General features: G+C 35.2%; 2 protein-coding genes and 1 long non-coding RNA gene across 3 annotated transcripts; 2 read left to right on the plus strand and 1 right to left on the minus strand.

The window, feature by feature from the left end:
- Positions 1-7,722: 7,722 nt before the first annotated feature.
- On the minus strand, positions 7,723-9,040 carry LOC149571922 (heavy metal-associated isoprenylated plant protein 39-like). The gene is made up of 3 exons (XM_089813334.1): positions 8,693-9,040; positions 8,532-8,610; positions 7,723-8,439 (listed from the first exon to the last, which is right to left on the minus strand). Exons 1-3 carry the CDS (start codon positions 8,696-8,698, stop codon positions 8,144-8,146), a joined length of 381 nt encoding a protein of 126 aa, XP_089669460.1. The 5' UTR covers positions 8,699-9,040; the 3' UTR covers positions 7,723-8,143.
- Positions 9,041-27,540: 18,500 nt separating this feature from the next.
- Positions 27,541-28,631, plus strand: LOC149571923 (heavy metal-associated isoprenylated plant protein 12-like). Its single transcript, XM_089813335.1, has 3 exons — positions 27,541-27,841; positions 27,924-27,999; positions 28,093-28,631. Exons 1-3 carry the CDS (start codon positions 27,698-27,700, stop codon positions 28,401-28,403), a joined length of 531 nt encoding a protein of 176 aa, XP_089669461.1. The 5' UTR covers positions 27,541-27,697; the 3' UTR covers positions 28,404-28,631.
- A 2,347-nt stretch (positions 28,632-30,978) lies between these two features.
- LOC149571924 (uncharacterized) lies at positions 30,979-32,860 on the plus strand. Its single transcript, XR_016358805.1, has 4 exons — positions 30,979-31,966; positions 32,058-32,138; positions 32,238-32,515; positions 32,656-32,860. It is a non-coding gene; the product is annotated as an uncharacterized LOC149571924 (long non-coding RNA).
- The last annotated feature ends 39,229 nt before the right edge of the window (positions 32,861-72,089 follow it).

Genomic DNA, 72,089 nt, shown 5'->3' on the forward strand with positions numbered 1-72,089 from the left:
GTTACATTTGGAGTTTGCATGGATTGATTGGTTACTAGTGCTCATGGATACTTAGAGACGATTGTGATGCTGATTTCTCTTAGATTAGAGAAATATTTGTTGGGATAGTTGCTTGGTTTCAGCAGGAAGTCTGAGGGGCATTCACCTGATATGGACTTGAGAGGAGATTTTTCTTAGATGAGTCTTGGTTGGAGACTTAGATATCTTGATGAGCATTCTCATTTCCCACTCTTGGTCTACTCAGTTATTTTCTACTTGAGAGGTATAGCCCATTGTTTCTCTCAAGTGCATTATGTTTGTGCTTGTCTTTCATAGATATGGATCTTGAGCTACAGTACATGAGTTAGTTCTGGAGGGTTCATTTGAGAGATGGTTTAGCATTGGTTATCTCCATTTGCATATGTTGTTATGCAGGTTGAGTTTGAGAGACAATTTTATGTTGGGCATATTCCTTGTTTTAGGAATGGTTTATGAGTTTGATCTTCTTGTGAGAGGCTTACATCCATGATTAGTTATATGGTATGGTTTGGGTGTTGTTGAGGCTTCTTGGTTGGGTTTTTATGGAAGAGATCATACTTGCATAGTTTACATCTAGAGGCGTGTGTAGAAGGACATGATACATATTATGATTTGCATGGTTCCTCTTTGGTCATAGTTATTTTCCTAGATGTTTAGTTTTTCTTACATTGGATTTAAAATTGGTTAGAGATTGTGATCACTGGTTTGTGCTCATGTATGTCATGTGAGAGATGACATGGTTATTTCTTTATCTCTTTCCTCTGTTGGTTGCAGAGAGCTTAGGAGACTATTGGAGATTTTTATATGAGAGTTATTTTTGCAAGTTATTGGTTTATGTATTGTGGATGTCCTTAAGACTACATGGATTCACTTCTTGGAGATGTAGTGAGTGGATTGTTTATATATGTGACATTATCTTTTGCAGTGAGAGCTTCTTGGTATATATGTGGCAGGTATTGTTGTTGAGGCTTGTGATTGCAAGTTACATATTGTATATGTTGATGATGTGAGATTCACTTGGTATACTTTGGAGGTATGGATAGTTGGATGGGTTTGATAGTTGTTGTGGGTGTTATTTCAGCTATTGATATTTTGACAACTACGGATACATGTGATTACCTTTGGATCAGGTTTTTGTGTTTAGAATTTTAGTTGGTATGGGATTTTATGATCTTCTAATGTGACAGGTTGGGTGGATTTCTCTTTGAATGGCTTCTATGCATGTCTAGTGGCAGTGGCATTAGGAGGTGAGATCATTCATGTTTGAGATGTTGGATACTTTGATTTTGTTGTGGGTACTAGGATGAAGCACTTCATGTACTTTGATCCATGATGGTGGATGTGCTAGGAGGGATTGTTCCTTTGTTCATTTATGTGGCTACAGATTGACCCTATGTAATGTATACAACAAGTTGGAGATTGTTGAGATAATGGTTGTTGCACACATTGCATAATATAGTTATATTGTATTATTTTATTTTATTATGTAATGTTGCACCTAGATGGACATGCAATATGTAAAGATTCCCATGGGATGTACTTGATGATTTGTATTGTAACATTGTGATAATATTTCATGTAATTATTTAATATTGGGAAAAAGAATTAGATTTCCAATATTAAATGTGGGGTTAATAGGTTAGGTAGCACATGGTTTCAGAACATGGTTTATGTAATACCACTTGGTGGTTTTGTGGGACTTGCTACTATATAAGCAACCACAAGAGTAGTTGTTGGTGTGAAAAGAGAAGGCAAAAAGGAAAAGAGTCAAGTAGGACAAGGCTTGACAGGTTAGCTAAGGGAGCATTTGTGAAGGTTGGAAGCATGACATGGGATGTGTGGACTCATGCTTGTTTACGTGGATTTATTAGTAGTGGCTATGGATTTGAAGGCTTCCATGGTTGTATTGCAATGGTGTTTTGCTGAATAATACATGGTGATGGATGCTTTTGGAGGCTAGGTTTTTCCCTCAATGAGGGTTTTCAAGGGTATATCTTGTGTCACAATTTTTTGTAGATATGTTATCTATTCTCTTGCATGTGGATTTTAATTATCTATTTATTTTAGACCTATTATGGGTTATGTGGAAATGGTTATATTCTTTGTTGCAATTTTTCTTACAATAACTTCTCATAAGTTGTATGAAGTTCAAAGTCTCCAATTTATCGCACTTTGCACATATAACACATGATCATACATCCTGAATCATTATTACCCTTGTTGGAATTGATGAAAAGAAGCCAAATTCATCACTAGTCAATGCGATGTTCTGATAATCCTTGAAATTTGGAGGACACTGATCGTTCCTCACAATCTATGCATTACTTTCCTTCAACATTTCTTTAGTAGTCGTAGATATAGAGGATGCCATTTTTGAACTAGAATTTTAAACAAATTTTCTTCGACAACTTAAGAAAAAACTTAGCAAGAAACTAAAATTTTTACTTACTGTCTTCTTCCAAATTGCCAACAACACATTGCAATTTTCTTGTTTTGTCACTGAATTCACCTTAATCACCTCTAAATCGATTGTGTACTAAAATCACTTGGTGCAATGAAAATGACTACCAAAAATTTGATATACACCTTCAATTTTGTTAATTAGATATACAATAAATGTGTTTGTACTCTAGTAGGTGCATAACAGATGTCTCTACCTTCACAAATTGTGTTCGCACTTGTTTCTATCCAAATACTCGATGACTATTACTTTTCTTGATCAATACCATTTCATTCGGTCAATATATCATCTCAATCGATGAGAGCACTCAGCCTATATGTAGTGCCCATTCAATATAGACAACTTTAATAATGCTAATTCTCTTTCACTTTTACTTCCACAAATATGTTCTAATGCATCTTTTACTATGCAAATATAAACTTTTGAACATTCAATGTCTACGAACCAATGTAAGATAAATCACTAAATACACAATCCCTTACATACCTTCTTTACTTAGTTATATGTGGTGTGATCAACTGATTCATTAGATTGGATGATCTCAACTTTTCTTGATCCACTACTTCTAGCTTCTACTATCTCTTTCCATGTTTACTTTATCTCAAATTTTCCTCTTCCTTTGTCACTTTCATTGTTTCGTGTTGGTGCTTAGGTCTTGCAATTCTTACTAAAATGTCCAACCTTGAGACAACTGAAACAAACTAGGTTTCCATTCAACTATTTCTTGTAATTTGCTTTGAAATGTGTCTTAATATAATTCTCTAGAATGTGTCCATATTCTCCACAATAATAACAATTATACCATGTGTTATAATCCCAATTGTAAGACTGACCTTGCCTGGGTGCATGTATTTGTCCTTTTGATGGCCCCTTTTATGATATCATGACCCTCACTTAAGTTATATATTATAACTTAACAATATAGGCTCAAAACTAATAATGTTTATTTTAACTAAATAAACTTTAATATCTCTATTATTACTCAACATTTTTGAATGTCGTTTGGACTGGGAGCTAACATGATAGAACTGCATATGACCATACCCCTTTTCTAAAAATAGCAGGGGTCTATCTTTATAACTCCAAAACTGCTAAAAATAGCCTGACCAAGCCAAACTCAAAGGAAAACTCATCATAAAAAAACTCTGGCAACCCAGAAGAGTACTCTGCTCTGGTCCTTGGAGGATCTCCACACCAAGGTAACCCTCTATCCAATCTTATTAGCCTACGAGGGTCTCTGATAGGCTAATCACCAGCTAAAGTGATGTCTCTAGCTAGAAGGGGACATCACACATTCTCATTTAATAATTAATTAGTAATTATTAAATAGCATTTACCTTTTAGGTTACCCTTTTTAGGTTTTGATCTCCTTCTATAAGGATAGATCATTTGTAATTATCTTATATCTTTTTCATTTTTGAGACTACAATTTGCATTTTTTTAGAGAAAAACTCTTGCCTCCTCTTGTATTTTTCTTCTCTATGACAAGTTTTTACAATTAACAAATGATTCATCATATCCGACTGATTGTTTGTGAGCTTTTCCACATCAAATGACCTTTCTTCAAGTCCGGTAGCCATTTTTCTTTTGTCTTCTCCAACCATGATTTTTCCTTCTTCAACTTTCTTCTTTTGTTTAGTCACCTCACATAGTCTTACTGAGTGAATTTCTTGTTCTCTTTTGAGTCCTCTTATTTCTTTACTTAGAATGTTATTCTTCTCCAATAGATCTTGTATTGTTGCATCATTGTCACTAATATTTCCATTGTTAAGTAATCCTTGTGTATCAACTTCATTGTAAAGTGTGTCATTTTGTTGAATGACCATTTCTTTCCTTTTTCTTAAGGATTTCTTCAACTCCTTTTTTTCTCCTTCAAGTTGTTGCAGTATGATTTGGGTTTCAATCATCTAGTTCTCAATGATCTTTCCCATTTCGTATTCCTCCATTTTCAAGATCTAATCCTCTCATGCTATTAGACTTCTTTTCAAGAAAACTAGGCTCTGATACCAATTGTTGGAAGTCTTAATGGGAAACAAGACACTGGAGGGGAAATTTATATAAAAATTTCACTGATTTAACAATTTACTATATTCACACCCAATCCATCTCATATCTTAGATCTGATACCATAAACTCGTAAACTATAATGCTTAAATGAAATATAAACAAGTCCTTTGTTACTCGACCTTCTTTGGATGACTTAATCGCAATGATGATTGACCAATGTTGCCTTGAAAATGACTAACTGTTAGACACTAATAGGCAACTTAGGCTTAGAGATCAACACTTGTGAACGTAAGTAGCCAAAATACTATTTAGCATATGTGCAGGAATGCTCCAAAGACTATTATTGAGTAGGAAAATTATGGATTGCCATATTCAAAAATAAAGATGGAAGGATCTACTAGTGTGCATTTGGTGGTCAAAGCTTATATTTTGGAAAATGTTTCTTTGGAGTTTTGTTCAACATGTTTAATTGTAGATAACCTATAGGGTTTTTTTAATTTCCTTAATTCTTATTTATGGAAGCTTTGCATGCATTTCTATTTCATATTAATTGTATGAATAGAATCTTGATATAGATGGATAAGCATATCATTGGGCATGTCCTGCAAACTAAATTCCCCTTTCTTTAATACACACACTTTATGGGTAGTTGATTAAACATAACACTAAGTTCTTTGTGGAATACTTTGGATCGACTCTTATCACGGATGATGATGGTAAGAATTGCATTATTGTTACAATTGAAGGTTTTACTTTTCAACATTGATATCTATGATTTGTATTTCTTTATGCCTTATATTTTCTTTATCAAACTTTACATGTTAATCATTTGCATCCATTTCTTCATTTGTTGATCTTTCTCTTTGACAAGATAGCTTCAAAAGTTGGACCGTGACATTTATTGAAAGAGTTATGATATATATGGCAGATATGCATCTTCATTTATTATTGAAACTAAAGATGATATATGGTCAAGAACAACATTTGTGATACCTTAGTGTATACAAGTTTTCCTCTTGGTTCTTTGGTGCTTTTGCACCATATTTTTAATGTGACCACATAACCATGTAGAAGATTATTGTTATCTCTTTATTTTGTCAGTTGCCCTTCTTTCCTAGGTAACTGAGATTTTTGCATTTTATTTTTCCAATTTTAGGTTTCATGTCGAAGTGGAGATGGACTTGGCTTCTTCACTAGTCAAAATGCAAGCAATAGAATGTATTAATTATGTTAATAAAACATATTTCCATGATTTTTCCTCTCTAAATTTTTTTTGGGCATCATCTAGATCTTTATATCTCAATCACATCACCTACTAGATATAGCATTTTGTTTTACTTGATGAATTCTTGTGAAAGCTATAAATTGAGTGGTATAATTCATTATAGCCTTAAAAATTGATTCCTTCTATATCATATGGTTTTGAATATTAAAATTAAAAAACCTCTATGTCAAAACACAATATTCTAAATATAGATAATGGTGAGTATCACTTTATAGTATGTACACCTCTATTACAATATTGACTTGAGAGGAATTGATAGTCATTTCAATGTACATGAGTAATATCCCTTTCTTTAAGTTGTGAGTTCAAATATAGGTTGCAAATTTAAGCAACAACTAAGAATTTCCTTTCATGTAGTTAATAGAGTCTCATTAGTATTACTATACAAATTTGGGTTTCATTTAATAAAGGAAAAGGAAATATCTCATTATTATGACATGAATCAATCTATTTTAAAAATTGAATCATTATTTTTTATTTGTGTTTAGATGATGTTGTGTTTTATTTCATACCTAACCTATAATTTGTATGTTTGAAAATATTCAATTAATAGTTGAATAGAAATTAGTCATTATGAATTTATATATATGAAGGCCATTGCCTCTTTATTTCTTGCTGCTAGAGAAAGGAGTTTACAAGATGAATATTTACTAACCACTATCAATAGAAAAGGGTAAGATATCAAAATCTTGGAGAAGACAGGTTAATATTAATAAGTTGTACAAAGTGCATGTGGAGTCAAGTATTTTCTAAATAAGTTTGTTGACATTTTAAAAAGGGTTTCACTAATGCTAGGATATTTTCACAATCCATCAAATAGAGATAACAAAGTTTATAGGTTTGACTAAATACTTTTTATATCAACATCTTCAATTTTTTTTATAGGTAATGGGCCTAGAGTATTCATTATTTTTTATTTTTTATATTAATTATCATTATGCGCTAAGCTTGAGGCAAGAGCTTACAACACAACGGTAAATTGTGAGCCTTTTATCGAAGAGGTCTTGGGATTCGAATCTACTTGTGCTTAATAAAATAATAATTAATAATAATACATAATAAATAATCTTGGCTTCGACCTATTACCGATAAAAAAAAACTTTATGCACTAAGCTTGAGCAAACTTGAACCCAAGACCTCCTAGATGAGAGGCTCACAATTTACTATTGTGTTGTAGGGTCTTGCCCATTTTTATGTTAATATCTTGCATTTATTTTATGCAAATATATTTTCCTTAGGTTATGGATTTTCTTTTTATTATACTCATTTATCTATTTTTTATTGATTCTTATTGGTTTTTTAGTATTAAGAAGAAAATAATTGCACATCTAGAGGCCTATCTTTGCTTCACCTAATACGTGATGGTATTTCATAAATATCAAAATGGATTTTACGTTCTTTCATTTTGATTAATAAGAAGCCAAAACCAAGATTAATTATTGTTATTTGTTGTGATTAATTGTTTGAATTATTAGTTAAACTTGCCGTTATGTTGTAGGCTCTTAAGATTTAATTTAAAATTTCTCCAACTTTTCTTTTCCTTCTTCAATGTATTATCCGCACATATTTTCCAATGAAGAGGACCATTCCACCTTGTTGGAGGTACAATTCCTAATTATTAACGTGTCCAATATAGCAATGGATCAGCCTTCCCGGTTTTCCGAGGAATGACGCCTGGTTGTAGCCCTCGAGTGTGATCTTCCCTGTATTCGACTAAGGTTCGACTCTCTGCAAGGCTCACTGCCAATTCAAGGTTCAAGTTTTGCTAGTCATCATATGGTGGATTGCTCTGCCCTTTTCAACTTCGTCAGATGTGAATGAGAAACTTAAACAGCAGGCCAACGAGTCGCAATACCATTTCGTTTGGAATGGAGAAAGTGTTTGAATACGACATGAAAGCAACAGATGATTCTTGTCACGGCACTCAACAAACTTCTTCATTTACAACATAGATACGAATGATCAATTTATTCCATTCTATTTCGCTTAATTTAATATAAGCCGTGCAGAAAAGAATATAAAATAGTCTCATCAGTACTACTATACAAATCTGGGTTTCCCCTAAATCTGAAACCCTAATCCATGGCCTGCCCTGCTCTCCAGAAGGGACCAGCTCTCAAAACAAAAACTCTTCCCTAAAACTGAAACTCTAATTATAAGGAACGGATCAATTTATTCCCTTCCCTTTCGATAAATTCAATATTAGTATTACTAGCACTACTGTACAAATCTGGATTTCCTCCAAACCTGAAACCCTAATCCATGCCCTGCTCGAATAATGAAATCCGAATTCATGCCCTGTTCAAATAATGAAACCCTAATCCATGCCCTGCTGAAATGAAATCGCCTTAGCTTACACAAATGATGGCCGTTCAACATATAACGCAAGCGTTGGGGTTTTCATCACTGACTACATTATATTCATACGGTCTGTAGTTGTAGCTGGGAGGAACATACACAACTTCATATTTTGGAGTGTCTGCTTTGTTCTCCTTCTTTGCATCTCCCTGAGGTTTCTTCTCTTCCTTTTTCTCCTCTTTCGCAGGTCCCACGCTCAGCAACTCTGTGAAGCCAAATTTTCTGAGTTTAGAAGTCAAATAGACGGGATCCACATCCCCAATCACAGTCATCTTCTTCTCCTTCATGTCCACCGCCACAGAATCCACGCCTGCAACACAATATTCAAAAATTTATCAGATTTTACAGCAGAATAAACTTGAAATATTACGATTACAAAGCGAGAAGGAAAAAATTTCATACCTTGGACACCTGCAGCGACCTTTAGGGCTTTTCTCTTTCTGCTCTCATCGTCCAGGAGAGACAATTTTAGCACTATTTTCTGCAAATTATATCCGTCAGCAAGCTGCAAAAGATATTTCAACCAGAATAATGCAAAGATCAAGGAAGAGCAAAATGATTACCTTCATTCTTACAGGGCAATGGAGAATTACAAGATATTTAAGCGATCTAAGAATGTGTAGCAGAAAGTGAAGAATTCAGTTTGGAAAGAGATGGACGTAAGAGTGTGCATATATAGAGGTGAAGTGGGAGCATGCACAGTAAAGGGAAGGGTCGTGGAAGGGCAGTGTGGAAGTACAGATTTGTTGTACAGTGGGCTCCGCCATTGGAAGACCAGGAAGCTTCAAACTCAATTATTTGCATCAACAGTGATAGAAACGCGTGGTCAGAGTTGAAAAAAGGCGCCGCCGGGGTTTTCACGCTGGGAAAATTTTGACTCGAGAACTCGTTTCTATTTTGACTCGAGAACTAGTTTCTATGGGCTATTGGGCGGCAAAAGGGGTCCCGGCCTCCTACTATTATAAGGGGATTATTGTAAGTGGGGGTGGGCCAGCAGGCTAGTGGGTGGGGTTCCGATAGAATAATCTGAAAGGGGCGGTTCCGATTATTTATTATTGCAGCCTAAAAAATTCCATGGCCCTACAATTTTATAACTTTCACAATAGCAAATTTTAATTTTGACTCGGAGAAAAAATCGGCTCTCACGTTCGGAATTTTATTTTTATTTAAGGTAGCATATAAATTATAAATATAAATAATTACAGCAATGGTGTACAAATTTTTGATTCAAGAACAAAGCACGCATTCATTATCATTTGCGTTACAAATTTTGAAAAAAAAATGATACTATTTATTTTAATTGAACATTAGTAATCATTAATAATAAAAATGGCAAGCAGAGTAGATTGCGAAGAATGAGAAATATGATCATTACGAAAAAAGACACACAACAAAGAAATCGAAGATGGCAACCAAAAAATTTAGGGTTTTCGACAAAATGCACAAAACCACCAGTTCGGGCATCCAGAAACCCTAGCGATAGATAGGATAAGGCAAGGAAAGCCTCTGATCTCCACCCATCTGCCAATAAAAACCCTGCAAAACTCAATTTCGTTGTTAAAACATTGAATCCATTTGTCATCTTAGACGAAACATATGGTCTAAAACTACAAGATAAGTAGCGAAACAATCACAAACAGGGGTCTATCTCAATAGCGAACCCGACAAATAATAATGAAAGAACAAGGCGTCAGATTTTGGAAATACCAAATGGTAATTTTAGCAGTCAAACCAAATGGCGTCCATATTCAAGTTCTTCGACTCCTCTTCCACATGCCAAAATTAATCCAAGTAAACATGTGGCTATATCTCAAATTGTGGATAGGGATCCCCACCAGCTTATCCTCTCTACATTAAGCCTTGACAAACAAATCCACTTTTTCAACCTTAACAAATATGCAGACAATAATAAAAATATCCTCTACGCTCAACAGTCAAGTTTTTTAGCGAATTCCTATGAGGAACTTGTTTCCCTCCACAAGAGTCATCCGTGGAAGATTGAGAACTCAAGTATCAATCCTTCCCCTTGTTAGTGTAGTTTTTTATTTTTTTCTATTTTGCTAGGTTTTTCCTACACTTTTAATAATCTCGCTTAGGTTAATAAAGCATGTCTTATTAGGTGAATGGTTGTGAGGTGTCACCTTCCTACATGTGAGCATCCATTAGCTATCTTGGGAAGATACTTTGCTATCTTTAGTCCGATAGATGGTTGCTCCTCATTGGTTGGTGTTGCCACCTCCTCTCTCTTCCTAGCCTATATAAGCATGCTACCTGGCTTGTATTTGTATATCTTATTTTTGCATCCTCTTAATGCTATTTTGCTTCCAACATTTGCATTACTCTCTTGGAGACTAACTCTATGATGCTATTTTGATTTTGTATCATTTGCATTCATAGTTTAGATATTTACTCTTTGCACTAGTTTTCTGGGTTATTAATCTTTTCAGATTCTAACATGGTATCAGAGCTTTTCTATGTGCAAGAGTAGATTTTAGTTTCCTTATTTGAGAGATTCGGGGGGGGCAAATAAACTTTATTGTAGTTTTTTGAAAAACAAAGTATGCTCTTCTCTTGCATCTTTGGATGATCCTGAGAATCAGAAAAGTTTTGACAAAAACAGTTTTTCTCTGGGGTTTCAATCTCAAATTTGACAAGCAACTTGCATATTTGGAGTTTTTAATCAGTTTTGCAAGTTCCAGCATGACATTGATGGACTTAAGAAGCTGATCCAGCATTTGCATGTCAAATTTTGGTTGCTGGGGTCGTTTTCTGATTTTTGGAGCCGTTTTTTACTGTTAAAGGCGTCTGATTTACACTACAGCAACATCTTCTGTTCATCAGCAAGAAAAACGCTTTCTGGGTTTTGTTCACAGCCCCGAAAAACCATCTCGGTATCTTTTAGATTTTGCATGCAAGCTATATATTTTTCAGGATCGAGCATGCAAAGCTACAGCCATACCCCTCTCCGTTGGCAGCCGCAGATCTGAATGCAGTTTTCAAATGTCTCGTTCTTGCTCATACGGACTCCGATTTTGATGATTCTTGTTATGAACTTGGCTATTTTTTTATGCTCTATCCATTAATGGAGTTAGTTTGTGATTTTCATGCATGAATTCTTCAGAAATTGCAGATTCTCAGCCGTGACTGTGCACAGTTCTCATTTTGGAAACTTCGGAGGATCATAACTTTCTCATACGACCTCGTATCGAGGCGATTCTTTTTTTGAAAGTGCATAATTTTTCGAATAGATCGCAGTGGTGCTATTTGTTTCCTTGATTATTGTGCCCAAGTTTCACTTTTAACATATGCTCTTCATGAGGGTTTGTAATGCATTGAAATCAAGACCTACTTGTGGTTTTTTGGCATTAACTTTTGCATATGGAGGTATTTTTCCAATCCGAAAGAAGCGTCGAAAAGCTGGTTCTGAGACAGAGATATTGGTATAGGTTTTTTTGAGTTTTGATACAGTTTGGTTGCCTATTATGGCAATCAAAGTCAGATGTTCTATTTTGCACTCCGGGAGGCGTATCTTGAGCTTCCGATCTCCGTTTTTGGACTTCTTTATATCGCTGGAAAGCTCTTTCTGTGCTCTTTCTAGTGATGTTGGTTGTTGTTCCAGATTCTATTCCAGACACATCCTATTCAGTCTTTTGCATTTTAGCATTCTGGTGGATATTCTGTTTGTTTCAGGTTCGGAGATTGATTTTGTTGCTTCAGTTACTTCATTTTGGGCTTTACCTTCTGTTGTTTCAACCTTATGTTTTTTCTGATCATTGTTGATATTCACTGTAAGCATCTTTATGCAACGCACTGAGATAAAGTGCCACTCTTGCGATTCGGGATCCTTTTCATCATTGTGATTCATTGTACTCGCACTATTATATAAAGTGCCATGGGGGGGATAGTTGTTTGCCGCTTATAGGCTCTCTTTCTCTAATTCCTCATGCAGTGTCGACGACACATGCCTTTATTTGTGTTTGTACCTCACTCTCGATGAGTTTGGCTCCTGTGTTGTAGGAGATTTTTTGGCCCATCTTTTCAACTGCCTGTCACCTCACCTACCTTAAGGGGAGGTTATATTGTTGTTCTATGCTTCTTTGGTTGATGGTTCGTGCCTTCTATTTCCATGGAGGTTCCTTTGGTTTATGGTTCGTGCCTTCTATTTCCATCGAGGTTCCTTTGGTTGATGGTTCGTGCCTTCTATTTCCATGGAGGTTCCTTTGGTTGATGGTTCGTGCCTTCTATTTCTATGGGGGTTCTACAAATCAGCATTTTGACAGAGTTTTGCGGTTCTTCATGCTTCAGTGATGCTGCTTCTTCATGATCACTCCTTGTTCCTATTTTAGGGGACAATTTCCCTAGCGGGAGACTTCTTCAGTTCTTCACTAGGTTCTTACCTCTTTTTGGGGGAGGGTTTTTCCCTTGTGGTTTTCTCTCTTTCCCCGCTTTCAAAGGTTGCATCTTCTTGCATTGTACGTGGGTACCTAACATGGCCTCGTTGCCGGGACCCATTTCTACATCCACCTAAGCTTCGCTTATGGGGGGGTGTTAGTGTAGTTTTTTATTTTTTTCTATTTTGCTAGGTTTTTCCTACACTTTTAATAATCTCGCTTAGGTTAATAAAGCATGTCTTATTAGGTGAATGGTTGTGAGGTGTCACCTTCCTACATGTGAGCATCCATTAGCTATCTTGGGAAGATACTTTGCTATCTTTAGTCCGATAGATGGTTGCTCCTCATTGGTTGGTGTTGCCACCTCCTCTCTCTTCCTAGCCTATATAAGCATGCTACCTGGCTTGTATTTGTATATCTTATTTTTGCATCCTCTTAATGCTATTTTGCTTCCAACATTTGCATTACTCTCTTGGAGACTAACTCTATGATGCTATTTTGATTTTGTATCATTTGCATTCATAGTTTAGATATTTACTCTTTGCACTAGTTTTCTGGGTTATTAATCTTTTCAGATTCTAACACCCCTTCCACTCCCAAAACTTATATCCCACCACACCGAAGGAATTCAGACTCCAATCCCCATTCTCATCTTGTTAGTCCACCCCTTTCGCCTATCACCCCTAATCCATTCAATTATGAAGAAAAGATCCTCATCATTAGTAATCAGGACTGCAAAAATTGTTGGCAGGAGTGTCTAAATGTTGGTGTATTTGCATTCTGGAATGGACCTAGATCAGAAATGTTCAATCTTATTACTTGGCTAGAAGATTTCTACAAAAATCAGGTAAGTATTTTTCACCATTCTGATAAACTATTTATACATTCATTGTAGTGATGAGTATGTTAAAAAAGACTTCCTCTATGTTTCTGATTGTTTCTTTAAAGGATATGTGGTTAAATTTTTTGAGTGGTTCCCGGATTGTAAGGAAGATAGTTTAAATTTCTTGATACCCACCTGGATCTGCCTTCATTCCATCCCATCAGAACTAATGCAAATAGAAATAATCAAGAGAATATGTCTTTCAATTGGAGACTTGATTGGTTTGGATGCCTCTTATAATTTTGCAATAACATTAAACTTTTGATTAAATGAAAGGCTAACAACATGGAATTCAATCCCATCAAAGTAATAACCAACATATCTCTCTATAAACTAAACTTCCAGAGATATGAAGGTAAAATCTCAGAAATTATTAGACTAGATGATGAAAGGAAAGTAACCTTCAAAAAGTTGCAATCTACTACAGATCTCCCTACTACCTTCCCCATGATGAACATTAGAAGTCAAAGATTATATCAAAAGAAATCCATATTTGAACAAAGCAATATGAAGGTTCCTTAGGACACAACAGAGAAAGTAGGCTCAGAAATAGAGATTGGAGCAGTAGAAAAAGGAAAGACAGCTAAGTCAAATCCTCCTACAAAGGATAGCAGTAGTCCTCCACAAACCTCTAAGAAAGATCAGAAGAAAGCACTTGAGCTATCAAAAGAGGACAAAAAGGGAAAATCTCAAAACACAAAATTGGAAAATCCCCCAATATCAGTTAAGAATAAAGGAACCTCTTATGTGGTAGATTTGAAGGATTCAAAATGTATTAGTCCTAATGTGGAAATCCAACCTAAGCAAGATGACATAAATTGCAAAGATCTCAACAGAGGAATAAATGAAACTAATCAAGATATGGCCAACACAAGAAGACAGAATACAATAATCAATAGTAAAATGTTCAAAATAAGATCAAAGAAGGTCAAGAAGGGTAAGAATCCAAAAGGTTCCAATGGAGAAAGGAAAATTATCAGAGACTGAGCCAAGGATCTGGGATAAAAAGTCCCTCGGCAACATGATCAATAGCATAGAAGAGATTGAAATTAACCTATTATTTTCTGTTGAAACTTAGAATTATGAAAAGACCAAATGTATGGAAGGAAATTTGGAGACCCCACAGAAACAGCCAGAAGACCCCACAGAAATAGCCAGAAGAAACTATGAAGGAAACTAGAATCTCCGACATCAAGGCAATAAACATGTTCGCCAAATTTTGGCTGACTCCTTTTATAAGGAAAGAATCTCTGGATCATAACCTAAGTGAGCATAAGGCAAAGGAAAATGAACAAAGCAAGGTAAAAGGAACATTAATTCAAGATCTTCAGGACTTTTTAAACAAGGATATGGAAAGGATTGAAGACTAGGAAATGGTAATGCTAAATGAGACTGAGAAGGAAAACTTGGAACTTTTATCTGAAGAATTGATCCAAGTATTTGATTATGAGAATTTAGATAAGAGCAGTGAATCACAGAAAGAGGATCTTATGTAGTGAGTATTAAAACTAGGTGGAGACAACTATACTTTTGAAAATCTTAAAAAGGATTTGCTATTAATTGAGGATGAAGAAAAGAATAGTATAACCTTCCAAGGACAAGAACATAAATCACTTACAGCACAGGGTGATGGTCCTGATGAGGTTAGTTATATAAAGGATTATTTGATAGATGACAGGTTTTTAAATGATTAGACAATCACGAAAAAACAAATAATGCAAGGGTTGGTTACTAAAGATAAAGATGAAAGAGAAGGTAAACAATGTGAAACTGCTTTAAATGCGCATGAAAATATAGATCAGTTGGGTATCCTGATGAACTAAGAAGGGATCAACTCACCCAATTATGGTAAAGTTAAAGCTAAAAGAGAAAGGAAAACTCATAAGGAGCTTAGAGAAGTTGATGGGTAGGAAAAAGAGTAGCAAAAGATCAGTCAGTTACTTTATCTAGGGAAGGGAAAGATCCTTCCCAAGGCAACATGAAGATCATTACCTGGAATGCTAGGGGCCTAAATGCCCCTAGCAAGAAACACCTATTAAAACAGGTTCTAAAACAATTTGAATATGAAATTATCATATTACAAGAACCAAAATTGAATAAAGAAGAAGGAATTAAGCTAGAAAAGAAACTGGGTAGTTGGAACTATTACCTACATGCATTTAGAGGAGCCTCTGGCAGTTTAGGTATGATCTGGAACCCTAGGAAGGTCTCTTTAAATATTTTAAAATCAAATAAATCATAGGTGAGCAATAGATTCAAAAGCATTAAAACTAACCTACAATTCATCTTAGTTAACATTTAAGGTCCAACCTCTAATATAGATAAAAAAATTGCTATGGGATGAAATCAGTATATTTATGAATAATCGCAGCAATGAACTCATTCTTATTAGAGCTGACTTTAATACTATTTTAAATATATAGATGAGAAATTTGGAGGCACCCAACAAATTTCCCAATCCATTAAGGAATTCTAGAATTGCTCAAATCTTAACAACTTGATAGATATTGTGCTCATCAATGGAAAGTATACATGGAACAATAAAAGTAAAGATTTTGCTTATATAGCTGAAAAGTTATATAGATTTTTTCTCAAGGGAGAATTGAGCAAATTAAATTTTGATATCCAATCTTCAATTCTTCCAATGGCAAGATCAAATCACTATCTTGTTCGTATCGAATTCTCTGAACCTTATAAACCAGTTAGAAATCTTTTCAAGTGTGAAAAGATGTGGTTTTTAGACAAACTTTATGGAACTTATTAGATAATGGTGGTCCCAAGGTGATTTTAAAGGCTCTAAAATGTATATTTTTGTTTCAAAAACGAAAATGATTAAAGAAAAAATACTTAAGTGGAACAATGAACATTTTAATAATATATTTAAAGAAAAAATAGATATTGAAGAAAGATCAAAAGAATTAAACTTAGAAGTAATTAAAAAAGGAATGAATAATGATAGCTATAACCTAGAGAAAGAATTACTTGCCAAGCAGGAATCCATTTTGGCCAAGGAAGAAGTCTTTTGGAGACAAAAATCAAGGGAAAAATGGCTAGAAGATGGAGATCGAAACACAAAAAAAATTCATAATAGCACCCTTCACAACAGAGCCAATAGAAAAATAATTAAAATCAAAGATCCAACGGGCATCACCATAGATAATCCTAATAAAATAGCTGAGATTTTTGTGAGTCACTTTATAAAATATTAAATAATCATGACTGCTTGAATATGTCAGCACAAACAAAATTGCTTGAAGCTATACCTAGAGTAATCTTGCCAAAAGATAATAAAGTATTAAATAGCCCTATTTGCCTGGAAGAAGTTAGACTTGTAGTATTTAATATGAACCTGGAAAAATCTCTAGGTTCAAATGGATTCCAAGCTTTCTTCTACCAAAAATGTTGGGACATTATTGGGTTTGACTTATGGAAAGCCATAGAAGCATCTAGGAATGGTGGTTCAATCTCATATGAAATTAATAACACCTTTCTCACCCTAATCCCCAAAAAAGAAGCTCCTGAAACCCCAGGAGACTTCAAACCTATAGCCCTTTGTAACACCATTTATAAAATTATGTCTAAAATTCTAGCAAACTGTCTTAAACCGTTTCTCCCCAAAATTATATTAGAAGAACAAACTGACTTTGTTCCAGGCAGATCAATCCTAGATGGTATACTCATAATACAAAAAACTCTACACTCAGCCAGCAAGAATAAATTGGCAAGCATGTTCATGAAATTGGACATTGAAAAAGCCTATGACATGGTTGACTGGAGATTTTTATGCAAAGTCTTAGAAGCCTTTGGATTCTTGTTCCAGTGGATTAACTTCCTCTACAATGTATCTCCACAACCAAGATCTCAGTCCTTATTAATGGAAACCCCCAAAGGTTTCTTTGATACTTCAAGAGGAATAAGACAAGGAGATCCACTATCTCTGTTCCTATATATTATTATGGCAGAAGCTTTCGGAAGAGCATTAACCAAAGCCCATTTAGAAGGGAAAATAAATGGAATTATAGTAACTGAAAAGGTTCCCAATATTACCCATCAACAGTATGCAAATGACACCATCATGCCTAGTTTTAGCTCAACAAACGAGGCCCTAAATATTAAAGCTATCATCCAGTAGTATATGGTAGCTTTTGGTCGAAAAGTGAATGCTACAAAATCTAAATTTTTTTTCATCAACAGCAAGCTTGAAAAGAAAACACATATTTGTAATATCATGGGCTACAAAAAAGGCACATTTCCATGCAAATACTTAGGTATAGAATTAGAAAAAGGCAGTAAATCTAATAAGGCATGGTACAATACTCTTGATAAATTGGATATGCGGATAGGAGGGTGGAAAGACAAATGGCTTACTAAAGCAACAATGTTGTCTGCCATTCCAATCTATCCTCTTTCTTTCCTTCCTTTAACTAAACATACTAATAAGAAATTCAAGGATAAATTTAGAAATTTTCTTTCGAACGATTCAAATGATTCTAAAAAAGTGGCCCTAATAAAATGGGACAATATTTGTAGACCTAAGGAACTAGGAGGTTTAGGCATTAAAAACTTAAGCTAGCAGAATGAGGTACTTGGAGCTAAACTTACTTGGCATCTTTTTGTAGAAAGAGAACATAAATGGGCCAAAATCATGTATAACAAATACCTGAATGAAGCTGACCCCTATTCCATTTTTAGAATGAGGTCTCTCCCTAAAGGATCCAAAATCTGGAACTTTATAGTTAAAAATTGAGCCCTCATTACTAAATACCTAACATGGGATGTTGGATCAGGAGACAAAGCTTTATTTTGGGAAGATTCATGGGATGGGTTCCCCCCAATAGATAGTATGGGGATCCCAAAGAATGTTAAAGAGCAATTAGTCAAACTTTGGGGGTGCAAGGTTGATGATTATAGAAACAAAATATGTATTGATGGTACCACAAGATGGGAATGCAAATCGGTGGAGAATATAGATATAGACCCAATAGATAAAAAGGTATTCAAAAATCTAATCCAAAATAGGAAAATCAAGCAACTCGATGGAAAAGACAAACTCGTCTGGGATGCATCACAAGATAGTAGGTATAGTGTAAAAAATGGATATAGAGCTATCACTCATTCCCAAGAATGAGAAGAAGTAGACATTCCTCTTAACCTATGTTGGGACTCGGCTTGTCTGCCAAAGGTAGGATTCCTTTTATGGCTAGCATCTTAGAATAGGAACCTAACAATAGACAAACTATGTAAGCTAGGTGTTGAGGGCCCATCAAGATATATACTCTATAAGCAAGACAAATGCTGGGTTGGACTGCTCCCTTGCCAATATCCCTTAGTGAATTCCTGAAGGGATGGCCCATAAAGAGGAGTAAAGGGATATATAGTAAACTATGGAATATATGTCCAGCTATCCTTATGTGGGAGATTTGGAAAGAAAAGAATAGAAGAATCTTCTGTAATCAGGATATGCAGTCAGATGAGATTCTTTAAAAAAACAAAGCATGTATAGTTGAGACATTAAACTCTCATCTAAGGAAAACCTAGAAATAAGAAGGATCATTTTCGAGTTGGGATGGATTAATGATTTTTTTTGGAAAAACCTAATCAATTTGCTTCTTATATATAAAAAGAAGAATTTAAGGAACCAAGGAAGAAATGTAGATGGTCCCCCCCCCCCACCATTGGGGTGGACCAAGATAAATTTTTATGGGGCCTCCAGAGGCAATCCCGACATTGTTGGAATCAGTTGTATCATTAATAATGCATTAGGCAAACGGATAGCTAGAAGGGCTAAACCCTTAGAGCCTACAACTAACAACCTCACAGAACTAGAAGCCCTTCAAGAAGGTCTCCAAATTTTCTCAGATTTAGGTTTATCAAAGATTATTATTGAAGGTAATTCTTAGATTGTCCTTAATGCCATTAGGAAAAGATCCACGCCAAACTAGGTCCTAAATTCCTTAATATTCTGGATCATTTCCCAAATACTCAGATTTGCCATATTTTTCGGGAAGGTAACCAAAAGGTTGATCAGTTGGTTAATAAGGGTGCTGAGGGCATTTTTTTTTTAATCTTTAATGATTAATAGTTCACAGGAACCTTGGGTATATTAAGCTAGTTCTTAATACTTAATCTTAAACAATATCATCGAAGACTAATAAAATTCCATATGTAGCTAGACACCTCTACTAGCCTGGTAGTACAAACCTGGTTATTAGGACTCATATATATTCCATCCCTATTGATAGTTTTGTCCCCTTTTCCCAATCTTATCAAAGCTTTTATTCATTTCATTTTATCCTTCTCTCTGTTCGAATATGCAATCTTTGTCGATATAGTAACCATAAGGGGAAACAATGTATTAGCAATTAGGTTCATAAAACAGATAGATTTATAAACATAGCCTAATATTAGAACATAGTAGGTATTCTTAATATAATGCAATATGTCTTCACCCTCATCTAGGTGGTAGGATTTGCATTTTATTATTAGAAATCTTAGATGATGTCTAGCCAAGTATTAAGCAAGCACCAATCATTTCTAGGTATGACGATATCCTGTCACCCTTTCAGCTCACCCTTAATCTTTCATCCCTTTTTTTTCAATCATATCAGGTCACCAGATCTATGAGACATCATTAAGACACGACATCATGTGGTGGCTTCTACTAGTGATGTTAGATATCTAGGTTTTTCTAAACCCTTCACTTGTAGTCTTTTATTTTCTTTTTATTAATTATTTCCCCATCTCCGTCAATCTAAGCCAATGTGATCCCTAGGATGAATACTAACATCAACCTATTCCATGCTTCAGAGGTGTGGACCATGGCATTCTGAGGAAATGTGAAACCTAAAAGGTGGAATCGTCTGCTGAAACTAGTGGATATTATGACAAGGATTGCAGTGAGTCGTGCCATTGGAGAAGGTACTTTCAACAATGATTTTTTTTGGCGGACTAACAGTGATATAATAGGGATATTCATAGGTTGTTTCGCCAAACCTAAGATAGATAAGTGGGCAATGAAAAGACTCTACATCAATATTTTTGACCCAATTTGGCATGTGGGTCTAGAAGAAGTTATTAAAAGCGTTGATGAGAAACTTAGGATTCCTCTTCCAAAAATGTATATGGCACACCCACCTAGTAGTTTCAATTTGGTCATTGTTATCAAAAGTCCCACCTTGGTCATTCGAGAGAATGTGGTATTTCTTAGGAATGGCCTAAAATGGAGGCCAGCATTCAGTTCCTCCTTCGGTGGAGAGGGATTATTGAAGATAATAACAAGGATTGGCTTAAAAGTTATCTCAACATCTTCAAATCATACATCCACCCTTGTGTAGAACTTGACAATCTGGAGGAACTGGAATTCTACACCCCCAAACATGGAGAAATCAAGTTAGAATAGAGTGCATTTGAATTCTCACCAAACTTCCAGATAGAGAACTACAAGGATGTCTCTGAGATTATCATGGTATTTTGGAAATAGGTAATGGATATGGAGGTCTTTCACACTCTAGTGTCACTTGGTCTCTTTTTGGTTGTATTTAGTAGTTTGGTTGGGGGTTCCCCTATTCTCAGCCCTTCTTGCCAGTTTGACCCTTCTTAGCTATGTAGGCTTTGATTTTTGTTCTTCAAATCATTTTTTACTTTAGCTTGCCTCCTATTTGTATCTAAGTGTCTTAGTTCTGATCTAGATAACATATAGTTTATCCTACTGTTAAGCTTTCAAATTTTTGCAGGTTTAGGTTAGTATATCATATATAGGTTTGCATAATATCCTGGTCATTATTCAAAAGGTGGTTTGTAAACTTGGCTGTATATATTAGTAAATCGTATTTGATCCAAAGATATCGTTCTGTAAATCTTATTATCATAAATATATATGAATTAAATACGTATCATTTTGACGTGATTATCTGCTTCATTTTAGCTTCTTTGCATGGTGTTGTTTGTCAGGATGGTATTATTACACTAATAAAATCTGCCTTCCTTAAGCTATTACAAGGGAAGTGTTTTATTCATAAACTCAAGATGGAAACAATCTAATTAGATGTCTCCTAACTCATTTTGGCCTGGTGAAAGAGAACTATGCATAAAGTAACTTGCAGAGTCTTCATCAATAAGTAAAAATTAGAATATGATATTTGAGAGGATAACAAAGTAACTATTAAGGTCAAGAGTTTAATTTATGTTTTAAATTACTAATTGACAAAATTTAATCTCATATAAATCAGCTATGGGCTTAACTAAGTAGGACTTCGACTCCAAGCATGAACTACATTCAGATTAAAATATGTTAGGATCAAGCATGTATTGATAATGATCAATATTATAAATAGCATGCTCTATTTATTATCTATGTAATGTACTAAGGACAATATTAGATCTTACTTAGGTCATAGCTGGACATAAATAATTTTGGCATCGTATCCAGAAGAAGATTAGTAAGCTTGGTTAGTTCGGTTAGGAGTTTGGGTAACTCCTATCCTAATTTCTATAAACTCATAACGATATCAATATATTTGAATTTTATATCAATGATGATTTTTATTCTATTTAATATAATTAAGTCTAGCTACTTAATTGGTTTACTCCAGTATTTTGTCCCACTTGGATAGCCAAAGTATTTCTATTACATCCTTCTAGGATCTCATGTTATCATATGGTTTAACTAATAGTACTAACATCTGCTTTAAGTTGTATAACTGAGTAGCAAGATAGTAAGGGGAAATCATCTTAGGCAAAATAGATAAGTAGAGGCATATACAAAGAGTTTAAAGCAATGGATGAACCAATAATCTCAAATAATGGTTTAAACTAAAACAGTAAAAGAAGCAACAAATTTTACAAAATTCAGAAGAGGGTTCTTGTCTCTCTCTTTGTAATGAATATAGAAGTCTTGGAAAATGACAATTATGGTATGCCCCTTTTAATTATGTAATAAAATTGGACTAAGGTCCTAGGCAAGATTGGAGGTTTTCTTCTCCATTCCTTAATCCTACAAGTGCCCGTTTGAACGAAGATACTCTGCTGTATTTTATTTTTATTAAATTAATATTATCAAAGAATTTAGTTTTTTATGGATTAAAAAATAAAATCATTAATATTAGTAAATCATATGTAAAATATTAAATGTGAGTTTATCTAAAGTCATATTTAGTAATATTTTTATTTAATTATAATAAGGTAGTTAAATTTTTTAGTATATTAGGCAAGAGTCTACAACACGATGGTAAATTGTGAGCCTCTTATCAGATAGGTCTTGGCTTCAACTCTATATGAGCTTAATAAAATAATAATAACTAACACTTCACCAAAAATGAAATTAATTAATAAGTGGACCCAAATTAACCAAAATTTCTAGAAAGGACCCAAACTAAACCAATCCAACACAGATTATTGCAATAATATGATTCTTGATGAAATGTTTCTGAAAACTACTAAGCCTTGTTGAATGTCGAACTCATAGCCAACAAGCTATTAGATATCCCTAATTTTAATCTAAAGAATTATAGAACATCTATTCAAAATAAATTAGATAGAATTTTTTTCTCTAGTTCAACTTTAAGATCCAACTCCTATATAAGAACTTTTATGATTTGTATAATATCCTTTAGAAAAAATTGCGTTAATAAATGTTTCCCGTTATTTTTTAAATTATTTTTCTTCCTCTTGATCTTAATTCTCTACTAATTAATTGAAAAACACACAAATAAAACTATAGTTTTATGTTTCCTCAAGTTTAAATTCCAATGTCGATCTATGTTCATAACATTATTTTCCACATGAAGCAACAAACATATGCAATCAGTAGGGCAATTGAAATTTCTCGTTTACTTGGAGAGACATGTCTAATTTCCTAGCCATTCCCAACAGTAGAGGAGTTTTTCTCACGGCAGGCGGCCCAAGAAGAAGCATCATCCTTCAAACACAATCACACCAAAATACGAATGTGTGTGTGTGTGTGTGTGTGTAGAATGTAACTATTATATTCTTCGGTCCCCTCAACTACTCTAACAACGAGTATATCCTCCCTTCATTTACTTTTCGGGTTTGATTATAATGCTGACATTCTTGAGAATCCTCAACATTTTCTTCTTGCTTCCAACTAACCCCAAAACATCCTATACATATAGATAACTCAAACTTTTAGAGTAGGTGTCAGTAAAGACATATAGGGGAGAGGACCCAGTAGTCGAGCACCCTAACTTTGCACTTTTCAAAATCTTATGTGGAAATTTTGAATCACTCCCATTTTTGGACAGTAGCTTACTTAGCAAATCTCCTACTTATAACTAAGGTTTCAGAACCACATCATCAAATATGATGCCACATTAGCATGCTTTTTGCCAAGGTGTCCAAAATAGCCCAAAAAAAAAGTTAGACCCATCATAGTGCATTGGAGACCCACATACTTGTGCAGCTAATGTGGCATCACACTTGGTTATTTTTTGGTAAAAGGGACACTTTTCATTTAATTATGGGTAGTCATCATTAACAAGAACAACTTTAAAGTCACAAATATTGGTACAATCTTGTCAAAAATGTTGGATATTAAATCAACAAGTGTGGGTGTTAAGTTAACAACTCTCATCACAACCATTGAAATGTGCTCAAGTACTAGGTCCTCTCTCCTATGTAGGAAATGCAATTTAGGATGGATGGATGTTAGATGCCTGAAGCATATTAACACCCCAGTTATAGAGTGTTGGCAATACGTAGCTGCCGCCATTGACACTTGCAAACATGTTCAGATTCTCCAAGCAAATTTTAATTTTCCATAATAGGATTCCAACTTTGCTCACAATTTATCAGTATTAGAATCAAAAAATGAGATGAGAAGAGAATGAAAGTGAACAAGGTTCTTCTACTAACCCATTGAGCCTATGGCAAAGTTTTTAAAGGAAGATGTGGTTGTCTGGGTCCACAACTTTGACAAGCCTATCAATGAGTTGTGTATGACTGTGTTGATCAAGATTGGTAACATCAATCTGGTGGGAGTCTTGTGGTTTATCTTGATCCTGTGCTTGTAGTATGGATGTTCTCAGGCGAATGTAGGTGGGGAGCTTCTCAATGGTGGCCCATATCAGAGCCTCACCCTCATCATTCTCACTATCTCTTCAAAACGATGATGAAACAGAGAAGCCACTTCGAAATGAAATGGACCTCAAACTACTAGCCATATCTCCTCTCGTTAACCATTTAGTATGACACGCCCACTCACTGAGCTCTTTATTAGAAAACAAAACCCACCAATTTTGTCAAACTCCCATCTTGTAGAATTTTTTTCTTTACCTCATCTAATCCTTCCTCTTCCTTACCGAAACATATGCCTAATTATCCTCCCTAATCTTTCTCTTTTTGACTTTTTACTCCCTTCTAATCCTTTTTTAGTAAGATGTTGACAAGATATCAAATCTAGGATTTCGTTTATGTTACCTAGTGTCACAATTTCCCAGCTTTCCACCTTGACCCTTGTCTTTCATTAATGACCAACTCTTTATCAAAGGAGTTGTAAAATATATATCAGCTAATAAATAGGTAGACAATAAAAAATGGTCAAGTGAAATCTTATTGGAGATCGAACACAATCTCCGAATTCAAGTTTAAATATAAATGATGAAAGATTTAGTTTTTTTATTCAAATCATTCTAGGGGATTAGAACTTGAATTGAACACATTAACAATCATGATGACAGATTGTGGTAAAAAAAATCTACTTTTAATCATTCAACACAATTAAGATTGCATAGCTTGAAACCATATAGCGTGATTCATAAAGCATTTACCGGTAGTCTTTTTTGGCGTAAGTCAAATTCCAGTTGCAAGCAACCTCATAGGAAAAGCTTATCGGGTAATTAATCACATCACATAATAATAATGAATCCAATCAAGAAAAAAATTGGAGTATTAATTGAATTTAGCTTAAGTGAATCGTTCATGTATCTTTGTTTACAAATGTATACCAAACTTATCAATTTTGTGAAGCTTTAGACAAATATTGATACAATACAATTTGATGATATCTTCATAATAGATTGCCAATATAATTGAATATTGACACATAATTAAAAGTCCTAAGGAAAAAAAAGACTCTAAAACCACACCTATATTCATTCTTATAAGAAAAGTAGTTACTAGTTAACAATAAAAGAAATTTTAAATTTTAAAAAAAAATTAAAAACAAACTAAAGTAGGGTGCAAAGAGTTTCCCATAATACAAGAAGTGCACCAATTTGAAAAAAGTAAATTGATGTTGACTAGTAAGAAGGTAATTTTTTCATAAACAAATATATAACATGCATGCCTATTTTGCAAGGATGTCTAATTATCAATACATAACTATTTAGAAATTTTTATTTTAATAGATAGCTATTTAGTAATTTTTATTTTATTATTTTAATAGATAATTATATATATAGGTTTCATTATGTAACAATTTATTTATTTTTAGTATATATATTTTTATAATTAAATTAAAAAAATGATTTTTTAATTTTTTAAAAACACTTTATAGTTGCTATTATAAATTAAAAAATTGAATCTAGTAGCATTTTTTTTGGTACTATAGGACTTTGATAGCTCATTTTGATCTAAGAATACTTCCATTACACGCTTATATTTTTAACTTACAAGTAAACTCTAAGACTTGATTTAAAAAAAATAAAAATTGAAGTATATTATGAATTACTTTTCAATTATGTATAATCTAAACTACTTATGAATATAAATTTGACTATAGTAATAATTTTTATAAATAAAATAATTGTAAAAAAATAAAATTATACTTAAATTTTTTATGATTTATATATTTTTAATATATTTAAGATTTGTATATATCATTGGTTTAAATGTATGTATAGATGAATAGAACATTTTCTGGAAAAAAAAAATCATAAGCTAAATATTTTTAAAGATTAATATACTTTTCAAAATACAAAATAAGAAAAAGGGTCATTAAAGAAATAGTACTTTTTTGTATAAATGGACTTATGTTCATTTCAAGTAGCTATTCACTAAAGAAAATAGTACTTTTTTAATAAATGGACCAATCAGAAATCAAGAAAGCTAAAAAGTATAAGACTGGGGTACCATGGGCCCCTGCTTCCTTCAAAGTAGAGCAGGCGCCGTTGAGATTTTTTAGGCATATTTAAATAAGGAAGTGGTCCTAAATTCAAATAAGATGATTGTGTCATGAATTTTGAAAATAAAAAATTATATTTCTCCATAAATTTGTTTAGTGGGATTATTTCATTTTAGTGGGAAAATGTTGGTGATAGGAAATCTTCCCTAAGCTGGTGGGGCTAAATCCAACCCCACCCCATTCCCACCCACTCAAATTGAGAGGGCTGAAAATATGGGGCTCTTATTTTGTAGGAAAAGATTCCAAGTAAAGCTTTAGCCCCCTCTAAAAAATTACCATGGAGCCCCCTGCTCCACAAAAATAGAACCCAAGCCCCTCCCATGGGACCCTTGCCTAAAAGACCTTTATAGGCTATAAATAAATGACTTTTTAATGGCTGCCCACTAAGGCAGGGGTTCCATGGAAGGAGCTTGAGCTCTATTTTTAAGGAGCGGGTAGCCCCATGATAAATTTTAAGGGGGCTATAGGTTTATTTAGAATCTACTCCTACAAAATAGGATCTCCAATGTTTTAGCGAGCGGGTGAAAATGGGGTGGGGGTGGAAATAGCTCCACTAGCTTAGGAAGAAATCTGCCACTTGTGAAAACCTATTAATCATTTTTCCACCAAAATGATATTGAAGAAATAAATTTAAAAAATAAATTATAACAAATTGATTATTTAAACCTGATTCATATATAAAATTCATGAATTGATTATTTAAACCTGATTCATATATAAAATTCATGAATTGATTATTTAAACCTGATTCATATATAAAATTCATGGGACCACCTTCTCTTAGATATTTCTATAAATTCTTAGTCACAAGACTCTACAGGAAGCGGCTGCCCATAGACCCCAGCCTAAGTTCCCTTGGCAAATTGTCCAAATGCTGCCAAAATGCACGTGTATGCAATGTTTTTGGTCTAAGTGTATTGCACTTACCTATCTGACGGTGATTTCTAGTCAGAGAAATATTCCTAGTGAGAACGGAGTCAAAGAAAAGTCCAAAATCTTCCTTGCGTGACAACCACTTTGAATTGTGACCTTTGAGCAGAAAACCCACGAGTTCCTTCGCTGGAAGCTCACACAGACCCTGGCGGCGCATTTTCTCTCTCCTCTCACCCCGCAGGATTTCACAAATAATTGAGTTGTCATTCCACGCTCTCTTTCCATGCAACTTCCCTCCAACACATCTTTATCTACCTCTGCTCATTCTCACCTCCCTCATCCACCAAATTCCTTCCATTCCGGAACACATTTGCACACCTGTAGTTCCTTACATCTTGTAATTCTTCATTGCCCTGCAACAATGAAGGTAATCATTACTCTCTTCCTTGATCTTTACATTATTTTAAGCAGATTGTCTTTTGCAGCTTGCTGACGGTTCTATTGTGCAGAAAATTGTGCTGAAATTGTCTCTGGATGATGAGAGCAGCAAGAGAAAGGCCCTAAAGCTCGCTGCAGGTGTCAAAGGTATAAAAATTCTGTCTTTCCGCTTTGAAATCGTAATTTTAAAAGTTTATTCTGCTGTAAAATCTGATGAATGAATGAATATTTGTGTTGCAGGGGTGGATTCTGTGGCGGTGGACATGAAGGAGAAAAAGATGACTGTAATTGGGGATGTGGATCCCGTCTATTTAACTTCTAAACTAAGAAAATTTGGCTTCTCAGAATTGCTGAGCGTTGGACCTGCGAAAGAGGAGAAAAAAGAGGGCGAGAAAAAGGAGGAGAAGAAGCCTCAAGGGGATGCAAAGAAGCAGAACAAAGCAGAGGCTCCAAACTATGAAGTTGTGTATGTTCTCCCTAGCTACAACTACAGACCGTTTGAATATAATGTAGTCAGTGATGAAAACCCCAACGCTTGTGTTATATGTTGAACGTCCATCGTTTGTAAGCTATGGCGATTTTATTTGAGCAGGGCAAAGATTAGGGTTTCAGTTTAAGGGAAAAGGCCTGATTTGTACAATAATACTAATATGACTGTTCTCATTTCATTTCATTTCTACACGGCCAATGTTATTATTAAATTTATCGAAAGGGAAGGGGATCAACTGATTGTTTGGATTTATGTTATAAATGCAGAAGTTCCGGTATTTTGACAATAACTTGTTGCAGGAGTGAATTAAAAACGTTTCTTTAAATCTTGCTTTCGAATAGGCGTTATTTGCGAGTTCCAATCTTATTTGAATGCCAGTTTCATCTCCAGAAGAGGGCAGGGAATGGATTAGGGTTTAAGGTTTAGAGGAAACCCGGATTTGTATGGTAATGCTTGCACTATTTCCGTTTCGTACGAGCTTATATTAAATATATCGAATGAGGCGGGGGATAAATTGGTGATTCGGATCTCTGTGACAAATGATGAGGACTGTGAGAAGTAATTTATGGCAGGAGTGAAACAATTTCAGTATCTTAACCACACACTTTTTCCATTTCAAGCTACAAAGGATGGTAGTGCTGAGGATTGGTTTTTACTGAGTATTCATTAATGTCATTTGATTTCCACAATCTATAAGAAATACATAATAAATTTTTTCTGGAATTTGATTCTCTCTGAATTTTTACCATCAACATTTTGAACAGTGATCTATTATCAGAATAAAAGAGAGTGGAGGAGAATAGAAAAATAATTATTTATTAAATATACAAAAAAGTAAACTGATAATTAGTCCACTGATTCACTCAACTGTCATGCTACCAAAGAAGGCTATGATATGCAGGATTGGGGATTATTGGCTGCTAAAAATAATAAAGTCTATTTATTGTAATATTTTTTATATTGAAAAGGAGCAAATAGCTTCTTAAGCTAATTCAATTCGAAGGTATATAGAGTAAAAAATATATTTACAATGAAACAAAATAGTAGTACAGCTAGTTTTTAAGGAAGAACAAAGAGTACTAGCAATGCATAATGTTAGTTTTATTTTAATAAAATATTTTTAATATGAAGATAATTATGTATTAAGCATTACTGATTACACATGAAATCTATGTTTTTTTATAAGATTCTTAACACATTAGTTTTAGAAAATCAAAATAAGATAAGCTCTTTCAACCACATTGATAAGATATAAATCTTTGAAAGATTGTAGGTATTAAAGTATGGAAATGATTCAAGTTTTATGCTAAGAAAATGTAAAAAAAAAAGAAAACCAAGAATTAGAGGATGAAATAACAAATTTGGGAGGAAAGTCATCCTAGGAACTAAAATACCTAGGAGAACCCCAGACCAAAATGTTCATCTTCACTGTTTGGGTCAAAAATCGAAAAAGTGAATAGGAATGGGTGAAAACCCATTTACCCTCAAATTCGAAAGTTTAATCTTCCACCTAAATAGGTGGATTGGAAAATGAATTCTAGAATTGCTTGAAATGAGAATTTCTATAGTTCTAATTTACCGTATTTCATCTAAAAATCCTCCTGTTGGCCCTCGTTGTTGGAGACGAGTTTATGTTGAGGATCTAGTTTGCTGATCTTTGCTAATGTGCAGGCTTGTAGGCATTTGTATCTTCAAAAATCACAGGTGCGAGTGTGTGTTTCTACCATTGTGGTTTTATTTGGTTCCTACTATGGATATGGTTTTATCTCTGGCATTGTTTATTTTAGCAGACTGATGGGTATGTGCATGACCATGGTGTGTTAAAAAGTGGTGATGTGAAAAAAATAGAGTTTGAAAACATCTAAAAACGTTTCAAAATCCGCTCTGACTTTTTTCCACCCATCTTGATACCAAAGCTAAAAAGTTAAGACCATTTCTTATCGAAATCAGATACCCAATAATATCAAGTATCCAAAATGAAATCGGATACTCGATACCTGTAACACTGATTTTTTTAAAAAAAAGTTGAACATTGTTTTCACATTGCATTTTTTGTGTGTTTGAGAGCTCCCTCTTTCCGGTATCTTATCTTAGAACGAATATACGATATTAGTAAGTATTTTTTGTTTTTTAAAATGTTTTGAATGAATCTTATTATAAATTAGTTATTTTTAATTGAATTTGTTAAAAATTAGGGTTTTTAATAGAAATTGTTGAAATTTAGGTTGTTTTTAATAGAAATTATGTTTTGCAAATTAATAGGTATGACTGACTGAAATGATGACACTAAGGCAAGAAATAATGTTCCTCGTAACCCTCCATGAAACGATCCAGTGCCCCTCAAAATCGTCCACCAAACGATCCCCTACCCCCTCAAAACCCTCCTTGAATTGAAGATTTGATATTTGAAAATCTTGTCGAATTCAGGGTTTTGCGAACCACATATAATACTATACCTGCATTGGCTCCTATGTTATCCACATTAAACACCATAGTGGATAATATTGAAACACTTACCAATGAACAAAATGTTGCTCTTTGCTGGCATGATGAAATGCATGCCACATTTGATGATGGGTTGGACTATGATGAGGTTGTAGCCCTAGATATAAGTAAAGATGATTTGGTTGCCCTTCTTGCGGACCCAAAAATTGGTAAACAAGTCGAATGCACAAAGCCCAAACTATCAATTAAATGGTGCACAAATGAGGCTATGCATGCAAACTTTTGAGATCGTTGGTGGATGGTTTTTGACATCCCTCCACACAACAATTTAGAGGTGCCATTTTATTTCCTTAGAAAATTGTATGCAGAATTTGTGTTAGGCCTCAAGGTGAACTATTAGAGCATGAAGCCCAACATGGGTGTAGGAGGAGGTGCTCCTCAAGATAGAACCTTTGCCCAGTGGAAGAAAGCTGGCGCTTTTGTCCCCCCTATTGATGTCTCCCCCCTCCTCAAGTGTAGCATCCTAATATCATTGCAGAGGCTAGCTCTCAAACTATTAGAGCCATCCATAGATTGAGTAGCCTATTGATATCCTAGGCTAGGTTAGTGTTGCCTCCCCATGATGATGATGTTGGCACGAGTCCATCATCGACAAGCTCATCACATGTTTGTGTGCCCCATACTTGCATAACGTGCAAGAATATTTGTTTGGGTCCCATAAGTGATCTTTCTAAGTATCATTTTGTATTTGACGAGGATACATCAGACACGCATATAGAGGCTACACACCTTGATGCGAGAAAGGAGGGGCATGCAGAGGCATGGATTCCTTTTGTGTCGATGTATACATTTTTTTGTTACAACATATGCGATTTAAAGTTAATCTTTATAATAGAGTAATTTTAATTTGTAACCCATATTGACTTATACATGTGTGTGATCTTCATTCCTATTTAGTTGATGACCGAGGAGGACCTCAAATAGGTTGATAATGTCATGCTCTCGGCTATTTCATTTGACCTTGAGACATCTACAGTACATTATGTTGTGTTATCATTATTTTTTCTATTTGATATTGTAGCATATATGGTTTCTAATCTTTCTTTTTTCTTGTAGGTATCACCTGTTAGTGGGGGACAGAGTGTGGGGGATGAGGCAGGACCCATTAACAAGGGAAAGGTAATTAGGTGCTTTCTATTTGATCAAATATCGATGCATTCTTGTAAAAATTTTGTGGTAATGAAATTTAATTACATTCTTTATTGTATAGGGCATGGCTACTGGTGATGAGTCCATGCAGATTCCACATCGTAGATGCTATGGCATTTCCATTCACACTGAAAGCCCCGTCGTATGTATAAGTATCATTTATTTTTTATTTTCTTTATCTTCATAAGTAAATTCAAAACTGATTTTCATGATATTACAACTAGTATTTTGTATCTCATAGGAAACATCTAGTGCACAGGAGGTTGGACGATAGAGTTTTGTATCTTTGTTGATGCAACCATTATATCCTGAGGAGGAGTCAACATAGGTAAGTTGTAGTTTGAATTCTTGATTATATGTTATAAATTTAGCATGCTATGAATTATAATGTTACAGGTTAAGTTATAGATTCATCTAAAAAACATACTTGAACATACACAAACCACAATCAATGAGGTTCAAGCATTGTCAAGGACATATAAGAGGACTCCTAATTGGCACATGAGGTCGACGAGAGAGGTATTTATGATGAAAGTTTAATACTATAAATATTCATTAAAAAAAAGGATCATTATGCATTTGAGTAATTCAATGTTAGATACATAGAATCATATAAATTTAGAGGTCTAACTTTGGGTTTTCCTTTTTTGTTTATGTAGGAGGCATCCAATCCACCTAGTGCAGTGAAGAGGCTTCATTTTGATCATCCACCACCAACCTAGGATAGTATAGTTGTCATAGGATACGTCATGAGGCATTTTGAGATGGCATATGCCACATTGTTTACAACAACATTGATATTATACACATTCTGATGGCATGATCAACCACATTTTGTATATGGATCTATGTATTTTGATATAATTTGTGTAATTTGTCTATGAATACATGAACTCTAATATATATATATATATATATATATATATATATATATATATATATATATTCGTGTAATTTGTCTATGGATACATTTAAAAAAAAAAATTATTTTTGCCATTTATGTGCACAATGATATACATATTAATTTAGTATAGTATTGTTCAATTTATTTTGGATCATGTGTATTGTTCATGTTTATGAAATATCATTAATTTTGATCATGTTTGTTATATTCGATTCAAATGCAATAATTTGTGAATAAAATTTTAACAACCTTTATTATCAAATTTTGATGCAATTTTTAATTTGAAATGCTATCATATATGTTTAATTTGAAATAATCTCTGCAATCCACCTCCTTCACCCTGGTACATCAACTTTATAAAGAAAAATGAGAACAAGTGTTATTATGAGACTTTACTACACATTCGACTTACCAAGCCCACATGACATTTTGTCAATGCAAGAAATACTCAAGGCTTCCATCAGCATCATGACATTGATATGTATGAGTTTGGATCAACCAATAGCTCTACAATAACTAAAAATCAATATCTCTTGAACAAATTTCAACTAGATGTTGTTGTTAGCACATTAAAATCACAGTCATAGCAAGGTCATTTCACACCTTATATAGGTGTTTCCAACCTTTTATGGTTGTGCTCAAACCCCCAACTAACTCTTTGCACCCATTTTCAACTTTTGCAATTTTGAGCAATTTTTGCTATAACTTAAAATTTTGAATTAGACGAGTTCACCAAACTTGGTAAGGGGTCCTATTAGGTTGATTTAGACATTCCAAGATTATTTTTGACCCTTGGTCAACTTTTCTACCACTTTGGTCAACCTAACCCCTATTGAGCAACTTATAGGCATAACAATAACCTAGGAGCAAAAACCCACTTAGCAACTAAGTTAACCTTACCTAAGGACCTAATAGGTCTTATTAAACCACTAGTGATGTGGCTAGCTTAACTACAAGCCAAAATGACAAGAAAGAAACACTAGGTACAAACTAGACTACCTAGGTGCTCCTGCACTAGGGTGGCCACAAATGATGGAGGCTCTCCGCAGCTGCAAAAAGGGTGTCAATAAGGTTCACCTACCCATCCAGAGTTGATGGCATTGACGATTCGATGCCAAGATCAACGGTTTCAAAGTTACATTGTGATGCACCTATGAAATGAGGCACATTACGAGTTTTGGCATCAAGTGAGATCATTGTGCCAAATCCAAAAAAAATGTGATCTCTCAAAAATGAGATAGGTTATTTTAGGCCTTGGCATGACCATCATGTAGCATTTGACATTTCATTGATAGCCCTCATGAGCTCCAAGTTACGACCCTCAAAAAATTGACCTCGACACGCACTTAGAGCACCTTGGAGACTCTTCAGTATGGGGTGGCCATGGACAATGAAGGCTCTCTACAGTAAGAAAAAGGGTGTCACTAGGTTTCACGTACCCATCCGGAGCTAATGGCTCTAACAATTTGATGCCAAGATCTCTTGGTTTCAAAGTTACACTATGATGCACCTATGAACTAAGGCACACTGCGAGTTTTGGCAATGAGCGAGATTGCTATGCCGAATCCAAATGGAATGTGACCTCTCAAAAATGAGATAGGTTATTTTAGGCCTTGGCATGAATGCCATGTAAAATTTGATGTTTTATCAATAGCCCTCATGAGCTTCGAGTTATGACCCTTAGAAGATTAACCTCGATATGCACTTAGAGCACCTTGGAGACTCTTTGATACGAGGTGGTTGCAGACGATGGAGGCTCTCCACGGCCATAACAATGGTGTAACTAGGTTTAAACCACCCATCTGGATCTAATGGAACTGACGATTCGATGCCAAGATCAATGGTTTCAAAGTTATGCTATGATGTACTAATGAACTCAGGCACACTATGAGTTTTGACATCGAACAAAATTGTAGTGTCAGATCCAAATGGAATGTGATCTCTCAAAAATGAGATAGGTTATTTTAGGCCTTGACATGACCATCATGTAGCATTTAACATTTAATTGATAGCCCTCATGAGCTCTGAGTTAAAACCCTCAAAAGATCGACCTCGATACACACTTAGAGTACCTTGGAGACTCTTCGGTACATGCTGGTCACAGACGATGGAGGCTCTCTGCAGCTAGAACAATGGTTTCACTAGGGTTTAGCCACCCATCTGGAGCTAATGGCGCTAATGATTCAATGTCAAGATCAACGATTTCAAAGTTACGCTGTGATGCACCTATGAACTGAGACACACTACGAGTTTTGGCATCAAGTGAGATCACTGTGTCAAATTCAAAAAAAATGTGATCTCTCAAAAATGAGATAGGTTATTTTAGGCCTTGACATGAACGTCATGTAGCATTCAATATTTCATCAATGGCCCTCATAAGCTCTGAGTTACGACCCTCGAAAGATTGACCTCAATACGTACTTAGAGCACTTTGGAGACTCTTCGGTACGGGGTGTCCACAAACAATGGAGGCTCTCCTCGGCAAAAACAAGGGTGTCACTAGGGTTCACCCATCCATCTGGAACTAATGGCACTAACAATTTGATGCCAAGATCAGTAGTTTCAAAGTTACACTGTGATGCACCTATGAACTGAGGCACACTATGAGTTTTGGCATCGAGTGAGATCATTGTGCCGAATCCAAACGAAATATAATCTCTCAAAAATGAGATAGGTCATTTTAGGCCTCAGCATGACCATCATGTAGCATTCAACATTTCATCGATAGCCCTCACGAGCTTTGAGTTACGACCCTCAAAAGAGCAACCTCGACACACACTTAGAGCACCTTAGAGAGTCTTCGGTACGTGGTGGCCGCGGATGATGGAGGCTCTCCATGGCTAGAACAAGGGTGTCACTGGGGTTCACCCACCCATTTGGAGCTAATGGCACTAAAAATTTAATGCCAAGATTAGCAGTTTCAAAGTTACGCTATGATGCACCTATGAACTGAGGCACACTGTGAGTTTTGGCATCGAGCGAGATCGTTGTGCTAAATCCAAATAGAATGTGATCTCTCAAAAATGAGATAGGTTATTTTAGGCCTTGGCATGATTGTCATGTAACATTTGATGTTTCATTGATAGAACTCACATAGCCCTCACAAGCTCTGAGTTACGACCCTCGGAAGATTAACCTCGATACACACTTAGAGCACCTTAAAGACTCTTCAGTACAAGGTGGCCGCGAATGATGGAGGCTCTCCACAGTCAGAAAAAGGGTGTCACTAGGATTCACCCACCCATCCAGAGTTAATGGTGCTGATGATATGATGCCAAGATCAACGGTTTCAAAGCTACATTGTGATGCACCTATAAATTGAGGCACACTGCGAGTTTTGGTATCAAGTGAGATTGTTGTGCCGAATCGAAACATAATGTGATCTCTCAGAAATGAGATAGGTTATTTTAGGCCTCACCATGAACATCCTATAGCATTCAACATTTCTTTGATAGCCCCCATGAGCTCCAAGTTAAGACCCTCAGAAGATTGACCTTGACACACACTTAAAGCACCTTGGAGACTCTTCGATACAGGGTGGTTGTGGACAAGGGAGGCCCTTTGTGGCTAGAAAAAGGGTGTCACTATGGTTAGTATTAAGTAAAAATATTATTTTTTACCTCTCTCAAGCTTTTGTCATTGGGCATAGTGCAAGTTTGGTGTTAGTATGTATTAAAATCATCATTTTTTAGGTCCCTCCCATCTTTGTTTCTTATATTAAATCAACAAGTTTACATTTACAATATCTCAAGTGTTTCATCATTATTACATCAATACACAACTACCAAAAATTATAGTGTCAAAAATAGTAGTGCCAAAAATCGTAGTGTCAATAAAAGTATTGTCAAAAATTGTAGTGTCAAAAATAGAATAGATTTTTCTTCATTCTGCTCCTTATTTAATTTTTTATCTTCATGCATGGCTACTCTTCATGATTTACCTACATTCCACTATCATAAAAAAAATTAGTAACTTATTGTATTAAACAAGATAATCATCAGTTCACCGAATCATTATGAACAAAATAACATAAGAAGTAAATATACCTAGTCGAGTGTTCTAGTAGGGTCCTCTCTTTGTTTTAGGGTCTCCAATAGGGCTTCATGATTAGCATTAGTAATAATAAAAAGTTCTTTTACTTTTGGTCTTCCTTGATGCTTCAACAACTTTACATTTGTTTCTATAATAAGATGCAAATATATGAGAATTGTTCTATGCTTATGATAGTCTTCGAATGCAGGAATTCCATTCCTTTTAAGCATGTATGTCTGCATCCATGTTCCAACGACAACCATTGAACTAGTAGGATATGTGAATCCATCATCATTAGTGATCAGTTGTGCAAGCTTTTGTTTACCTATTACACAATGTGCTAACCAATAACCTGATTTCTCATCATTTCCCTGTGGTGCAACCAATGCAAAGACATGTTCTGGTTGAAGAAGATCTGATAGATGGTTATGCTCAAGTGAACTTTACATGTCATCATTTATGATAGAGGGTATGATAGACAATGGAGTAAGATAATGTGGAGCCCATGTGTCCACCCACTCACTCAACTCACAGTGATCCCAATCACACTAAAAATAACTAGGACAAAAGAAAGCTAGTTGTCGTGTCCAAATGGTCCATGTACTAGACTCAGAGCTCTGGAATGAATGCATTTTTGATGAGTCTCTCGTTGTAGCACAATTTGATCTATCACCTATGGACCCTTCCTCAACCAACCAAAAGAACCTGCATACTATTGAATCAAGAGTCTGCCCTATGATAATGCTGAACTACACCAATCAACAATTGGAATATGACTGCAAAGGCCTCAATTTTGATGTGTGTATAATTGAAGTGCTTAAATGTACTCAATTAAAAAGTGATGAAGGAAACACATGTAGAGTCATATATAATAAGGGAAAGAATAAGATTTTGTACCTTTCTGCACTATAGTGAGAGTTGTTGCAATTGAGACTCTTCCTTTTTCTTGATGTATATGGATTGTTTTTCATCATTGGATATCAATCAAACAAGAATGATGGTTCTATATGAAGGTTGTCTAGTTATTTAACTCTTGATATAGTCATAAAAGTCAAATCTTGTCGTTTTATGTTACCAATACCAATTTTTATTTTTTGAAGTGTCAATCCTTAGGATTTATGTATGGGGAGTACACATGAAATGGATAGTGGTATTTTTCTATGATTACTAAGGCATATAGGTAAATTTTTTGGGTCATCTTGGTTCCAAGGTGGAACATTGTAATTATAAAATCAAACAACCGCATATAGAGGCAGTTTTGCGGGTTTACAACTAAGTGTATACACAATATCTACAACCTCCTAATTGATTTATTTGCAAGACCTATTTGAATCCATAGGTTTTTTATTGACATTTTTCATTGGTATGTACATAGCAAGAGTTCTTTTGGAAGTTAGACAACATCACTATAAATGTCAATAGGAAGATTGCATAATTTAATCATTATTTTGTTGTGTAGCTGCACTAAATTGTTTGAAGAGTAAAGGTGTGTTGACTGGTCAAATGCACTTTGTTTAGAAGCACATAGTGTTTTGTTTGTAAAGGTGTATTGACTTATTTTTTCTATTTGGGTTCTTTTATATTATTATTTTGTTTTGTAGTAGTTTTTGTTTTAATTTATATAATCTAATAAAAAAAGTGGTTGTATTGTTTTTCTAGATAGTTAAGAGTCTTGTTTGATATAAGGGATGACTATTTGATGAAATTTGCTAAAAAACTAATAAAATTGGATGACATTTGTTGTTTTCTTTGTTGGGGTTCTCAAAAATCTTATTTTACATCTAGGCATCTAAGAATTTATAGTTGGTGTACCCAAATTAAGATGATATCACTTGCTAGTTTTAAGTTTAACATTTAAGCTAGCAAAGCCTTATTTTATCAAGAGTGGATATTTATGAAATCGATTAAAAATAATAAAAATATGAATATTGTAAAAGACTTACCATATATCTTTCTTGATTGTGCATCATTGTGTGACTTTAGTTTCAATTTGTAAGGTAATATCTCAGAGAATACGATTTGATTTGTTCATGAGAAGTACTTTTATTTTTGAAATATTTCAAATACTATGTATATGTTTAAAAAAATTATGTATAGAACATCATATTTGTAGTTTAGCTTTTAAAGAATGATGACAAATTGACATATTCATTGTGTATAGATAGAGATGTAATTCCATAGTCTCAATTATTTTTAACTTACAATAACAATCAAATTAAAAAAAGATTATACAAATAGCTGGATGGTGAGGTGTTTACTTCCACAAAAACTTATAGAATATTCTAATCTGTAAATGCTAAATATAGAGTACAACCATCTAGATTTTTTCGTGAGGGGTTGCATAGTTTATTTTTCTCTCTTTTTGTTAATCATATATTTTAGTCATTTGTTATAATAATATTCAAAATAATATTTGAAATTTATGATAAATTAAAATTAATAATAATAAGTCACCCAGATAACTACACATTATCAATCTTCAATTTAACTCAATTGAACATGTGCACATAAGCTTATTCATTATCTTACCTCATTTGGAATATATGTGAGTATAATTCTACCACGTGATAAATTTATTGCATTTATTGTTAAAAATGTTATTTAGATGACATCAAATGCAGTCACACATTCTAAACATTGCCATGTCCACAAAATACCAAAACCCATAATTTCCACACTACCATTTTTCTTTGTGTCCCCTTCTAATCACTTCCAATGTTAATCCTTTTAGCATCTACACTATTGGCAGCATCTTTATTAGTTTTGGGTGCCTTCACAATCCAAACCTTATTTTCCAACTCGGGCGACATGTCCTCTACATTGACATTCTCAAGCAAGGATGATTGCCTTATTAATGGCTTGTTGGAACACTCAACATGGTGTCATTGATATGTCTTTCTCCTTGGAGAAAGTAGAGGTTAGTTGGGTATGCTAAAATCCATGACATCCCACACACAAGAATGAGATTCTAGGAGTCCAGAATGTTGAGTTCCTATTGACCCTATGTTGAGGGTAGGTCCCCATTGGGCTATTAAACTTATTTTGGCTTGTAGTGGATGCTCAACTTTTTTAGCAATATTTTGTGGAGTTGGCGACTCCATACTTATGAAATTTGGTTATTTATTTTATCTATAATTATATTTTAAATAAAATTAGAAAATTTTTTCTCACACAAAAAATCACGCTAAAAATAAGACAATAAAAAAAGGAGAGAAGTAAATTTGTGAGGCCACGCCATTTTTTTCCAATAAGAAATTACTACTTCTTTTTAGTCCCCTGTATTTTTTGAATGCTTAATTCAATTCCTATTCATTCCACTAAATTAGGGAAATACTCCAATTTATCATTTCCCTTCACTTCAAAAATTACATTGGAATACTGTCTTTGCTTAAAATTAAGCATGGAGACATGGAGTAACCTCGAGTTGGAGAAATAGTAATCAAAGCCATATTTTTTTGAGCTAAGCAAAACATGAATCGAGTAATAGTATTAACGCTATTAATGGGATATTTGGATTGAATTATCTTCCTACTAAGTGATTAATTTTGCAATCACATTTTTTTGGGTTTTAAAGTATTAAAAATTTATAATAAAAAAATTAGTGCATTTTATTCACACTTCTATAAATGCATAAAACAACTAAGGGGAACCCATTTGTGTGGTGGTAGGGATCCCTTGCTATTCTAGTAAAATTTTGGGACCGTTCAAACTTGGAAATCTCTTTAATATACATATGTTTCCATGTGCCTTTTACTTAGCCTCAGAATAACTTGCCACATGTCCCTCGACAGTGTTGTGTAATTTCTTCAAAACATTTGGAGCATTGATGAGATAATTTCCAAGAGTTAACCTCATTTAAATATATGCCATGCAAGTGTTAACCTAGCTTGAACTGGTATCTACTAGTTTGGAGAAGAAATTTATCTTTCCCTCGCCTACATCATCAAGTTTAATTTTCTAATGTTGAATTTATCCCAATGACATTTTTCTTTGCTAAAGTTAGAGGAGACTTTTATTCATAATTCATGGTCAATAAAATCAATGTGCCCTCTAACTTGAGATGTATTTTCCATTCATGCTAGCTACTCAAAATTACAACTTATAAAATTATGTCCTACCAAATTTGTTCAAAGTTTTTTTATTCATCAATTTCATAGCAAAAAACATCACCGTCATGGTACTCCCTACAAGTTTGTGTGTCTTAGTGCTAGGTCCATTATTGATCATCTCTTCAAAAAAGATAATAAACCCATTTCAGATGTTTCTTACACCATCATGCCATAGTTTTGATGCAAAATTATGATTGAGCATGTGTACAATCTTTCCCAATGTTCATATTTTTGCACTCTAATTCTAGTTTTTGATTTAAGTCAATTTTCTTCTTGTTTCATAGCATTGTTGATTGCAAAAAAGATCTTCCATTTGCATAAATTTCACATACTCTATGGTTAAGATAATACAACATATCCCAATTTCACCAAATGGCTTTGTCCCAAAATTTAGAGGAACTCAAAACTACCTTAAACATATTTTCTCACAAAGAAATTATTGAAATGACATCTCAACATTCTCCCTAAATTTACTAATTTGTAATTAGCTAGACATTAGTTGAAACACACCTTGGTCTTTGTTGTCTATGATCACAAATTGATATATTGGCTGAGAGGTGAATGGACTCCAATGTAAAATGTTTGATCTTCAAGTAATGTGCTACCATTACATATGCCTAATTATACTTTGGAATTACTTTATCCTTTCTCACTATTGTAGCACACACACTCTGGAACCTATTGAGAAATGTTGAGTTCCAATTTCCATTATTTTGAGTTTGGCGCATTCTTTGCTTCAATGTATATCTATTTTTAAATTTTGGCACTTACATTTTAAGGCTTTATGTAATGGGGTTAGTGTTCACTTCAAAACTTTTGACCATCTCATTCTTTGGAAGTTTCATTCTTCAATCTTGGAAAGTGGGAACTTTGGATATTGTAAGGATCTAGGATGGTGCATATTTTAAGATAAAATGTTTGATAGTTGGTTCTCTGCTAAATAGAGGCATGTACTAAGAGCTATGCAGAGTTCTGGACAATACAAGTTTGACATAGGCAAAACTCTCAATTTAGGGAGAGGGAATTAATCAAATACTTGCGTTTATTATAACCAAACTATGCATTGGATGCCACATCTTAGTGACTCGATGGATTTGGGATCACAAGCCTAAGCATGCCCTAAGCTCAAAAAATACCACTTCTCGATCGACATAGGCCATAACACATGTGAACCTAAAAAAGATTCATTAAAATCATTTCTAGTGACTTACCCCAAGATTCAACCAAATCGTTTCATTTTGTTAACAATTTATTTCATGTTGTTATTAACATCCATGCCAAAATTGGGCAAAGCTTGCAAAAAAAAAATACCATGTAAAACAAGTTAAATGAAATGTATCTTTGCATGCTATTTATAACAAACTCAAAGCAAATCTAAAACTGGCAATCACACTTTAGTGTGCAATGGATATCTCATAATTATTTGGAAGTCCCATTTGCATTTTTTTTATATAGATATTAATGTATAATCACATATTAATATTTGTAACTGCTGATTAACACTTTTGATGATGTATATTGAATATTGACACTTTTGATGATGCATATAATATAGTTTTGTAGAAGATGGTTAAAGATAATTATAATTACATATATACCTCTTAGCTTATAATCTAGGTATTTCACAAAGAGAAATATAACATAAAATCGTTTAGATTTTTTAACTAATTTATTAAAAAAATATGTATTATGATTGTAATACATCAATTTATATATTGCATGAAAAGAATGTTGATGTAGGCAATAAATAAATAAATTTAAGATTTGTTGGTGTAAGGATTTATTATAAAGTATTGGTAGCTTTGCATTTAGTATAATAAATAATGATAATTAAATATAATTTAAATGTTCATTATTATAATTGTTCAAAATTTATATAGCATTAAAAAAATATAAATAAATTCCAATAAATTATATTTCATATTTCATATTGATTTAATTCAAATGGTATATAAGTTAATGTATATTAAATAAAATTAAATATTATAAAAGATCAATTTTTCTTTTACATTTTTTGAGAAATATATTTATTTTGTATTGAACATTTAACAAAATTTAAGAAATCTATATATTTTGATTGATATTTTAAAATTTTATTTGATATTTACATAATACATAAAAAACTAGCTTTGTTCTATTTCTATTCATTCATATATTATTTTCAAAATATATTTTAAATAAAAACTAAGTATAAATAATATCAAGATAGAATAGACCAATTTAGAGTGAGTTTACCTTTCTGAATTTATCAAATAGACATAAATTTAAATGTAAGTAGTCTAGCGCATTTAACTAGTAAACTATGAAGAAAATCAAAGATTAATATATATAAATAATTTTTATTATATATATATATATATATATTGGTAAGAGGCCGAAGCCAAGATTAATTATTATTATTTATTAAGTGTGAGTAGTTTTGAACCCAAGACCTCTTTGATAAGAGGCTCACAATTTACCATTGTGTTGTAGGCTCTTGTCTATTAAAAAAATAATTGAACATGTAAGACATAAAGTTTACAATTTTTAAAAAATGAGGCTACCATAACTCAAATTTCTTCTTCTCCCAACTCAAACTTCACTTGTTTTCCCAAAAAATGTGTTCATTTGTACTCCTATTAATCACTATGAAATCATTAATCAAGAATCTATGGTGCCCCTCTTTGTCATCACTGGAAACACAGACCTTTAAGAGCCACCAAATTTGGGTGCCTTATGTTGTTGATGATCTCCTCTAGATACTTTTTCACTAAACACTTTCCCTACACACAATGCCCTTGTCATGTCCATAGCCTCTTCATTGCTTAGCTGAACAAGGAACCCAATAGGTAAGATGTGAGGCCTTGCCCCGACCCATCATATTACAGCTAATACATTGTTATTTTGATACATTATGACTCGATATGTTGAGACATTGTCAGATAGACTAGAAATTATTATGTTATTTTATGTTGTGTGATGCTTTACTTTGAGATGTTTAATCATGTTATTTTATGTTCGTTTCAAAAAGGGCTCTAAGTTGGCAACCCGATTTGTTGGACCATTCAAGATCATAGAGAAGATAGGACCTATTGCATACCGTCTAGCCTTACCACTTAGCCTGTCACACATCCATGATGTGTTTCATGTTTCAATACTTAGAGGATACATTTATGATGAGTCTCACATTATAGATTGGAATGCCTTGTAGGTGGAGTCATATGACTAGTTAGCACTGGAGCCTATCTGTATTGTTACTCGACGGACCTTAGCTCTTCAAGGCTGAGAACTGGACTAGGTTAGGGTCTAGTGGGATTGTTATGATGAGCTCACGGATTCATGGGAGGATGTAGCATAGATGAGATCCTAGTATCCATATCTTTTTAATGAACTCTAGGATGAAGTTCATGCCTAGTGGGGGAGGATGTGAGGCCTCACCCCAATCTATCACATTACAGCTGATACATTGTTATTTTGATACATTATGACTCAATATGTTGAGACATTGTTAGATAGAATGGACATTATTATGTTATTTTATGTCATGTGATACTTTGAGATGTTTAATCATGTTATTTAATGTTTTATGAACATGCATACATATGATATAGTATAGTAAGTGATTGTAGGATTATGAATATGGTTAACACCTTGATTATGCAATTTTTTAAATGGTTAAACATATGAGCAGAAATGAGATAAATAGTTATTTATATGAAAGATTGATGTTTTGATTTATGTGATTATCCAGATAAGTTTTGAATATATGCATGTGATTTTTATCGAGCTACTAATGTGTGAAATGAGTGTGCAGGAATATTAGCCGAAAAATCTAACGGAGAATCAAAATTGGATCCTATGTATAGTTTGTGAAAACCAGGGTTGAGTCTAATGAAAGATGCAAACCCCGTTGTTTCGTATTTCTTTTGTATCGTAAATTGAATGTGTGTATCATTATGTAATCGTTAAGTGTTAATGTTTTGTAACAATGATCTTATAGTGTCACTTGACACTTGTGATTTATATATGCATTTCAACATGATAATTAGGGTTAGCCAAGTAACCTAAGAAGCTAAGTTGGACTAGGTTAGTGACCTAATATTAATTAGTTAGTAACTGGGATTAATTACCCTAATCAGGGTTTAGTGATAAGTTTGCATTTCTAGAATTTTTAGGAAGTCCAAATATTTCAAGCAATTTAATAGGTCACTAAATAGTTCTAGAGGCCAAAAATTATGAAAACTAAGTGCCTAGGGGGTACATGTATGGGTTGGGGACATTTTCCACCCCTTTAGCCCCTTTCGTTGACTTTTGTGAACACCCAAATATCTCATTTTTGCTTTAGTGAGAAAATTAGAGTTTCACCATGAGTTTGACAAGATTATACTCCACCTTGAAGTTTTCCTTCATGACATGATTGAGTTAAAAGACTCTAGAAGCCCTTGGTCAAGTGGGGAGTTATTGCATTTTGTAAGTGGTTGAGTTAGGAGCCTATTTAGTGGCAAATTTGAGGGTGGAAGATTGTTCACCCAATCTCCACATTTGGAGAGTAAAGTTGGGATTGAAGGAGAGGGAAGGATAGATCTTCTCAAATTTCAGTTTGCCATAACCATTGTGAAGGTAGGAATCCTTAAGGCTTATGTCTTCATGTTGTGTCTCATTTCTTAAGTAGGTTTTTGCATGTGTGTTCGTGTGTATGATGAACATGTTAGGGATGGGATTGTAATGGATTTTCTTTAAATATTTTCCTTCATATTTTACATTTGATTTTCGAGGGAAATTGCAAGGGTTGTGTTGGCATTATTTACCCTCGGATAGGGAAAAAGTGGTCATGTATGGAAGGAGGACTTCAGTTGGACTCTGGTAGTGTAGAGTCTCTCCTCATGACGAGGAGAGGGAGAGAGTAGAGTGTTATGGGCCCCTAGTTGTTAGTACAAACCATGTTTGTGTATTGGGTAATTGAAAAGTGAAAAAATAGAAGTTAAAATTAATGGATTATAGGTTTAATTAAACATAATGTTTGGAGCATGTAAGGTTATCATTGTTTTAAATCAAACTATATGAAATGTTTAGATATGTTTGCTTTTATATTAGGATTATGGTTTAACGTGTTATTATCTTGTATTCTAGTTATTTATATCCATTTAATTAAGTGGTAATTGGTGTTTCATTTTTGAATATTTAAGTATTAATTAAGAAAATAAAAGTGGTAGAATTAGTGTAGGGATTAATATAATATAAATAAATGTTGAAATCAATTAAACAACGAATGATTAAATCCTACACGATTTGTTAAAACCACTGAAATAAAGTGTCAAGTTATTGCTAGGGGAACCTATACCTGTCTCTCAAAATACCTGTAGTTTAGCTTGTGAAACAAACATATGGAATTATATCAAAACCCTATGTGTCATGTAAGTTGTAGTCAACCCTATATCAACATAGTAGTTTTATTAAACTTTTTTTTAATAAAAAATATTGTGTGTTTTTGCCTCGTATTTTGGACATGACATAAGATGCACACAAATATTTGGTTAGCAACTGAAGAGAAGTTAAGGAAAACAATCGATTTCATTACTCGTAAGAAAATGGGTCCCACAAGACAATATCAGAAAGTCTAACATAATGGTGAGCCTCTTCATCTTTGGTTCCATTGATATTTGTCCGAAATAAATGAAGGGTATGTGCAAGATCATGGTGTACCAAACTACAGCCTTAAGTGGTAGTGAAAAATCAACAAATCAGGTTTATGTCAACTTGACACATAATTTTGAAGTGGTTATGGACTTTATATCAAAAAGTTGTAAGAAAATAATTTGTAGAAAATTGAATGTAGCTTCTAAACTACTAGGCCTTATCAGGAGAAAAAAATAATTGATTGATCAAAAGTTTGAATTTTAATGCAGTACTAAGAAAATTTCAGGGCGAAAATAAAAAGTAGGTGTATGTCTGACCACCTTAATCAAAATCAAATCATAATATTTTTTTAATATAATTATAGATATGAAAACTAGACTCATGCTCGGATGTGACGCATATTTTTTGATATTTTTATTCCAAATAAATAATTAAATATGAATTTTCTACCAAAACTTTTTTGGATTAAAAAAAGTCCTATGTCTGACCACCCTAACTAATAGAAAATTTGATCAAATTTATTTTATTTTATTTTTTTCTTATACTAGGCGAAGTATAGAATGTGATGCAACTTTTAGATTTAAAAAATATTATACCGTTTGAAAGTTATAACTATTTTTCATTCAGTATGTCAATCGACACTTTACAATAATTTTCATTGATAATTAACTAATAAATATTTATTGAACTCAGAATTTGATAGAAATTATATTGATGGAATCTAGAGAGCGATATTAAAAAACCCATTTCGTTTCATTCAATTTCGATCAAAATAACATTGTCAGACGGCTAGCTGAAGTCTGAGTATCACTAAAACTCTCTATAAACACGTCTTTGGGGTTGACCGGGCAGGCTTGGTAAATACCAAGCTTGATCGGATATCCGATTCGAAATTGGATATCCGATTTGACATCGGATATCCGATATGGCTCGGTAGTCAAATTCAAAAAATTTTCAAATTTTGGAGGGAAATTCGATTTAAACGTTCTAGTTTTTTATTTTTAAATTATTTCACTTATATTAACATGTAAAGGCATATTTTAATATATTATATATATATAATAACGTAATGTAAACATACAAGATATAATCTAGTAATATATAATAATATCTTATGTTAATCTTATTACAATCTATAAATATAACATATATTATTATTATTTTTACTAAATATAATAACGTAATTTATATATATATAAAATTTGTATTATATATTATTATATTAATATGTATAATAATATAATATATATATATAACAACGTAATATTTTTATTAAATATAATATATATTATAAATATTATTATATTAATATGTATGTTATTAATATATCTATATAATAACGTAATATTTTCATTAAATATAATAATGTAATATGTATATGTATATATATATATATTATTATATTAATATGTATATTATTAATATATATGTATATTATTAATATATAAGAGTCAAAGGGGGTCATAGGTCACTATGACCCTCTTCGACACATTAAACGACGATATATGTCTCTAGGGGTCCTAAGACCCCTAGGGACATATTCGAATGGGTATTATGGGTCAAAGGGGGTCATAGGGTGACCTATGACCCTCTTTGACCCATTAAACGATGACATATGTCCCTAGGGGTCCTAGGACCCCTAGGGACATAGTCGAATCGTTCACATGGGTCAAAGGGGGTCATAGGGTGACCTATGACCTTCTTTGACCCATTAAATGATGAAATATGTCCCTCGGGGTCCTAGGACCCCCAAGGACATAGTCGAATCGTTCATATGGGTCAAAGGGGGTCATAGAGCGACCTATGAGCCCCTTTGACCCATTAAACAACGACATATGTCCCTAGGGGTCCTAGGACCCCTAGGAACATATTTGAATGGGTAATATGGGTCAAAGGGGGTCATAGGGTGACCTATGACCCCCTTTGACCCATTAAACGATGACATAAGTCCCTAGGGATCCTAGGACCCCTAGGGACATATTCCAATTATTCATATGGGTCAAAGGGGGTCATAGGGTGACCTATGACCTCCTTTGACCCATTAAATGACGACATATGTCCTTACGGGTCCTACGACCCCTAGGGACATAGTCGAATCGTTCATATGGGTCAAAGGGGGTCATAAGGTGACCTATGACCCTCTTTGACCCATTAAACGATGATATATGTCTCTAGGAGTCTTAGGACCCCTAGGGACATATTCGAATGGGTAATATGGGTCAAAGGGGGTCATAGGGTGACCTATGACCCTCTCTGACCCATTAAACGACGATATATGTCAGTAGGGGTCTTAGGACCCCTAGGGACATATTCGAATGGGTAATATGGGTCAAAGGGGGTCATAGGGTGACCTATGACCCTCTTTGACCCATTAAATGATGACATATGTCCCTAGGGGTCCTCGAACCCCTAGGGACATATTCGAATGGGTAATATGGGTCAAAGGGGGTCATAGGGTGACTTATGACCCTCTTTGACTCATTAAACGACGACATATGTCCCTAGGGGTCCTCGGACCCCTAGGGATATATTCCAATCGTTCATATGGATCAAAGGGGGTCATAGGGTGACCTATGACCCTCTTTGACCCATTAAACGACGATATATGTCTATAGGGATCCTAGGACCCTTAAGGACATATTCGAATGGGTATTATAGGTCAAAGGGGGTCCTAGGTCACCCTATGACCCTCTCTAATCCATTAAACGATGACATATGTCCCTAGGGGTCCTAGGAAGCCTAGGGACATAGTCGAATTGTTCATATGGGTCAAAGGAGGTCATAGGGTGACCTGTGACCCCCTTTGACCCATTAAATGATGACATATGTCCCTAGGACCCCTAGGGACAGTCAAATCGTTCATATGGGTCAAAGGGGGTCATAGGGTGACCTATGACCCCCTTTGACCCATTAAATGATGACATATGTCCCTAGGGGTCCTCAGACCCCAAAGGACATATTTGAATGGGTAATATGGGTCAAAGGGGGTCACAGGGTGACCTATGACCCTCTTTGACCCATTAAACGACGACATATCTCCCTAGCGGTCCTAGGACCCGTAGGGACATATTCAAATCGTTCATATGGGTCAAAGGGGGTCATAGGGTGACCTATGACCCCCTTTGACCCATTAAATGATGACATATGTCCCTAGGGGTCCTAGGACCCCTAAGGACAAATTTGAATTGTTCATATGAGTCAAAGGGGGTTCATAGGGTGACCTATGACCCTCTTTAACCTATTAAATGATGACATATGTCCCTAGGGGTCCTAGGACCCCTAAGGACATAGTCAAATCGTTCATATGGGTCAAAGGAAGTCATAGGGTGACCTATGACCCCCTTTGACCCATTAAACAATGACATATGTCCTTAGGGGTCCTAGGACCCCTAGGGACATATTCGAATCGTTCATATGGGTCAAAGGGGGCCACAGGGTGACCTATGACCCTCTTTGACCCATTAAACGATGATATATGTCTCTAGGGGTCCTAGGACCCCTTGAGACATATTCAAATGAGTAATATGGGTCAAAGGGGGTCATAGGGTGACCTATGACTCTCTCTGACCCATTAAACGACGATATGTCTCTAGGGGTCCTAGGACCCTTAGGGACATATTTGAATGGGTAATATGGGTCAAAGGGGGTCACAGGGTGACCTATGACCCTCTTTGACCCATTAAATGACGACATATCTCCCTAGCGGTCCTAGGACCCGTAGGGACATATTCAAATCGTTCATATGGGTCAAAGGGGGTCATAGGGTGACCTATGACCCCCTTTGACCCATTAAATGATGACATATGTCCCTAGGGGTCCTAGGACCCCTAAGGACAAATTTGAATTGTTCATATGAGTCAAAGGGGGTTCATAGGGTGACCTATGACCCTCTTTAACCCATTAAATGATGACATATGTCCCTAGGGGTCCTAGGACCCCTAAGGACATAGTCAAATCGTTCATATGGGTCAAAGGAAGTCATAGGGTGACCTATGACCCCCTTTGACCCATTAAACAATGACATATGTCCTTAGGGGTCCTAGGACCCCTAGGGACATATCCGAATCGTTCATATGGGTCAAAGGGGGCCACAGGGTGACCTATGACCCTCTTTGACCCATTAAACGACGATATATGTCTCTAGGGGTCCTAGGACCCCTTGGGACATATTCAAATGAGTAATATGGGTCAAAGGGGGTCATAGGGTGACCTATGACTCTCTCTGACCCATTAAACGACGATATGTCTCTAGGACCCCTAGGGACATATTTGAATGGGTAATATGGGTCAAAGGGGGTCATAGGGTGACCTATGACCCTATTTGACCCATTAAATGACGACATATGTCCCTAAGGGTCCTTGGACCCCTAGGGGCATATTCGAATGAGTAATATGGGTCAAAGGGGGTCATAGGGTGACCTATGACCCTTTTTGACCCATTAAACGATGACATATGTCCCTAGGGGTCCTAGGACCCCTAGGGACATAGTCAAATCGTTCATATGGGTCAAAGGGGGTCATAGGGTGACCTATGACACCCTTTCACACATTAAATGACGACATATGTCCCTAGGGGTCCTAAGACCCCCAGGGACATAGTCAAATGGGTAATATGGGTCAAAGGGGGTCATAGGGTGACCTATGACCCTCTTTGACCCATTAAATGATGACATATGTCCCTAGGGGTCCTAAGACTCCTAAGGACATATTCTAATCATTCATATGGGTCAAAGGGGGTCATCGGGTGACCTATGACCCCCTTTGACCCATTAAACGACGACATATGTCTCTACGGGTCCTACGACCCCTAGGAACATAGTCAAATCATTCATATGGGTCAAAGGGGGTCATAGGGTGACCTATGACCGTCTTTGACCCATTAAATGATGATATATGTCTATAGGGGTCCTAGGACCCCTAGGGACATATTCAAATGGGTAATATGGGTCAAAGGGGGTCATAGGGTGACCTATGACCCTCTATGACCCATTAAACGACGATATATGTCTCTAGGGGTCCTATGACCCCTAGGGACATATTTGAATGGGTAATATGGGTCAAAAGGGGTCATAGGTCCTCTTTGACCCATTAAATGATGATATATGTCCCTAGGGGTCCTCAGACCCCTTGAGACATATTCGAATGGGTAATATGGGTCAAAGGGGGTCATAGGGTGACCTATGACTCTCTTTGACCCATTAAACGACGACATATGTCCCTAGGGGTCCTCGGACCCCTAGGAACATATTCAAATCATTCATATTGGTCAAAGGGGGTCATAGGGTGACCTATGACCCCCTTTGACCCATTAAACGATGACATATGTCCCTAGGGGTCCTCGGACCCCTAGGGACATATTCGAATCATTCATATGGGTCAAAGAGGGTCATAGGGTGACCTATGACCCCCTTTGACCCATTAAACGACGACATATGTCCCTAGAGGTCCTAGGACCCCTACGGACATATTCGAATGGGTAATATGGGTCAAATGGGGTCATAGGGTAACCTATGACCCTCTTTGACCCATTAAACGACGACATATGTCCCTAGGGGTCCTCGAACCCTTAGGGACATATTCGAATCATTCATATGGGTCAAAGGGGGTCATAGGGTGACCTATGACCCCTTTTGACCCATTAAACGACGACATATGTCCCTAGGGGTCCTAGAACCCCTAGGGACATATTTGAATCGTTCATATGGGTCAAAGGGAGTCTTATGACCCCCTTTGACCCATAAAATGATGACATATGTCCCTAAGGTTCCTAGGACCCCTAGGGACATATTTGAATCGTTCATATGGGTCAAAGGGGGTCATAGGGTGACCTATGACCCCCTTTGACCCATTAAACGACAACATATGTCCCTAAGGATCCTAGGACCCCTAGGGACATATTCAAATGGGTAATATGGGTCAAATGGGGTCATAGGTTTGACCCATTAAACGACGACATATGTCCCTAGGGGTTCTAGGACCCCTAGGGACATATTCGAATCATTCATATGGGTCAAAGGGGGTCATAGGGTGACCTATGACCCTCTTAACCCATTAAACGATGATATATGTCTCTATGGGTCCTATGACCCCTAGGGACATATTCGAATGGGTAATATGGGTCAAAGGGGGTCATAGGGTGACCTATGACCCTCTCTAACCCATTAAACGACGATATATGTCTCTAGGGGTCCTAGGACCCCTAAGGACATATTCGAATGGGTAATATGGGTCAAAAGGGGTCATAGGGTGACCTATGACCCTCTTTGAGCCATTAAATGACGACATATGTCCCTAGGGGTCCTCGGATCCCTAGGGACATATTCGAATGGGTAATATGGGTCAAAGGGGGTCATAGGTTTGACCCATTAAACGATGACATATGTCCCTAGGACCCCTAGGGACATATTCGAATGGGTAATATGGGTCAAATTGGGTCATATGGTAACCTATGATCCTCTTTGACCCATTAAATGATGACATATGTCCCTAGGGGTCCTCGGACCCCTAGGGACATATTCAAATTGTTCATATGGGTCAAAGGGGGTCATAGGGTGACCTATGACCCTCTTTGACCCATTAAATGACCACATATGTCCCTAGGGTCCTAGGACCCCTAGAGACATAGTCAAATCACCCTTTGATCCATTAAATGATGACATATGTCCCTAGGGGTTCTAGGACCCCCAGGGACATAGTCGAATTATTCATATGGGTCAAAGGGAGTCATAGGATGACCTATGACCCCCTTTGACCCGTTAAACGATGACATATGTCCCTAGGGGTCCTAGGACCCCTAAGGACATATTTGAATCGTTCATATGAGTCAAATGGGGTCATAGGGTGACCTATGACCCTCTTTGACCCATTAAACGATGACATATGTCCCTAGGGGTCTTAGGACCCCTAGGGACATAGTTGAATCGTTCATATGGGTTAAAGGAGGTCATAGGGTGACCTATGACCCCCTTTGACCCATTAAATGATGACATATGTCCCTAGGGCTAGGGACATATTCAAATCGTTCATATGGGTCAGAGGGGGTCATAGGGTGACCTATGACCCTCTTTGACCCATTAAACGACGATATATGTCGGGACCCCTAGGGACATATTCGAATGGGTAATATGGGTCAAAGGGGATCATAGGGTGACCTATGACCCTCTTTGACCCATTAAACGATGACATATGTCCCTAGGGGTCCTAGGAGCCCTAGGGACATAGTCGAATCGTTCATATGGGTCAAAGGAGGTCATAGGGTGACCTATGACCCCCTTTGACCCATTAAACAACGACATATGTCCCTAGGGGTCCTAGTACCCCTAGGGACATAGTCAAATCGTTCATATGGGTCAAAGGAGGTCATAGGGTGACTTATGACCCCCTTTGACCCATTAAATGACGATATATGTCCCTAGGGGTCCTAGGACCCCTAGGGACATATTCGAAAGGGTAATATGGGTCAAAGGGGGTCATAGGTCACCCTATGACCCTCTTTGACCCATTAAACGACGATATATGTCTCTAGGGGTCCTAGGACCCCTAGGGACATATTTGAATGGGTAATATGGGTCAAAGGGGGTCATAGGGTGACCTATGATCCTCTTTGACCCATTAAACGACGACATATGTCCCTAGGGGTCCTAGGACCCCTAGGGACATAGTCGAATCGTTCATATGGGTCAAAGGAGTTCATATGGTGACCTATGACCCCCTTTGACCCATTAAATGATGACATATGTTCCTAGGGGTCCTCGGACCCCAAGGGACATATTTGAATGGGTTATATGGGTCAAAGGGGGTCATAAGGTGACCTATGACCCTTTTTGATCCATTAAACGACGACATATGTCCCTAGGGGTCCTAGGACCCCTAGGGACATATTCGAATCATTCATATGGGTCAAAGGGGGTCATAAGGTGACCTATGACCCCCTTTGACTCATTAAACGACGACATATGTCCTTAGGGGTCCTAAGATGCCTAGGGACATATTCGAATCGTTCATATGGGTCAAAAGGGGTCATAGGGTAATAATATAAAACGACGACCCATTAAACGACGACCCTCTTTGTATTAAATATTATTATATTAATATGTATAATAATATAATATATATAACAACGTAATATTTTTATTAAATATAATATATATTATAAATATTATTATATTAATATGTATGTTATTAATATATCTATATAATAACGTAATAATTTAGTATATATAATGTAATATTTTAGGATATATTATTTATACTATTTTAGGATAATAATTATAATATAAATAAACACTAAATATTAATATTATTATATGTATAGTAATAATAATAATACTATTATAGCTATAATAATAATATATATTAATACTATATATTGTAGCTTAATATAAATAAACACTATATATTTACACTATTATATCTATATTAATAATATTAATACTATTATAGGTATAATAATAATATTGATACTATAGGTATATTAATACTATTATATATTAATATTATTGATATTTTATACTAATACTAATATACTATTAACTTAGTTATAAATTAAAGTTGTTTGCCTCCAAATATTTTCATAATATTAATATTATTGTGGCAAAGGAGGGAAATCTTAGCAAGTTTTCCCCCCAAAAGTCATTTTGTTATATCGGATATTCGATTTTACTGGCATCAATTTCAAATATTTGACTGTCCCTACAGACCCAACAACATTACTTGTTTACCTCTTTTTTCACGGAATTTGTAAAAAGTCGCGTTTTGGGGCCCAACCAATCGAAAAGAATTCGAAAATATAACCTTAGGTGTTCGAATTTTTCATCTGAATGGGGAGCAGCAGTCGTCGAAAGAATAAATGTAAAAGGAAGATATCCAATGAAGACATTGCGACATATAGGGAAAAGGACAAAATGAAACACCGAAAAAAAAGACAAGGTATGCTAAATATCAATCAAGTTGACGATGAATTAATAGAATGTGAAATCATAGAGTCAGATAATGAAAATGTACAGTTGGGGAATGAAAATGTACCTATTGAAAATGATAATGTAGAAATTGAAAATGTAGAGATTGAAAATTTTGAAGAAGAAATGCCACCAAGTCATAATCCAAATTGCATAATTGACCATGTCGAACATGACAATGCACAATAACCTTACATATCTCCTAATTATAATTGACATGAAGGTTCTAAAACACCAAAATGGATAATTGAAATTGATGAAATGATTATGACTTGTTTGAAAGGAAAAAAATTAGAAAGATCCATTCGGTTATGGGCTTCAAGACTATATCAGATGTTTTTCGGCAACAAGACAGTGGTAGAGCAATGTCAGCTTTTCATGTACTTATTAAAGATGCAAAAGATGAGACCTATGCTTTCCAAATTTAAAATTCGTGTCAATAAAAAGTTGGAAAGAAATGCCATTATTGCGAAGAATCTTTTCAGTGCTCTCAATAGCGTTGGAAAAAATAGCAGAGAGAAGGATAATAGAGCTGTTCGAAGAGTTATTACAACCTCTTTGGTAAGTCATCATTTGAGAAAGGGTAGATATATGAGACAAACTTGTATTTATTTGAATCTAAATCGTACTACTTTGAGAAGAGCACTTAGTCAATGAGAGAAATTGATGATCCTCTTCAAAATGAAACATAGGCATTTGGTGGGAGACTTCCACATTTTGATAAGAAGCTATCCAACGATGTGAAGGAAGAAATTATACAATTTTGGCACTCTAACTCACGAGTATCACCCAATGCTAAAGATGTCTTAAAGTTGAGAATTGGCATCAGAGACCGCACGCCACATCCTAAACACTATTTGGAGGTAAGTCAAACTATGCTGTTCAAACAATTTAGAGAGAGTCATCCAAGTGTTCATATATAACAAAGGGCTTTTGAATCTTTGAAGCCATTTTATTGTGTGCCACTCAAAATTCGGAATACATGTTGTTGCAAATATCATGTTGAGTTTTCTATGCACCATGAACTATTACGCTCCATCCATTCTACTTTGCATAGTAAAGAAATGTTAGAGGATTGTGGGGCTAGTGGGCTTCCAAAATCATCAAGAGACTTTTTAGATCAACTCTTATGTCGTAGAGTTGATGGTTGTTCCTTTTATAAAAATGCTTTCTTAAATGAGAAGTGTTCAGAATGTGGTGGCTTATCCAAGTTTGACACATGTTTCCATGAGGGGTGTGAACAAGATCTTGGAAAGACAATAGTGAAAAAAAGGGTCTATGAAATGGTGAAATACACATTGAAGAGTGGGAGTGAGAGCTCTAGATGTGAATTGGTTGGAAAAGATATCAATGTGGCTAATTTTATTTTAGATTTGAAGGCAAATCTTTTTTACAAGTATGTAAGACATAGTCACAGGTCTCAGTGGTTGGATCAACAATTTAGAACGTGTAAGGAGACTTTTCCCGTTGGCACTATTATATCAGTTGTTGATTTTGCTGAGAACTACACATTGCAACCTCAAAATGAGACACAATCTCAGTATTACAATTCTATTCAGATTGAATTTTTTTTCACATAACATATAGACATGCCCCTGATAGTGCGGAAGATAATCGAAAGATTATTAGAGAGTATCATTTTTATATCAGTGATGATAGATCTCACTCTCACGAGTTTGTGCAACATTGTTTCGAGAATTTTTTTGATTTCATACACGAGCATGCAATTGCTATGGATAGACATATCATTTGGTCAGATAACTGTACAGGTCAATTCAAGAATGCTCGCATGTTTTATTGGTTGTGTAGGATGCACGTAGAGAGAGGGGTGCCTCATATTTGGAGTTTTTTTGAGTCCGACCATGGAAAAGGGGAACATGATGAAGCAGGGGCATGTGTGAAGAGAGCTCTAGTTAAGGAGCAACTGAAGATTTCAACAACAGAGCTTCTTGATGCTCGTAGCATTGTTGATTGGTGTAGTTTAGCATTATCACAGGGGGGGACTCTTAATTCAATGGTACGTAGGTTCTTTTGGTTGGTTGAGGAAAGGTCCATAGGTGATAGATCAGATTGTGCTACAGTGAGAGACTCATCAAAAATGCATTCATTTTGGAGCTCTAATTCTAGTACATGGACCATTTGGACATGACAACTAGCTTGTTTTTGTCATACTTGTTTTCTTTGTGATTGAGATCATTGTGAGTCAAGTGAGTGGGTGGACACATGGGCTCCACATTATCTTACTCCATTGTCTATCATACCCTCTATCAAAAATGATGACATGGAAAATTCACTTGAGCATAATCATCTATCAGATCTGCTTCAGCCAGGACATGTCTTTGCATTGGTTGCACCACAAGGGAATGATGAGAAATCCAATTATTGGTTAGCACGTTGTGTAAGAGGCAAACAAAAACTTGCACAACCGATCACAGATGATGATGGATTCACGTATCCTACTGGTTCAGTGGTTGTTGCTGGAACATGGCTGCGGACATACATGCTTAGAAGGAATGAAATTCGTACATTCAAAGACTATCAGAAGCACAAAGTAATTCTCATATATTCGCATCTTATTATAGCAAAAAATGTAAAGTTATTGAAGCATCAAGGAAGACCAAAAGTAGAAGAACTTTTTACTATTGCTAATGCTAATCATGAAGCCTCTTTGGAGACCCTAAAACAGAGAGAGGACCCTATTGGAATACTCGACTAGGTATATATACTTCTTATGTTATTTTCTTCATAATGATTTAATGAATTGATGATTATCTTGTTTAATACAATAAGTTACTAATTTTTGTATGATATTGGAATGTAGGTACATCATGAAGAGTTGGAGGGGGGTGGTATTGGGGAGAATTTCTAAAATTTATGATGTATTATGATGTAAAATGTGTAGTTTTTTGTATATGGTTTTTGTATTTTGGTAGGTTCTTTGTAAGGAATTATAAGAGGAAGATATTGAACAAGTTCTTCCAAATCATATTTGCATGTGATACAAGGCTATAATGACAATTTCAAGAGCATTTATAACTATATGAAAGATAATTGCATGCGGATATCTTATTACAAATTTGGTTTTTTCCTTATTTGACATAAAGCTGGCATTATGATTATTAAAACTATTTTTATCAAACTAATCAAATAAGAAAAATCTAGAAAGTATGGATGAACAATTAGAATACTTGATTTCTTCCATTTTGCAACCAATCATAGTATTTGAAAGCATAAAGAGTCATAATATTGTATAATGTTTTGAAAGACTTTCATATTGAAAAGTTGTATGAAGCACATTTGGGATAAGCCATGAAATCCATGAAAGAAGATAGCATGTAGGATAAGCAATTAAAGCCAATAAGCAAGATAGCACATGCATAATGACATGATATGAAGTTGGATATGAAGGCTATGAGTGGATGAGTCATTAGAGGTATCAACAATCCCATCATAAATGAGATCTTGGATTTTATGTTTCAATACTATGGAATCTTTAGTTTTATGAAATTTTCTTCCATGGAGATTAATTTAAGAATGCCCTGTGTGTATGTAAAGGTCTTAAGGGAGATTAATTTAAGAATGAAATATTCTCCTCTAACCTTTTCTCAAGTTTAGAATTGATTTCTATCATGTGCTTAGAGAGATGAAGGTAAGAAAGATTATTTGTCTCTTCTAGCTCTTTGTATTGAACATATAGAAAGAGAGATGACAAGTGAACAAATTTAAGTGTAGTCAATAGATCAAGGAAAACATTTAGTGAAAGAAATTCTTAGTATGCATATCATAGACCATGAAGTTAGAAAATACCAATAGCTCTAAGACCAAAGAGCCATTTTAAGCATGTTCAAGCACTAGAGACATAGAAAATCAATGTCAATTTATGAAACTCCCCTTAGCAAAAAATGCAAACAAATATTTGCATTTGACGTTTTGACTTGGTTGAAAAAGTTTGACAATAATTGATAATACTGCAAGCTTGATGTTCAAAAGCAATTTTTTTTTCAAGAAAGATAGTGACACATGGAGCAGTCTTCAAACAATCATCCATCATTTGCGGCCACCTCGTACCGAGGAGTCTCCAAGGTGCTCTAAGTGCATTTGGAGGTCAATCTTTTGAGGGTCATAACTCAGAGCTTGTGAGCGCTATCGATGAACTGTCAAATGCTACAGGACGATGATCCTGAGGCCTAAAATAACCTATCTCATTTTCAAGAGATCACATTCTGTTTGGATTTAGCACAACGATCTCGCTCGATGCCAAAACTCGCAGTGTGCCTCAGTTCATAGGTGCACCACAGTGTAACTTTGAAACCGCTGATCTTGTCATCGAATCGTCAGTGCCATTAGCTCCGGATGGGCGGGTGAACCCTAGTCACACCCTTGTTCTGGCCACAAAGACTATCCATCATTTGCGGCCACCCCGTACTGAGGAGTCTCCAAGGTGCTCTAAGTGCATTTGGAGGTTGATCTTTCGAGGGTCATAACTCAGAGCTCGTGAGGGCTATCGATGAACTGTCAAATGCTACAGGACGGTGATCCTGAGGCCTAAAATAACCTATCTCATTTTTGAGAGATCACATTCCGTTTGGATTCAACACAGCGATCTCGCTCGATGCCAAAACTCGCAGTGTGCCTCAGTTCATAGGTGCACCACAGCATAACTTTGAAACCATTGATATTGGCATCGAATCGTTAGTGCCATTAGCTCCAGATGGGCGGGTGAACCCTAGTCACACCCTTGTTCTGGCCACGAAGACCATCCATCATTTGCGGCCACCTCGTACCGAGGAGTCTCCAAGGTGCTCTAAGTGCATTTGGAGGTCGATCTTTCGAGGGTCATAACTCAGAGCTTGTGAGGGCTATCGATGAACTGTCAAATGCTACAGGACGGTGATCTTGAGGCCTAAAATAACCTATCTCATTTTTGAGAGATCACATTTCGTTTGGATTCGGCACAACGATCTCGCTCGATGCCAAAACTCGCAGTGTGCCTCTGTTCATAGGTGCACCACAACATAACTTTGAAACTGCTGATCTTGGCATCAAATCGTCAGTGCCATTAGCTCCGGATGGGCGAGTGAACCTTAGTCACACCCTTGTTCTGGCCACGAAGACCATCCATCATTTGCGGCCACCCCGTACCGAGGAGTCTCCAAGGTGCTCTAAGTGCATTTGGAGGTCGATCTTTTGAGGGTCATAACTTAGAGCTCGTGAGGGCTATCAATGAACTGTCAAATGCTATAGGACAGTGATCCTGAGGCCTAAAATAACCTATCTCATTTTCAAGAGATCATATTCTATTTGGATTCAGCACAACGATCTCGCTCGATGCCAAAACTTGCAATGTGCCTCAGTTCATAGGTGCACCATAGCGTAACTTTGAAATCGCTGATCTTGGCATCGAATCATCAGTGCCATTAGCTCCGGATGGGCGGGTGAACCCTAGTCACACCCTTGTTCTGGCCACGAAGACCATCCATCATTTGCGGCCACCCCGTACCGAGGAGTCTCCAAGGTGCTCTAAGTGCATTTGGAGGTCAATCTTTTGAGGGTCATAACTCAGAGCTCGTGAGGGCTATAAATGAACTATCAAATGCTACAGGACGGTGATCCTAAGGCCTAAAATAACCTATCTCATTTTTGAGAGATCACATTCCGTTTGAATTCAGCACAGTGATCTCGCTCGATGCCAAAACTTGCAGTGTGCCTCAGTTCATAGGTGCACCACAGCGTAACTTTGAAACCGCTGATCTTGGCATCGAATCGTCAGTGCCATTAGCTTTGGATGGGCCGGTGAACCCTAGTCACACCCTTGTTCTGGCCATGAAGACCATCCATCATTTGCGGCCACCCCGTACCGAGGAGTCTTCAAGGTGCTCTAAGTGCATTTTGAGGTCGATCCTTCGAGGGTCATAACTCAAAGCTCATGAGGGCTATCGATGAACCATTAGAGGAGACAAGTTTGTAAGGATGGAGTGGCTTAGTGTTTTTGCTAAAATAAGTTAGTGGGAAGGCTTTATTAGAGGGTCTTGGCCAAACTAGTGGGGTGTTTGCCCACTCTCTAATTTTAGAGACACGTAGGTTTTGGAGGGAGATTAGGGGAGCTCTACTATAACTATCCTTACCCTAGCTTGGACCAAGGTTGGTATATCAAACTTGCTTCTTTTCCATTTCTTTCTTTTAGCATAGTTAAGCAAATATGCAAGTGTGGAGTTTATCAATGGAGTATGCATTGCATTGCATTGTGGAGTAGCATTCATGTGAGTGCTTGAATGGTGTTCATTCCATGTAGATTAGTGTGACACCATTGTGCATCTTTTTGTATTGTGTGGAGTATTATGAGTATGAGGTTTGGATTTCGTCTATTTCCTTGTTGTATTATGGGTGTTGATATTGTGTTGTGAAAATGTGATGTGCTCTTGAAAATTTCTTGTTTTATTTCTACTTGGTTTTGTTTTCTTGTTTTGTGCTTGAGTATTGTTATGGGCGTGGGACTTACACTCACCCTTGTGGGAAGGGAAGAGAAGTCTAGGGTGAAGGGCTTAAGTTGGGTTCAAAAAATGTATTGAGAACCTTGGAGTATGGGCTCCATTGTATGCCATAACATTTCATATCTTGCTGGGGTTGATAAGGAAAGTATGGTGTAGAAAGGAAGTTTGAGGAGTTACAACTGATGGTAGTGGGTTTGGAGGAGGAAATGTGGAGGCCCCGAGAGGGCATTAAATGGTTCATTTATGATAGCCCTGAGAGGGCATGAAATTTGCTGAATTATGATAGCCCCGAGAGGGCATGAAAATTGTTTATTGCAAATATGGTTTGGTATGGCAAGTCTCCATTTTAGAACACACCTTCACCCTATGTTTATGGTTCCATCTGTGAAGCCATTGTGAAATAGTCTTGGGGGGAAATTGTTCAAGTTTGAAATGTAATGTTTATGCATTGAAAGATTGTATGTGTATCCCAGTTTGAGCCTTGTTCCCTAGCGCAGGGGTGGTCTCTTTGAGGCCTATGGTTGGGTGGAAAGCACCCATGGTCCTTGTTATTTTGTTGTGTTGCATATGTAGATTTGTGTCCAAGGGAGCAATGGAAATGGCTTGGAATGATCATCTTGCAGATTGATGTTGGATGAGAAAACTTGACATTGTGCCCTCATTTGTGAAGGAGGATTCACCAGCTTGTTCATGTTCTCAATGATCATGTTGGACAATGTTCATGCTACTCATTGTCCATATCTTTCAATGTCCATGTTCCTTATGATTTTGAAAAGTCCCTTATGTTGCTCCATTGTGATGGAAGGAGATTGTATCATTGTTACCTAATGTACGTGTAGAAGAAATAATTGATAAGGTTGTATATGTATGTTTCATTTGGAGTTTATATTGTTATGAAAGCATTGGTACGAGTCACAGATTTGCTTTGACATCATTGTTATCATTTGAAAATGTGAAAGAAAGTTTTCTCCTTGTGGTATTGTAAATGACTAGTTGATAATAACAATCCATAGATGTTATGTGATACCATTGATTGTATAAATTTAAAACTTAGTAGATTGCTTACAATATTGTTGTGCACTCAATAATTTGGAAGGAAATTTTTATGTTCATATCACTTGCATGGATAACATTGATTTTAATTACCAAGCTTAATGCAATTCTAAGCAAGAAAATCATCAAATTAATTTTATGATATAACAAAATGAAGTTTGTTGTAAGAGAAGACATAATAAAATCTATGAGATACATTGCTATAGGCATGCATTTTCCTCTCTAGAAAATGTATGGTAAAGGAAAATAAATCCCTTCCTTAATACAGAGCAATAAAATATTAAATAATATTCTCAGATTCTAGACTGCTATCCAATAAAAATAAAAATAATAATAGCATATAGAGACTAATGATTGTCCTAGACTAATATATTTTTTAAGTGACTGAATGGTACACATTACAATCTTGTGACCTCTAAGTCACATCCAACACTCAAATAATAAATTAGTAATTAAATAAATAAAGGCATATTAGTGTGCATGTTAGAGAATATGACAAATTTAAATATTTAACTCAAAAATAAAATAAAAGCCAAGATTGATTGGATGTACATATAATAGGGTTTTAATATGAAGTAAGTTGTCGGGATGATGGGATTGGAGAATCAAGGATAAGGATGGATGGTGGATTAAAATAATAACTCAAATCTAGTTTTATCTAGTCAATAAAGCACATTGATACATTGATACATATATGTCAGAATGATAAGGTATGTTATATACAAACCTTATTTATACGCTTACACCTAATCCTTGCATAAACAATTCATCTAACAAATTTAAATTGACACACTCAATACGATGGTGTAGTAGGATGTGTTTAAATATAGATCGTGAATTATTATTGAGTTAAGTACTTTGAATTGGCCCTTATACTTACTAAGAGTTCCTCATTTTATGTGCTTACTAATTCGTACTATGAAACTACTTTGAATCTTAACATGCTTTGATAATAATAATATTGATAGTGAGAAAGTGAGCTTATGGTGAATAGTTAGATGTAATTTAATGTAAAAAGTAAATGTAATAGTATAGTAATTATAGTAATTAAAATAGTAAATGTAAAAGCATGGTAATGTAGCTAGATTAGTTAGTAGTTGATGAGCTAGATAGTTAGTAATTGTCTTTTGTTAGAGTGAGTTTAATTTATGTATTGAAATAGTAATTTTTGTGTTTAGAAAACTGTAGTGAGTGCTAGTTTGGTGAGGAAGCAATGTTGATAGATAATGAGGATATAGTAATATAGTAATTTTCACATTGATATATATTGTAATGATTAATGAATGTGTGTACATTGGTAATGAGGATAATAAGTAATTCTGATCCCCTTCCCTTACATGCTAGAATCACGACCTAGTCCATATGATACAACCGACAGACCCTGATAGAATATTAGTATCAGAGGCTTGTTAGGATATGAATTACCTCACTAATTTATGAGTGTTGTATCTTGAACTTGCTCATTTGACTCGTGACGCTAACTTGAACTAGACTGTCATCCAATCTATTTGAAAACCACCTGTGACTAAAATGTTAACACCTTCACACTATTCGCGTGAGTCTTGAAATCCTATTCAATGATAACCTTGTTTTACAATATGTAATTTCTTATGCGACTTCATAAGCTACAAAAAAAAAAAAAAAATTGTTGTGTTTTTACTAGTAAAATTTAGGGCATGACACATGATCCACGATAAATTAAACAATACTAGATACTAAATTAATATGTATATCATTGTGCACGTAAATGACAAAAATATATATCAAAATACATGTATTCATAGACAAAATTTTACACAAATATATATCAAAGATCATGTATCCATAGACAAAGTACTCAAATATATATATATATATATATATATATATATATATATATATAGATATCAAAATACATAGATCCATATACAAAATGTGGTTGATCCTGCCATCAGAATGTGTATAATATCAATGTTTCTGTATAGAATGTGGCATATGCCATCTCAAAATGTCTCATGATGCATCCTATGAAAACTATACTATCCTAGGGTGCTGGTGGATGATCAAAATGCAGCCTCTTTGTTGCACTAGGTGGATCGGATGCCTCCTACATAAACAAAAAAGGAAAACCCAAAGTTAGACTACTAAATTTATATGATTCTACGTATCTAACATTGAATTAATCAAATGCATAATGATCTTTTCCGTATTGGAGATTAATACTGTCAAAATTTCATAATAAATACCTCTCTCGTCGACCTCCTATGCCGGTCAGGAGTCCTCTCGTATGCCCTCGGCAATGCTGGTACCTCTATGATTGTGGGCTGTATATGTTCAAATACCTTTGTCAGATGAATCTACAATTTAAACTATAACATTATAATTCATAGCATGCTAAATTTATAACATATTTAATCATGAATACAAACTACAACTTACTATTGTAGGCTCCTCCTCAGGAGTGAGTGGCCGCGTCATCAAATCTACATAACTGTCCTATCGAACCTCATGTGCACTAGGAGTCTCCTATGAGATACAAAATAGTAGTTGTTAATATCACGGAAATTAGTTTTGAATTTATTTATGAAGATAAGTGATGCAAGAGCATCCCATGCTCATCAGGGGAACATTGAAGATCCAAGGCATTACAGAGGTCATGGAACATCTCTTGAAGTCAATTGGGCAATCCTTGCACCAATTATGGCTCATGGAAGCATACAAAGTTATAATGTTGGACTCATATGTGGAAGAAAGTTGTAATTGGGCATGAGATAGGATTTTAGGATTTCATATGGTAGATGAGTCATTTGGTAGGTTCATGTAGGTTGTCATGATCATAAATTGTCATTAGACAAGTCAAAACGTTCTAGAATTGAGTTTTGGGGTTTGAACAAGCAGGCCATGGTTTTTAAGCCATTTTAAGGAGGGTTTTGAAGTTTGGGTGTTTAGGAGTGTGACCAAGACCTATAATCTTGAAAATCCTTAGTGTGCTGGTCCCTTTGTTGAAGCCTTGGTGTGTCTAATTCCTCCTTGTGTGTCCCAGAGTTGAAAGGTACATAAGTGGTGTCCAAAGATTTCTTGGTGAGGAAAGAAAGAGAATCAGTGAGTTGGCCCTTGGGAAGGAAGAAAACTTGTTGTCAAAATGCCTCCTAAAAATCAAATGGCTAGAGAACTTGAAGAATTGAGAGAAGAGTTGGCAAAAGAGAAAAGAGAGAGGAGAGAACTTGAAGCATCTAGAGTGAGGGAAGAAAGACAGATGAGAAGAGAGAGGCTGAAGCTTATTGCAAGGATAGAATCCTTAGAAAAGGAAAGGCAAGAACCTAGAGGAGAAGAGGTTAGAGGAAGAAATCATGGAGAGAACCATGAAGAAGAAGAGGTTGGTAATGCAAGGCAAGAGCATGAGACAACAGATGATCCTGAAGAAAGGAGATTTATGAGAATCATTAAGGCAATACAAGGTAATGGTGGGAAGAACCATATTGATTTTCCAATATACCAGGGTAAAATGGATAGTGAAGAAGTGCTAGGGTGGATAGAGGCCCTTGAGAACTACTTTGATCTTGAAGACATAGAGGCAGATAAGAAGGTAAAAGTAGCAACAAAAAGACTGAGAGGAACATCACTCACTTGGTGGACTAGTGTTCAGAATGAGAGAGAGGAAAGGTGGTGCAGGGCACATAACCTATGTGGTAGGGGGGAACAAGTATCTCTGTTGCCGGACACCTTGCCACTCCATGAAAGCGAGGATTCAAGTAGATTAGGAAGTTGGAATAAAGGTTTGGTCCATATTTTACAAGTTGGTCTATGTTTTGTAATAAAGGGACATGTAAGGCCCACAAGCATTTTGGTGTGGTTATAAACCAAGTGACTCCTTGGGACCAAAAGGCCTTAGAATAGGGTATTTAGAGTCTAAACAGTATTAGCAAAAAGTGGTTGTTTGTTTGTTTTATGGTTGGGAACACCTATATGGTTGTTCCAACGGTCATGTAGACCTTTATATATGTCATATGTGATCTCAGTTGAAAGGGGGAGATCAGAGTGTACGGTGGTTTGGAGAAAAAACAATAAAAACTTCAATTTTCTGGAAATTTACTTAGTAGCATTTAATAAATCCATATGACCAATTTTGAGTCAATGGAATAGTTTAGAAAGTTAGGGAATGCATAAAAACTATAGTTTGAAATTTGAATTTCAAATTCAAACGGTCATATTAGTTTTGGAGGGAAAGTAGTAATTTGGTATTTGTTTGATTAAATAAACCTTTGTAACCAACTTGGTCGGTTAGACAAGTGCATATAAGCCTATTTAAGTTGTAATGAACATATGCAAGACATGAATCATTATTGGTACGGAAAAAATCACATAAATTGTATAGAACAACAATCATACTTTCCTCTGCATCAATTAAAAAAATAAAAAATAAATGATACTTATACATACAATGGGGCTCTCTGTGCGAATGAAAATCCCTGATGATCTAGGACGCCGAATCTGTACAGGCTCATCGCCAGTAGCCACACCCTATATACAATAAATAATGTAATTAAATGAGATTACCACAAACATTTTACAAGAATGCATCAATATTTAATCAATTATAAAACATCTAATTACCTTTCCTTTGTTAATGCATGTTGGCTCACCCCCCACACTTTGTCCCCCCAGGGCAGGTGGTATCTGCAAGATAAAAGAAAGATTAGCAACCATATATGCTACAATATCAAATAGAAAAATGAAATGCGAACACAACATAATGTACCGTAGATGTCTCAAGGCCAAATGAAATGGCCGAGAGTGTAGCATCATCTATCTATCTGAGCTCCTCCTCGGACATCAACTAAACATGAATGAAGATCACATACATGTAAAAGTCAGTGTGGCTTAAAAATTAAAATTACTCTATTATAAAAATTAACTTTAAATCACATATGTCATAACAAAAAAATGTATACACGTACCGACACCGAAGGAGTCCATGCCTTTGCATTCCCCTCCGCTCTTGCATCAGAGTCTGTAGCCTCTGCACGTGCGTCTGGTGTATCCTCGTCTAATACAAAATGATACTCAGGAAGATCACCTATGGGACCCACACAAATAATCTTGAATGTAATGCAAGTGTGAGGCACACAAACGTGTGATGAGCTAGCTGATGATGAAATGGCACCAACATCATCAACACAAGGAGGTAGGACTGACCTAGCCTGAGATATCATTAGGCTACTCAACCTATGAATGGTTTTGATGGTCTGAGAGCTAGCCTCTGCCATAATATATGGATGCTGCACTCGAGGAGGGGGGCAGATATCAAGGGGGGGGGACAAAAGTGCCAAGTTTCTTCCGCTGGGAAGAGGGTCTATCCTGAGGAGCTCCTAGTCCTAAGCCCATGTTGGGCTTCATGCTCCAATAGTTCACTTTAAGTTTCAACAAAAATTCTACATATAATTTTCTAAGGAAATAAAATGGTATGTCTAAATTTCCATGTGGAGGGATATCAAAGACCATCCACCAACAGTCCCAAAAATTTGCACGTATGGCGTCATTTGTGCACCATTTAATCGATAGTTTGGTTTTTTTTGGGTCAACTGGTATACCCGTTTTTGGGTTAGCAAAAAGGCTTGCCAAATCGTCTTTGGTTATGTTGAGGGCTGCGACCTCATCATAATCCAAACCATCATCAAACATCTGGTGCATTTCATCACGCCAACGAAGAGCGGCATTTTGTTGGTTTGTAAGGGTTTCAATGTTATCCACTATGGTGTTTAACGTGGATAACATAGGAGCCAGTGCAAGTACATTATTGTATGTTCTATGCAAACCTCTCAACTCAGTGAGATTTTCATTTATCAAATCCTCAATTCGAGGAGGGTTTTGAGGAGGTAGAGGATCATTTGGTGGACGGTTTTGTGGGGATACTGGATCGTTTGGTGGTGGATTGCAAGGAATATTATTCCTTGCCTCAATGTCATCATTTTGATCAGTCATTCCTATTGAATTGCAAAACATAATATATGTTAAAAAAAATTCTAAATTTTAACGATTTTTGTCAAAAAAACCCTAGATTCAACTAAAACAAACAAAATCATTTTAAAATCTATTAAATTTAGGTTAAAAACGAGTCGGGGGGGGGAACATACCTGATATCCGATTTGGTATCTGATATCTGATCCGACTGGCCCAAATTCGTGTGAAAATAAGGGTTGCGGGTCTGTGATTTTGTGTTTAATCCATGCAACAGGTATCGGATATCCGATATGACAATATATATAATATAACATATATATTACATTTTATATATTTTTATATTATATTTAATATTTATTATATTAATTTACTATATATTATAATATAAAATATTATTATTATACTATATTATTATAATTTATAATATATTATACTTTTTTATTATATATTATATTATAAGATATTACTTTTTATTGTTATATTATATTATATATATATTATATTACATTACTATATATTATAATATATGAAATATTATATTATATTATTATAATATAATATGTTATTATAATATTATTATTATAGTATAATATTATACAATTATAATATAACAATAATATTAAATAATAATAATATTATAATATAATAGTATGATATATTATTTAATATTATTATTACTATTTTATATCAATAATAATATTAAATAATATATCATACTATTATATGATTTTAATTATTAGTCGGATATTGGATATAAAATGGGATATCCGATATCGTATCGGATATCCGATATGATATCGGATATTCGATAAGGCTCGGCTTAACCTTCCAGGTTTGGTTCCTAGATAGGTAAAAAAAAGTCAGAGCGGATTTTGAAGCACTTTTAGGCATCTTCAAACTCTCTTTTTTTTCACATCGCCACTTTTTGGCACACCATGATCCTGCACATACCCTTAATTATCTCCAACAACCATGTATGGTTTGAATTTTAGAAAGATTTGAAGAGGTGGATTTAATTCATCAATTTTTTAGCTGGGTAGTTGATCATCATGTTGAATGGAATTGTTAACTATCATTTGAGCTTTTGCAGTTGAGAGACCAAGTTTGACACTTTTGAATGGCACAATATAAGGAAGAATACGAAAATATGGGAGATGACTATGATATGGGTGATTTTCATGATGATGTTGAAGATATTTGTTTCATGGTCATGCAATTGGTTTCCTATTTAAAATATATAAGCATTGTTGTGCCTTATTGTTTGGAGTACTTTGCAAGTTATTTGAGTGATTAGCAAAGCTTGGTGAAGTCAATAAATGCATATTGGTGAAAAGTGCCTAGTTTGGAGGATAAGATATTAAAAGAGATCAAGTGTTGAAGCATTAAAAGATTGGTAAACGAAATGAATTGTTATTATGAATAAGATATTGTTGATTTTGAAGCCATATGTTAAAATTAAGAGTGTTGAATTGCTATTTATGTGTGAAAGTGAAGCCACCAGGCATGCATTAGCAGTTTGTGCAAACAAGAGTGTTATAGATTGCATACACACTTCTTTTGTGAGAAGAACAAATCAAGAGATTGAAGGCCTGCTATGAGAAAGAGAGAAGCCATAAAAAGAAGGAAGCTAAATTTAAAGATGAAAGTTTATTTTGCTTCTATTAAACGTGTTTTATTTTGTGTTTGTTTTTAAGAATGTGTTTCTTGTATTATAGTTTAGTTGTTAAAGTTAGTGTTGGTTATCTTAGGTGTAAGATGTTGAATAAAAGGTGAGATGGTGCTAGAGTTTGTTATCATGGTGCAATGAGGTTTGTATGTGTTGCGATAAAGTGTTGGAATTGGCAATGATAATGTTTTTGTCTAATTGTGAAGACTATGATGTTGTCAAGATATGGTCATAGAAACTATTGGATTGATATCCCCTAACAAAGTTTTGAAGATTGATTTAGTGAATTTTTGTTGATGGGATATGTGAATGTATTATCGGTTGTGCTCGATACCCCAAAGGTTTTTGTTTATCATATTGGTGAACCATGTATTTGGAAAAGATTCCTATAGAACTGATGAATACAACAGCTGGGTACCCATGTATCTCGATAGATGGATTTCTTTTTATATGGACTCAATAATCAGTTTGATGTAGGTACAGTAGGAGAAAAACCCAAAGTGATGATAGATTTCCCATGATGATGATTTATGATCATTAAAACCAGTGTGTGTTTCATTTGTGGTAATTTGAAACCACTTAAGTGTTTGAAAATTATAATGATTTTGAAGTCATGTTCAATTGAGGTTTTTGGTGCGCCGAAACCACTTTAGTGTGAAGTTTGTGGTGATCTTGAAATCAGTTGTTTGATATTTGTGTGAGTTCATTGGTGAGTTTGAAACTACAAAATTGCATCAGTTAGGGGTAAACCATGAAAACCCAAAAGTGATTGTGATATAGGGGAAACAATGTGAATGGTGATACTTGATAACTTGTTGTAAATGGGTACCTAACAAGGCTTTATGCCAGGACCCATGGTTTCTAGATTATAAGGGGATCTTTTAAAAATCTGATAATTAATTTATGGGGGGTTATTAGAAATAAATTAATTATCTCCAACAACCATGTATGGTCAGCACAAACCAACCAACCAAACTAGTCGTCCATCTCAACTACTCAGCATAAATGTTATAGCTAACATTTTCCTACAATCTACTTCACATTTATGATGTATTTGCTAGAATAAGTTGAGTGTGTGTTCGGTAGAGCCCATTTTTAAGTTTCTCCATGACTTCTCCTCTCTTATGGTTTCTTATCTTCATGGAACTCCTCCATGTGAATGTTGCCTATGTTGCCTATGCTTCTCTACATTGCAAGCAATCCTTGCACTCTCCATACGCCATTAACACAATCTATGTACCCACCCTACAAATTCATTTAGAGATATCAATATAAACTATTACTAGGCATTGGCTAAATAGCCAAAAATTTGCATTAGATGTCAT

Source organism: Cupressus sempervirens, chromosome 2, assembly GCF_028749045.1.
Source record: "Cupressus sempervirens isolate cs-2001-9-10 chromosome 2, ASM2874904v1, whole genome shotgun sequence".
Taxonomy (NCBI): domain Eukaryota; kingdom Viridiplantae; phylum Streptophyta; class Pinopsida; order Cupressales; family Cupressaceae; genus Cupressus; species Cupressus sempervirens.

Excerpts from the sequence above, each read along its gene's own strand:
- LOC149571922 (XM_089813334.1), bottom strand. Across the intron at positions 8,440-8,531 it reads GGTCGCTGCAGGTGTCCAAG|GCGTGGATTCTGTGGCGGTG; the intron begins GTATGAAATTTT and ends ATTGTGTTGCAG.
- LOC149571923 (XM_089813335.1), top strand. The coding sequence starts at position 27,698 with ATGCAACTTCCCTCCAACACATCTTTATCTACCTCTGCTCATTCTCAC. Across the intron at positions 27,842-27,923 it reads ATTGCCCTGCAACAATGAAG|AAAATTGTGCTGAAATTGTC; the intron begins GTAATCATTACT and ends TCTATTGTGCAG. Across the intron at positions 28,000-28,092 it reads GCTCGCTGCAGGTGTCAAAG|GGGTGGATTCTGTGGCGGTG; the intron begins GTATAAAAATTC and ends TTTGTGTTGCAG.